This window comes from Phascolarctos cinereus, unplaced genomic scaffold (assembly GCF_003287225.1).
Source record: "Phascolarctos cinereus isolate Bilbo 61053 unplaced genomic scaffold, phaCin_HiC Scaffold_3;HRSCAF=262, whole genome shotgun sequence".
Classification (NCBI taxonomy): Eukaryota; Metazoa; Chordata; class Mammalia; order Diprotodontia; family Phascolarctidae; genus Phascolarctos; species Phascolarctos cinereus.
Window position 1 is genome coordinate 172,898,178 of NW_027555736.1, and position 72,089 is coordinate 172,970,266.

A 72,089-nucleotide genomic window follows, 5' to 3' on the forward strand; every position below is an offset into this window, starting at 1 on the left:
GCTGTGCGTGGAATCAGGAAGCTTCATCTTCCTGGGTCCAATCAGGCCTCGGACGCTTTCTAGCTGTGTGGCCCAGGGCAAGTCATTTAACCCTGTTTGCCTTGGCTCCTCATCTGTATAATGAGCTGGAGAAGGAAATGGCAAGTCACTCCAGTATCTTTGACAAGAAAATCTCAGATAGAGTCATGAAGAGTTGGACACAACTGGAAAAGCGACTGAACAATAACAAACTACAAAATTTTAAAAAAATAATAAAATGGAGGGGGGGAGGGACAATACAACCACCATGCTCAGACCATAACATATATAAAAATGGCACTAAACTAAAGAGAAGACAGCTGCAAGATTTGATCAAATGTACATAGAGGAAATCCACACTAATAGTCAATACAATTGTGAAGGCATTGAATACTTTACATATATATGTATATATACATATATATATATATGTATATATATATATGTATATATATATATACACACACACACATATATACACATATATGTATGAGTATATGTATATATATGTATATATATATACATATGTATATATGAAGGAGACAAGATCTCTGACTTAATAACAAAATGATCAACATCAATAAATTACTGACCTGACTGCCTCCCCATCAGTACAAAATCTTTATGAGAACAATATACTCATAAATTGAGGGCATTCTCAATATCAGGGAACAAGAATGCTTCCAAAAGCTATATTCAACAACAAACCATATCTTTATTATTTAACAATTAATTGGAAATGTAGAGCAAGATGTCAAACACATGGTCACATACAGCCCACAATACTCCTGAGGGTGGCCCAAACCAGATTAGAAAGTAATTGGGAAATATTTAACAAAATTAAAATACAATAAAACATAGATGATGTTACATTTCAAAACTAAGTCAATATGTGGCTTTTAAGGATGCTTATGTACAGATTGGTGGTCCCTGTTTCTGTTTGAGTTTGACACCCCTGATGTAGAGAATATAAGATCCTTCTATATTTATTGCTTGTCGGTTATGAAAAGCATTTGATTCAGTTGAGCAAAACCCTTCCTTACAAGCTTTTTTCTTTTTTTAATGATTTAGTATTTTATTTTTCCCCAATTACATGCAAAAACAATCTTTAACATTTTTTATAATTTTCAGTTCCACATTCTCTCCCTCTCTCCCTTCCTTCTCCTCACTGAGAAGTCAAGAAATTTGATAGAGGTCAAACATATGCAATCTTATGAAACATATTTCCATGTTAGTCATGTTGTGAAAGAAAACACAAACCAAAACAATAACAACAACAAGAAGAAGGATAAAGAAAGCAAAGAAAAATTATGCTTTGCTCTGTATTCAGAATCGATCAATTCTTTCTCTGTAGGTGGATAGTATTTTTCATCATAAGTCCTTTGGAATTGTCTTGGATCATTGTATTGCTGAGAACAGCTAAATCATTCACAGTTGATCATCTTACAATATTGCTGTTACTGTGTACAATGCTTTCCTGGTTCTGCTCATTTCACTTTGCATCAGTTCACGTAAGTCTTTCCAGGTGTTGTTTTTTTTTTCTGGGAGCATCCCTTACAGGTCTTTTTCAACAAGATGTCTTCCATCCATACATCAAAATCATTCAAAATTGCTTGAAACATATAACAGAAACAAACTTATTCAATAACCTTTTGATAATAAACATTAGAAGTGGTATAAAGCAAGGAAAGTATGCTCACCAACAGTATTTGCCACTGTGATGGAATAAATACAGCACAGAGTCTAAATTGAACATGGATTCCTTTTGGATGTAAGGCCCTCCAAAAGCTCTTATTCATGAATAATCTGCTTGATTGCATCAAACCCCAGAATATTGTGAAGCCTCCTGGAAGACATCTGTAATCACATAAAGTAGTTTGGCCTGACTATATGGGAAAGATGAAGCAGGTGAGGAATTATATTTGCTCAGATTACAACATGCATTTGGATGGTCATTCTATAGAGCTTTTCCTTCGGCGTGTATATATGGAATAGACAGTACAAATGGACAACAAGATAGGCCCAAAATTGAGCAAAAGGATGAGAGTGGGCTGGATTGTCTTTGGGAAAAATGTAAATCTTCTTAATGACAAAACTTCCCGAGAGAACAAAGGTACAACTTTTTAAAAGCAATAGCTGTCAGCATTTCTACTGGTTTTACTGAGAGATATGGGCAAATCATGTAACTACTCTGACGCTCATTCTCATATATAAAATGGGCATAATGATATCTATGGTACTTATCTCAGTAGACAGTTATGAGAATCAAATAATATCATATATACATATATATAGCATTTCATAAACTTTAAACACAACCTCCAAAGATTTTAAAATGAAAATCACACATAGAACAAGGGAAGGTGTGGTAAATATGATAAGTCTACAACATATAACCAGTTAGGACCTTCAAAGAAGAGCAGACTTTACCCCAATTGCCTCACCAAAAACAACAAAAAAAAAAAACAAGAGTAAAAGATGCTATCAAGGAGTTGTATAATAGAAAGAGAAGATTGGTTGATGATATGTCATGGGTGAGAAATAATGAATGGGCAAAAGTAAGATCAGAGTTAGAAAAAAAAGAAAGCAAAAAAAATGAGAAAAATTGTGTATAATTAAATTGAATAATCTAAATAACATTGTAGTGATTTGTGTATGAGTTTTAATATATTAAAGACTTCTTGAAGGTAGAGATTATGTTAATTCCACCTTTGAAAGCATAATGCCTTGAACATGTTAGATGTTTTAATACATAGTTATGAAACTGAATATTTGTTAAATGCTTCAATCAGCCCTGATTACAAATTAAATTGCCACCTCTCTCCTTCCAATTTGGGTTGCAATATTCATCACTGGAGGAAATTTTGGAATGTATAAGATTACAAATTAATTTGAGGATCCTCATTTCAAAATGTCTTCAGGGAAATATATGAGTGAAAATCAGGAAGGTAGCAGGGCAGCACAGTAGATAGAGTGTTGGGTCTGGAGTCAGGAAGACTCATCTTGAATTCAAATCTAGCCTCAGACACTTACTAGCTGTGTGACCCTGGGCAAGTCACTTAACCCTGTTTGCTTCAGTTTCCTCATATGTAAAATGAACTGGAGAAGGAAATGGCAAACCACTCCAGTATCTTTGCCAAGAAAACCCAAAATGGGGTCACAAAGAGTCAAACATGATTGAAAAACAACTGAATAAGACTGACTGAAAAAGAAGATGTGCTGGTCACATGTGAGAAATGACAAGCAAACATCCAGAGTGTTCCACTGATATCCTCATAATGTCAAGGGAAAGCAAGGAAGTTTTCAACCCTGACAGGTAGATCTCCCATGGAAATTATGGGAGGGCATGGACAAGAGTCACCAGAGTGGGCAGTCATGGATGGGTTACAATCTGCATTAATGAAGGGGACTTTCAAGTGGATGAGATCAAGATACGTTTGAGTTTTATTCGACACAATGGAAAAATATAAACAAAAGTGGTGTGACAGTCGAAGGGAGAGAGACATTATTTTCAGCTGGTTGAGGGATACACCTGCGATTTCACAGTTATGGAGAACTCTCAATATGAAAAGTCCCTCCACAAATGCAGACTTGTAACTGTAGTTTAGTCTTAAAGTCACCTGGAGAACCAGGAAATTGTTACCACTTGTCATGGTTACACAGCTAATATATATCAAAAACAGGACTTGAACCTCAGACTTCCAGGCTCCAGTGCCAAACTACACCACGGTACCTCCTATATACCACTGTGCCTCAGAAGTGGTAAAGGGAATTCAGCTTTTCATCTCTCTTTCATATTTTTGTATGTCCAAAGGATAGAAACCAAAGAAATAAGAGTGCATCCCAAACAAGTCACTAGTCAACTTTGGTTATTCCTCATAGACCGCTTTCTTAAAGATCCACTAGAAAGGTTTCTTTCTCTTTGACAAAACAGAGTGAGGAGTTAGGGAGTATAAATCTCACAAGGGAAAGGCTTCAGAGTAAACCTAGACTCCCTTGAGGTGAGTAATTTTCATCAGATCCCTCAGCAGTTTTGGGAAAATGAAAGTTGAATATAATAATAATGTTACCAAGGGAACATTTTTTCAATAAATGTAAACTAAGTCAAAAAATATAGAAGTCATCCCATTCAAAGAGCTGGAGATGAGGAAGTGTAAGCTTCCCCCTCCCACACAAAAGGATATTTTCCCTCATCGCCAATTGACTCAAGGAGTTTATCACATGGATATTGTCTTAAAGGTCCTTAAGCCTTTTAAAATTTTTACAGGACCTCAGCCTATCAACTAATTCCTTTCCAAAGTTCAGAAAGGAGGTTTTGCCATAATAGGCAAAAATGATTCTCTGAAGAACAGCTCTCTTTCTACCCACTGGTCCATTTGACTGGAAAACAGGTCAGCTTCTCTTTGGGTTCTGCTGCTATGTGAGTCTGAGAGAATGAGAAAATGATCCTGAAATCAGCTAACTTTACGAAAGCATGTTACAAAATTAAGTTGTAGACATTAAGGGACATTAAGATTTTCTGGTTTTGTATCCAATGGACAATCTCTCTCTCTCTCTCTCTCTCTCTCTCTCTCTCTCTCTCTCTCTCTCTCAACAAATTTTTTCCTTACTACAAACAAAAAGATTCTAAATTTGAAGCTTTTTAGGTAAAGGTCAAAAGGGACAGAAGTCACAAAAAGTAACACATGTAAGTAAAAAGATCCCTGGACTTGGGAATCCAGAGAGACCTCAGTACACATCTGCTGCTAACATTTATTAGCTGCATAATCAGAGTCAAATCATTTAACCACTCTGAGACATCAATTTCTTCATCTGTAAAATTGGCATTTTAATGCCTAAGGTACCTTCTTTATTAGACTGTTAAGAGAATCAAATGAGATAAAGTATGTAAAATACTTTTTAAAGCTTAAAGCCATATATATAGTAATTATTATCATTCTCTTGGTGTTTTTGATTGTGTGACTATGTTTTTCTTATGAGATTAGAAGATTAAAATTAATACTGTGTCATTTTCTTATTGATCCTATTTATAGTTAATTGATTTTGTCCTGTAACTGCTTAAGTCATGAACATAGTTCAGAATCAGCTGGCCTGTGATGGATTAAGTTTAGAAATCCAGTTCTCTTGCTAATCACTGTTTGATTCTTGCCTCAAGAAGTTCTGCTATCCTTGAGAAATATGGGTGAACACAAGGGAGTCAGGTCTTGTATCTTTACACCACCGAGCTATCCTTCAAGGATGTCTGGTTTGCCATCCAAAGAAGCCTAGGCCATTATCTTTGGCCTTGCAGACAGACTTGAACTTTTCTTAGTCACAGGAGGGAAGGAGGGAGCTGTTGCTAGCCCCTCGTTTCCAACTTCCAACCAATCATATTGTTCCCACACCTCAGCTATATAAGCAATCGTGTTGCCCTCAACCTCATGATGTTACTTAACCTGTTTTGTTCTTTGTTCTGTATTCCCCACAATCTATGAAAAGAAAGTTGTCCTTTTGCCAAGGGTTTTTGGCTAGAAACTGAGGCAACACTGATCCTTTTATTGGCATGGAGCATAGCCCTGTTAATAAAATATCTTGCTCAAAGAAGTGTGACTCAGTTTACCTTTTTGTTAAATTTCACTAGCGAGAGTTAAGAAGCAAAAACTCAGGAAGATAGTACATGCAATGAATACAAATAAATAAAAATAAAAATCTAGTTCATGTTGGTATGTAGTATTTATTTAATGAATAAGATGCTCTAGAAAATTACGCCAATACAAAGTAAGGTCAAACCTCTAACCTTTCAGTTATTCGGAAAAGAGCATTATAGTTTCTTACATTTCTATGGCACTTAATGATTACAAAGCATTTTTCATACATTATTTTATTTGATCCCCGTGAAAACCTGGTAAAGTAGACAGTATGTTATTTTCTCCATTTAACTGATAAAAACTGAGGCTCAGAGAGTTTTAGTGACTTGTACAAGGTCACACAGCTTAGAAGTAATAGAGTAAGTGCCCCTGTCTTTCAGCTATAATTCCAACCCTCTTTCATTTATACCTAGTGCCTCCAAGATTTCATTACTAACTATCCTTCCTGGACCTAGTTTCTTGCCATTGCAGTAGCAGGAGAGGGGTCATTTTTTCCTACAAGCAATTAGAGCAATTGGTATGTGTCCCACCCACATATTAACCTTTGCCCATCTTTCCTTCTCCATTGTCTCATGCACCTGAAAGCCTGACAGAGAATTGAATGGAAGGAAAAGAATAACTCTTCCTTTTATACCACTCTTATCCACTCTCTGATATAGATCAAGAAAAGCCACAGTGTTTTGCAGTAACACAGGGTATGTAACCCCAACCTCAACCTCTAAGAATTCAGATGTCATTTCTGATGGCCCAGACCACAGAGAATACAGTGCAGCTCACCTCAGAGCCACTATAGTTACACATGGACCATCTACACCCAGAGTGAGGCTGACCAAGAACTGGCCTTTTGTGATTGGTGAGAAAGTATAGGAAACAGCCAATTATGTGGTTCTATTCTATATCTTTTCAAGAAATCCTCTCTTCTCCCGTTCCTTGACCTCTGACTGCAACTCTTGTGCTTTAACTCCTCACTCGAAAAAATTATTCACAAGAATATCCAACCTATATCATCCTGGTTTTAATTAACTGCTTTAAGAAATGTTTACTTTATTTAGTAGTATTTATGGGTTCCCCTTGTTTCTCCTACATAGGCTTTATATGTCTAATTCTAACCCATTCATTTGATGGTCTGAGCAAAGTCCGATATAATTCATTTCAAACAAGGGGCAATTCAGTGTAAATTAGGGAGTAGGCAGCCCTGTTTAGAATCACTTTAAGTTTATGAGTGTATTTTGTGCCTGTCTTTACCACAAAGAGCCTGTAAACCTAATAGCAAAGAGAGAGAGAGAGAGAGAGAGAGAGAGAATCTCTTAATCTCTTGGTTTCTTTTGAAGTGATCTCTGAGTATTCTTTCTAAATTCTCTCCCTAATGTAACCTACACCTCTGGCAGTCCCTGTCCCTCTTCCACAGATTTTCCACTACATGGAACTGCATTTAGCCTTCCTCTGAATCTTCCTCTTCTCCCCGCCCACCTCTGGATCTCCTGAAACATAAAACTATTTCCCCTACTACCTGTGCCAGAAAAGAGGCTTCTCCTTCCATGCACCAGTATAGCCTCCCCTCTGTGCCTTCTACTTAGGAAGGTACCCAGAAACGAGAGGAAAAGGAGGAAGTCTTCCCTCAGCATATCTGACAAAACAATTGTAAGTGTTCACCAATTCAAGTAAAGCCACCCTGTGTAAATCCAGTTAGGAAAGACAGATGTTAGGTGGGTGTGTTTGCTTTGTCCTTATTTTGCTTTACTTTAGAATTGATGACCTTATAAGAGGCTTCTCTAGGACAGAATTAGCTAGAATGAAATTCAACTTCACAGTATCATAATTTTGATTTACCTAGGATTTGAAATTGCTAATCTTCCCATCAAAAACAGAAATCCTCTAAATACCCTTAACTTATCTAAATACCCTTAGATCATTTAATTCAACAGAAACCATTAATTAAGTCCCTATCAAGTACAAAGCACTGTGCTATGATCTGGAGACACAAAAATGGTAAAATTATATTCCCTGAGCAATATGATGATTTCTGAGACCAAATTAACAAAGTTATTTAGACAATCATTGATGGAACTAAAGTCCAAGACCAGCAGAGAACTTGGATGGTCTTTTGGACTTTGTTATAATGAGGTATGATATGTAGAGCAGTAGGAAACAGTGAGGTTCAATCCGTTCATAACTGTTGGAACAAATCAGTCTCTCAAGGGCACACATGGTTGCTAACATAGCACCAAAATCTAAAGTAATGGAAAGAGTGCTGAACTAAGAATCAAAAGACCTGGGTTTTGGTTCTAGCTCTACTGCTTACAAGCTAAGAAACTCTGGGCAAGTGACTTTAATTCTATGGCTTTCATCTTCTTCATCACATAAATGGTGGCTGAAAGAGAAGACCTCTGGTGCCTATATACTCTTATTATCCTATGACATTCACTTAGGAAAGAATAGAGTTCCCTCTACCTCTTACCTACTGAAACAAGGTTTATAAATAGTGACTTGACTTAAATCGAGGTACACTTGCAATTGCTTTGTAAGATGCCATGCTGAGGAAAGACTTCCTCTTTCTCCTCATCTTATTTCTGGGTACCTTCCAAAGTAGAAGGCACATAGGGGAAGTTGTTTGGACTCTACTGGTAATTGGGAGGAGAAGGCTCTTTTCTGGCAGAGGTACTAAAGGAAGTAGTTTTGAGATAAGGAGATACAGAGGTGGGTGAAGGAAGAAGGAGAAGTCTGAGAAAGCCTGATTCTCCTCAATCATTATTCTTAAACATTTCATAGAATTGTAGACTCAGAGCTGGAAGAGACATTAGATGTGATCCATTCCAAGCATAGCATTTTACAAATGAGGAAACTGAGGCCCAAAGAGTTTAAGTGATTTTCCCAAGTTCATACAGGGAGTAGTGGCAAAGTCAGAATTTGAACCCAGGTCATCTGACTCCAAATCTATTGTGTTCTTTCCATTGTACCACACTGCCCCTCCATTTATCTTAACCTCTTTACTGTCTGATGTCCCCTCTAACTGTATCACACCATCCTTCCTCAGGAGAAAACAGCAGGACATGGAAAAAGCCAAAAACAATTCACTGGAGACCACGGTGACAGACTTCATTCTTTTGGGATTATCTCACCCACCAAAATTGAGGACCTTCCTCTTCCTGGTCTTCTTTGTTATCTACACTTTGACACAGCTTGGAAACATGTTCATCCTGCTCATGGTCTGGGCTGACCCACAACTAAATGCACGTCCCATGTATATACTTTTGGGTGTTCTCTCCTTCCTAGACATGTGGCTCTCCTCAGTTATTGTTCCACTGATTATTCTGAGCTTCACTCCTGCCAGCAAGGCTATCCCATTTGGAGGGTGTGTGGCTCAACTCTACTGTTTTCACTTCTTAGGAAGCACTCAGTGCTTCCTCTATACTTTGATGGCATATGACAGATACCTGGCAATATGCCGACCTCTGCACTATCCTGTGCTAATGAATGGACGTCTGTGCACAATGCTTGTGGCTGGAGCTTGGGGGGCTGGCTCTATCCATGGTACCATCCAAGCTACCCTGACTTTCCGGTTACCATACTGTGGTCCCAATCAGGTAGATTACTTTTTCTGTGACATCCCTGCAGTACTTGAGGTTGGCCTGTGCTGACACCACTATCAATGAGCTAGTGACCTTTGTAGACATTGGAGTGGTGGCTGCCAGCTGTTTTCTGCTGATCCTGCTTTCCTATGCAAACATTGTCTATGCCATCCTACAGATCCGTACAGCAGATGGGAGGTGCAAGGCCTTCTCCACTTGTGGCTCACACCTCACTGTGGTTACTGTATATTATGTCCCCTGCATTTTCATTTACCTCCGAGCCAGTTCCAAGAGCCCCCTGGATGGTGCAGTGGCTGTGTTTTACACAGTTGTCACCCCATTGTTGAATCCCCTGATCTATACTCTTAGAAACAAAGAAGTAAAAGCAGCCCTAAAAAGATTAACAGGAGGCCGAGGAGCTACCAATGAAAAGAAGTAATTCCCTTTTCCTTCTTTGATCACCAACTACTGTGACTACAACTTCAGCTATCCTATTTGTACAAGCTCTCTGCTCCTTTATTAGTTATTGACATTTGAGTGAACTCGCTGAAAGTGCTTTAAAAAGCTTGGTCTTGAAAGTAAGGAAAATATTCTCACAACTGCCATCAACTTCCTCTATAGGGGAGGTAAAGAAACTATAGAGTTACCATCCAAACTACTTTCTTGACATAAAGCATTACTCTTGCTCACTTATAATTGGTTTTTTTTGACAAGAAATATTTTCTATTATCTTATTTCAGTCATGCATTCCATCCCATTAGGTCTCAGTTATACCTAATTACAAGGTTATTTTTATATTCTACATTAAAATTTCAAATTTACTTTGTTGCTCATATTCTAATGGTACATAGATACTCAAGACCACAAACATTCTTGTCTGCCCTCCTTTGTTATTTCTTCCAAAGAACCACTGAATGCTTCTCTACTATGATTCTTCTTTCTATGTGATCTCTATTTTTCTCCATATTATCTGGATTTAACATTTTATCTTGGTCCTTATTCTCCTTTTCTCAGGTTTCATCTTAAATATCAGCAGCTTGGGATCCTGTAGGGCTGAAAGGAAAGAAGATAGATTCACCCATGCCACAGATACTACAGAGAGGCAGATGTGTGCAATTCTCTGGGTCTAACCTCGGAGGACTGGGAAGTAGCCTCAAGATGGTTTTGGTCTAATAAGGGAGTTAACATATCAGCCTGGTAGTAGTGTCCAAGGAGCAGGGAAGGAGGGATTCTGGTTGATAGACTCAGTAATATTGAAAAGTTAGTAAGTCAGTGTTTGCCGAGGTAAGTGGAGTGCTGGAGATTGTAGGCTGGGTATTGGAACATAGCATGAAAAATCAATTTTACCTACATAGTTTCTATTGCAATATCAGCAGAGAAAAACCAGTGATTTAAAAAAATTAGCTGTAAGATCAGTTTCTCTCCAAAATAATGTATTTAAATCATGGATTCCTGAACCTGTCCTATTTCTGTTTGTGGAAGAGATTTTCAAAAGGGCTCTGAAAGACCTAGATCTTATGACAGTAGTATGACATTAGAGGAAAAATGTAAGCTTTAGGGGAAAGCATCACTTTTAGCTTTTGTCTTTATATTCCCAGTGTGTAGCTTGACATCTTTTTCACATGGCATGCATTTAATAAATGTGTTGAATTATTGCATTAGATCTGACTTTAGCAATAGACTTGTTGACAGAAGAACACAGCTGAGGATACCTATCAGAGGTGATCTTCTCAGGCTCTATTCTTGCATGGTACAAGGAAGCATAGACATTTAGACTAGATTGATACCACATTCAATGCCAGCGTAGCACTGTCAAACTGACCTTGATGATGTTTACAATGCAATGAGTGGCAGATGTCTGGAGTCAATTTGGGTCAGATAAGGACCAGAGAAGCTTTCAGTGCCTTAACCATGGTACCATCTGTATTGTCATGTAAATAATTGAGTAAAATGTTAAATAAAATATAGCTAAGGCAAAGACATGTGGGACATCCACTAGAGATCTTCCCAATTTATATGGATTTAATAATTAAACTCTTTGGTTTCAGTTATTCAAAAAATTCAAAATCTACCTAAATATACTATCATTCAACCCAAACTTCTCCATATTGTCCAAAAAGATTTTGTGTGAAATTGTCAAATGCTCTGCTGAAATTTGAGTATGTTACTTTGATGGAATTTCCCCAAAAAACCTTGTTGAAAAAGGAAATGAAGTTAGTCTGGCACATCCTATTCTAAATAAACTCATGCTTGCAAGGATCTAAAACAATTCCAAAAGATTCATGATGGAAAATGCTGCCCACATTCAGAGAAAGAACTATGTAGTCTGAATGTAAATCCAAGTATACTATTTATTCTTTTTTGTTGTTGTTTTGTTTTGTTTCTTCCTTCTCATAGTTCTTCCCATTGGTTCTAATTCTTCTTCACAACATGACTAATGTGAAAATATGTTTGATATGAATGTATATGTAGAGCCTATATCAAATTGCACACTATCTTGGGGAGGGGGGAAGGAAAGGGGGAGAAAAAACTTAAAATAAAATCTTATGGAAGTGGATGTTGAAAACTAAAAATAAGTGAATAAATTTTTTTAAAGGAAAAAATAAATAAATAAATAAACTCATACTAGTCCAAAGTAATTATTTATCTACTAGAATTTTTCCAGCAATAAAAATCCAACTGATGAGTTTATAGTCTTTCTTTTTTTCAGTTTACAGTCTTAAGAATCCACCTTAATATGCTTTTTCAAATCAGCAGAGAAAAACCAGTGATTTTAAAATATTACCTGTAGTATCAGTTTCTCTCCAAAATAATGTATTTAAATCATGGATTCCTGAACCTGTCCTATTTCTATTTGGGGAAGAGATTTTCAAAAGGGCTCTGAAAGACCTAGATCTTATGACAGTAGTATGACACTTGCCACTGTCCATAATATTTCAAAGATTACTGATAACAAGTCATAAATTGCATCTGAAAGTTCTTTAAGTATCCTAGGAAATTGTGCATTTGAACCTAATGGTTTGCAGTCACTAAAGACAAAGAGGAGCTCTCTTCTCACTTATCTCTGCACTTCCCCATCTAAATATTATTCTATTTGGTAGAGAATGCAAAAACAATATGAGTTAAGTGATTTTGCTCTTCAAAATTTGCTCTTCAAAATCCATTATCCTCTCATCCTCCCTAATCATTGGCACTATTCCTTCTTTGATCTTCTTACCCCCACTATATCTTTAAAGAACCCCCTCTTTTTTCCTAGCTCATAGTCCTTATCTCATTCTGGACTTTAGCATTTTTAAAAGATTTTTATATTCATCATGGTCGGTTACTGCCTATTTGACATCTTGAAATATAAGATGTCCAAAACTGAACTTAAATCTTTCCTCAAAAACTCTTCCCTCTTCCTTATTTTCCTATTACTGTCGAATTCACTACCACCTTCCCAGTCCCTCAGGCTTGCAAACTAGATATCATCCTGAATTCTTCACTGCCTCTCACCCTTCATAGACAATCTATTGTCTATTGATTCAAGTCCATTGGTTTTGACTTTACATCTCTCATGTATGTTCCTTCTCTTCCCTGATACTGCTACCACCTTATTACAGATTCTCATCACCTCATACCTGGACTAGTACAATAGCTTACTGGTTGGTGTTCCTCAAGGGCGCTGCCCCCCATGCACACACACACACACTAGTCCATACTACACTCGGGAATCAAAATGATCTTCCTAAAGTGCAGATCTGACCATATCACTCCCCTGTTCAATAATTATTATTGTTGCTATTGTTATATAACTATAACAACATTATTATTGTAGATAGTCAACATTTATATAGTGCTTTAAGGTTTATGAAGCACTGAACATGTATTATCTCATTTGATCCTCACAACAGTTCTATGAGACAGGTGCTTGTTATCATACCCTTTTTACAGATGAGAAAACTGAAGCTGAGAGAAATGAAGCTACTGACAAAGTTCATACAGTTAGTAAGTGTCTGAGGTAAAATTCAAACTCGGGTCTTCCTGACACCAAGTCTAACATGCTATCTGCTACACCACCTAGCTACCTCAATAACTCCAGTATCTCCCTATTGCCTCAAAGATCAAATATAGAACCCTCTGTTCAGCTTTTAAAACACTTCATCATTTGACTCCTTATCACCTTTCCAGTCTTCTTATACCTTACTTCTCTCCACATTCTCTCTAATCTAAAGATTCTGGACTCCTTGCTATTCCTCAAACAAGCCATTCAGTCTCCTGATGCCAGGCATTTTTATTGGCTGTCCCCTATATCTAGAATTGCCTCCCTCCTCACTTTTACTTCCTGACTTCCCAGGCTTCCTTCATGTTTCAGCTAAAATCCTACCTTCTGCAAAAAGCTTTTCCAACTCTCATGTAAGGCTAGTACCTTACCTCTTAGGTTATCTCCAATTTATTCTGTATCTATTTTATATGTACATACTTCTTTTGCTTCTTGTCTCCCTCATTAGATTGTGAGCTTTTTTTGGACAGAGACTATTTTTATCTTTCTTTGTATCCCCAATGTTTAGCATAGTGCCTGGTACATAGTAGGTCTTTAATAAATGTTACTTGGTATGATCTTGTTTACATTATCTGTACATTTCATTTTAAAATTTAAGTTGGCCTGTGTCCCTATAGAGATAGCTTGGTCTCTTCAGGCAGTTGCCCTTTTTCTTCTAGATTGTAATAATTTTTATTAGTGACAACAGAATTGTGTGCTTAAGAACACTCATTCCTTCTTAAACTAACTTCATTGTAGAATTTGGGGCCATGGGATCCTATCCATTCTATATCTGACCTCTAGGAAATTTGTGCTGTCAAAATCTAGGACATACATCAGACTATATCCAGTTTTATTCTCTTACCTATCTACTTCACAGAATCTCAGAGTTGGAAGGGCCCTTAAAGTCCGAAGCCCTTCTAGTCCAAGTCTTGCCTAACAAATAAATCCTCTCTACCAAATACCAAAAGGTGGTCATCAAACTTGTACCTGGAGCCCTCAAGCAAAGAGGAGTCAACCACTTTAGGAAGTAGCCCATTCTTTGGTTAGCTCCAATTGTTGAGAAGTTTTTCTCATTCAAAACTAAATCTGGCTCTCTGTAACTTCCCCCTTCCCTGTCACTGCTCCTATTTTTAATGTCCAGGGGAAAGCATGACAAGCCTCATCCCTCAGCTACATAAGAGCCCTTAAAATACTTGTCATGTTCCCATACATCTTCATTTCTCTAGGCTAATTGATTTCATTTACTTCAAAAATTCTCACATGGCATGATCTCAAGACCCTTTACATTCCTAGTCACCCTCCTCGGTACTTCTCCAACTTATCAATTTCCTCCCAAATGTGGTACCCAGAAGTAGAGAGTATTCACTCAAGATGTGGTCTGATCAGAACAAACAATAGTGGAAATGTCACATGTCTAGTTCTTAATACTATACCTCTCAATGCAACCTAAGGTCACATTGGCATTTTTGGCTACCATAGCACACTGCTGACTCAAAATGATCTTTAATACACCAAAAAACCCAGATTTTTGAAAATGTTCTGCTAGTCTAGTCATACCTTCCCTGTCTTGTACCAGATTGTTTTCTCATCTTTAATTATATGTGTAGCACATATATGTTGTGGGCTCACTATTCCAACCAGTATTAACAGGTGAGGTCCCCAGAGCAAGCCCATAGCTCACCTCAGAGCTCTAGGGATAATAGGGATATCACTAAGGGGTTTAGAGGTAGGACTGGCTTTCATACTAGAGCTCACAATCCCTCATCTGATGTATTCTTCCAATATCATCACCAGTTAATCTCCCCAATGTCATCTATTCATTGATTATTGCCCTAATATCTATCAAACAATTAACATCTTAAAATCATCTAGCTAGCAATGAGATATATAGATAATATAGATTGATATGATAATATATATAGTCCCAATATAAATTAGTCAATTAACATCAATCAACTCTTACAAAAAGACGTTTCCTGAGAAAGTATAGCAAATATAGCAAGAACAAAAGTACAAAAACATTTACCCAAACCAGGGTACCATCTCCACTCTATAACTTGAATAGTATATATAGTGCTCAACTTATAGTCCAGAATACTAGAATTCAAACATTACCTCAGATACTTCTTATCCATGTGATTCTAGGCCAACTACTTAGCCTCTCAGTCCCAATTTTCTCATTTTTAAAACTAGGATAATAATAGCACCTAACTCACAGGATTGTTGGGAAGATCAGTTGACATACATAAAGTGATCTGCAAACCTTATATCCATTCACTCCCTGGGAATAGCAGCCCTAAATTTAAAGAGATTGGTACAAAGCATTCCCCTCTGTCCCTCAAGTTCACCTCTGCATTTGGCGCAGCCAGTGGATGAGGCACTCCCTTTCTTGCAGGACACAATGTCCTGGCTGCCAGCTTCATTTACTGCTGGATATAGGTTGATGAAGTGGTTCTTCAGGGCTAGTTCTTCATCAGGTTCAACTGCCACAGGTACCAGCAGATTTTGCTACAGAGTCCAGTTGCTGGCCCTTTGGTGGCTCTTTTGAACTTCTGAAGCTCACAGGGTTGTAATCTTGCCCATTCTGTCTGTCTCTGACACTCATTCACCTAAGATCAGGAAAGAACAGACACAACAAAGACAGAAGAATGTGTAATCCCAGGTAGGAAGATAAGGCAGTGAGAAGTAGCACCTACTGCCTTTCTCTCCACCTTGAGTCATCTTGCAGTTCTTTCCTTTCTCGCTACCAGGAAAGAGAACGTGCTTCATTCATTCAAGTCATATGCACACTCTGTATCAAAAATGAAGAAGGTGAATTCACACCCAAAAAAGATGAAATAAAGCAATTGTCAGGAGCTATTTTGCCTAGCTATATGCCAATAAACTGACAATCTTAATGAAATGTACATTTATGCACTATTGGTGGAGTTGCAAACTGGCCCAGCCATTCTGGAAATCAATTTGGAACTATGTCCAAAAAGCTGTTAAACTGTATATACCCTTTTTTTGGTGAGGCAACTGGGGTTAAGCGACTTGCCCAGAATCACACAGCTAGTGTTATGTGTTTGAGGCCAGATTTGAACTCAGATCCTCCTGACTCCAGGGCCAGTGCTCTATCTACTGCACCACCTAGCTACCCCCAAAACTGCATATATGCTGACTCAGTGATACCACGACTAGGTCTATACCACATGCACACAAAAAGATCAAAGAAAGACTAGAGGGCCCCATCTGTGGCAGCAAAGAATTAGAAACAGAAGATGCTTGTCAATTAGGGAATGGCTAGACAAGTTATGGAATATGAAAGTGATGGAATACTATTGTGCTGTAAAAAATGATGGTTTCAGGGGATAGTTCCAGAAAGACCTGGGAAGACTGATATGAACTGATGCAAAGTCAAGTGAGAAGGATCAGGAAATCAATTTATACAGTAACAGGAATATCATTAAAATAATCAGCTTTGAAAGACTTAGTAACTCTGATCAACACAACGACCAATTACAATTTCAAAGGATTCATGATGAAACATACTATCTACCTCCAGAAAGAGAACTGATGGATTCAGAGTATAGATTGAAGCATATTTTCTTTTATTTCTTTCTTCATCTTGCTTTTTTTGGGAACATGGCTAGTACAAATATATAGATATAGATATTCACATACACACATATACACATATGTATGTATGTATGTATTTACATATATCTAGGGCTGTATGTGTTTATATATATTACACACACACATACACACACATAATGGATTTTATTTTTCTTGCTTTCCCAGTGGGTGGAGAAGGGGAAGGGAGAAAATTTGTAACTAAAAATAAAATTGAATTAATTTTTAATCAAGTACATCATTGATACTCATATAATTCACTCTTGTTAAGATTTTAACGAGATGAGAAAGTAAATATGTTTATCAGCAATTACTAATGCCTCTTTGGTCACTTTTTTTTTGTAATAATATTTTCCCTAATATTTCTAAGGGCAATGAGATGACTCAATGGATAGAGCACTGAGCCTGGAGTCAGGAAGACCTGAGTTCAAATCCAGCCTCAGACACTTACTAGCTGTGTGACCTTAGGCAAATCACTTAACCTCTATTTGTCTAATCCACTGGAGAAGGAAATGGCAAACCATCCCAGTATATTTGCCAAGAAAACGCCATACAGAGGTCACAAATAATTGGGCATGTTTGAACAACTGAACAAATCTTTCTAATACTTTTATAATTATCCTTTCTTTAGACATATCTTGAAAATTGATCCCTAAGTACTTTTAAAATAGTGCTTCTTGTAGAATGAATTGTCAGAGGTCAAGCCATTTATTACTTAATAAAAACTGTTCAGAAAATTAGGAAGTGGTATGACAAAAATGCAATTAGAGTCACATTTCATACCATACACTAAAATAAGTTTCAAATAGAGCATTGATCTCAACACAGTTTTTAATCTTAAAAAAAAAACTAAAAAATAATGAAATACTATTTATCATAATTGTTGCGAGGGTATTCTTAGTTATTCAACATGTAAGTTATGTTGGTCTCATATAAGATATATATGCCCACAGATTTGTCTAAATGTAGCTTACCAGAGAGAAGCTTTGGGGTCTGGACAATCCCTAAATAAAGAGGACAACCAGCAAAATAACTGGAGGCAAGCAAGCCCCAGTAATCTAGAGTCAGCTAGATGGCACAGTGGATAGCAGGCTTGCTGTAGAGTCCAGAAGATGTGAGTTTAAATCTGGCCTCAGACACTAACTAGCTGTATGTCCACAGGCAACTCATTTAACCTCTGCCTGCTCAGTTTCTTCAACTGTAAGATAGAGAAAATAACAGCACCTACCTCCCAAAGTTGTTGTGAGGATCAAATGAGGTAATATTAGTAAAGAACTTAGAGTGGTTCCTGGCACATAGTACTATATAAATATTCTATTATGAAGCAAGCTGTGGAACACCATGAAGCTGGGCACTTGGGATTCTTCTTCAGTCTCTGAAAAAGAAGTACTAGACTAGAATTATATCTGTCTCTATCCCCACTAAATATTGCTGGTTTATGAGTAAGTAGTTTGAAAACAAAGCCACTTTCCTGGCTGCTATAACTTAAAGGTAAAATTATCTCAATCTTATACCCACCAGTTTGGCCCCTTCCCACCAACACATTATACAAAAGATCATCACAAATAGTGAATAGTGAGCAAACCCATTTACCCAAGTGAACAGCAAACAGAAATCAAAGAAGTTATACAGATTATAATATGTCAGGAAGTATATGATTGAATGAGCTCTTTAGGTGAGATTGGGATGAAATCTCAGCTCAACTGAAAAAGAGGACCCAATTTCACCCAAGGAGAAATTCCCTAAATTATCTAGATAGGCAGGCCAGAAATCAAGGGTATGCTGAAAATCTGGCTTCCCCTGCATTCTGTCCCTTTCTTTTCTCAGGTTTGGAGTTGGTCTCAAAAAAGAGTCAGAAATTATGAATGTCTTTTCTAAAAGAAGAATGTCTCCTCTCTTCCAAAGCTCTCATACCAACTCCATCCCTTTTAGATCAAGTCACACTCAGTATTCTCTCCACCAATCCAGTCATGAATACATAACAAGGCTTTAAACCCATTTTACAAACAAATAAAAATAGCAGAACACAATAAGAGGTTGTATACAAAAAAAAATAAAATAGTGACATATTCAGAATGAAAAGAAATGAAAAGAAAAATAACTTTGCAATAAACATATCGGATAAAAGTTCAATTATAAAATCTTTAAGGAACTGATTGATGAGTTAAACCCATCCCCCAATGTATAAATGGTAAAATTATATGTACAAACAGGTAGGTTTAAAAAGAGAAAATTACCACCAAAAAAAAGCTCTTAAATATCTCCTTAACACCCATAGATTGACGAAAATAATTTAAAATTATTAAACTCAAAGTTTATATAGCTTTGAGAAAGACTGGTAAGATTTTTAATTGCTGATAGAGCTGTGAATTGGTGCCATTTTTTTAAATTGCCATTACTTTATGTCATATCTCATACTCCAGCCCCACCTCTAATCTCGAATTCTAGATCCTACCCTGAGTCTGTGAGCTTCTAATTAGTGAGACTTCACAATTCCTAACCAGACTCAGGATGGTCTTTTTCCATGCTCTCACTCACACACAATCCTTTTTCCACTTCTAGCTCCAAAAATAATAATCAAATAAGCACCACCATTCTTGAAAAGGATTTTTTTTTGTTCATCAATAACTCTATGAGTCCATTCACCATCCCTGTGACTTCCCCGACCAAAACATTCCTCCCTGGCCATTACTCTACCATGTGCATAGTCTTCCCATTTTAGAATGTAAACTCCTTGAGGATAACTATCACCTTGCTTGTGTCTCTAGTGCTAGCACAGAGCCTAGAATTCAGTAGGTGCTTAATAAATGCTTTTGTTCATGCATTCATTCCTAAGGAAAAGGATCTGGTTGTAAAAATAATAATAATTTTAGTGACTTTATTTTTAAAAGAAAACCAACAATCAAGAATGGTTGAACAAACTACAGTATATGAACGTTATTATAGAACATTACTATGTTGCTAGATTGTTACAGCACTAAAAGAATTTGCGAATATAATTTCTCTGAAGTGATTCAGATTAAAGAAAGTATGAACAAAATTACAATATACAAATTTATTGCAACTATATAAATAATAATATAAAATTAATGAAATCTGAAAAATATACAGAAAATTGGAGAAAATTTGGAAAATGTAGAGGAAAAAAAACTTATCAACAAATATTGATAACCTCTGCCATAACTAAGGCTTATAGTGACTTTGATATTATTTTATTGAAGTTGATTTTTGTGTTTTATTAACCTTTAAATGATGGAAATGTATAATTTCATGAAAATTTTTGTTTTGTTTATATATTTGAAAACTTGTGTATGGGTTGCTATCATTTATGATTAAAATTCTTTCATAAGAATAAATAGAATCACAATAAGAAATTCAATCAATTTACATACCTACATTGTTTTTACAAGACCTGTGATTTTATTAGTACTGAGAACTCCTAGTGAAGAACTCTTTTACTAATGCAGAAAAGTGCCCTCTATGCAGCTTAAAGTCTTAGAGAATTGTCTAAAGCACTGAAAAGTTAAGAGACTCAACCAGTGTCACACATAATATTTGATGGAAGAAGTCTATAATGTCAGGTGTTCTTGATTCCAAGGCCAGCTCTCTCTATCTGTTATGCTATGCTACCTCACACCTACTAGAATGATCATTTTATCCTTCAAAAAGGTAGAGGAAAAACAAGGGGAAATTCTATACTGGAACTGATTCTCACTAACAAGAAGGAATGGTTACTGAGACGAAAAATGATGGGAACCTTAAGGCGAGGTCACCAGGGAAGTAATCACTCTAAGAGTTTGTGATATAGAGAGCTCTGTGGAGTATGACCACTGGCAGTCTAAAGGAGAACCAATTACAAAGAATCTAGCTCTTAAGAGATTTCTTTGTCTTTCCTTTTGAACTGCTACCAGAGAAAAATAAGAGATTTCTCTCTCCTCACCCCACTCTTGCAGTGGAGCTACTCACCAGTAGGAAATACTACTTCCACTAGGGAGAGACAATTAGTCAGTGGGACTCCAGAGAGTAGGACTTTTGGCAGTAGAGAAGAGTCAACTATGAATTCAAAGGAGAATTAGACCAGCAGTTTGGAAGTTGAGTATGGAGAGGAGCAGACTCATGGAGCCCATTTGAGAAAACCTCCCAGCAAAGACTATTTGCCCAGGAGAAAACAACAGGAGCATACAACAAGAGGAGAAAGGACAATACCAGAAGTATGATTTACCTTGGCCACTACCTGTATTCCCTACAAATATGTCTGACAAACAGTTTACTCTAATTTTGTGCCTATTCTTCCTACTGATGATTGTGTAGTTGTGGGAAAATGCACTTGAGGTTGATGAGGAAAATGCTTTGTAGCTACTATTCTTACTATGCCATCTTAGTAAATGCTTTTGCTTTGAGTTAATTGTGTCTACTGGCTGACTATTAAATGTAAGCACACTGGTGAGAACTCAAGAAATATGGTGTTAGGAGTGTGGATCAACAGAGCACCTTGAACCTGGGGATAGTTGCTGGAGTCTAGGGGACCCAACCTTAAAGTATGAATGTGAGTTGTTTATGTAAGAAGGGGAGATATTTCAGACAGGGTCTCTAAACCCACATAATACAGACATACACAAATGTGTGTGTGTATACATATATGTGTGTGTATATATATACATATATGTACACATGTATGTGTATATATAACAGAATCATAATGTAAGGTTTAGAAGAGAAATCAGGGTCCATCTAGTCCAACCCATACTTGAATGAGAATACTCTCTGTAACATATCAAATAAATTATCATTTAGCCTTTGCTTGAAGATGTCCAGTGAAGAGAAACCCATTTGATTTCTGAACAGCTCAAATGGCTAGGAAATTTTTTCATACATCAAACAGAAGTCTATCTTTCTGTGACTTCCATCTACTACTCTAAGTTCTTTCCTCTGGGGTCAAAAAGAGAAAATTTAACCTCTCTTCTATGAGACAAACTTTCAAATACTTGAAGATTGCTATCATGTCCCTTAGTTTTATGTCTTCTCTACCAGTTCTGCTACTGGCTCTCCAGACTTCTCCACCACTCTTCAGACACCTTCTCACCTTGAAAGATCTGTTCACTCGCATGTCCCTCTTCTCCAACTGGCAAGTTCCTCCTGGAACCTGAATTTTAAGAAATCATCTGAGCCAGTCACATCATTCCTTCATTTCTTTCCTCACACTACTCTTGTCTTTCTAGGTTTCTTCACCATGCCAGAACATGATATTTTTCAGCTTCCTGTTATGTGCTGTCTTCCTCATTAGAATGTAATCTCCTGGAAGGCAAGAACTGTCTTTCTTAAATGTTTCAAGACTTGACTTGATTCTCTAGGATAAATTACCCAATTTCATCACCCTCTTCTGCACCCTCTTCATTCTCTTCTACATATTTCCTAACAGAAGGAGAGGTTAAAACTAGTCACCCTAACTATACCTAAAGATTCCTAGTTTTGGAATCAGTCATTAAGAACTAGCTAGAGGTAGCTGGGTGGTATGCAGGGAATAAAGCAGTGGGCCTAGAATCAGGAAGACCTGAATTCAAATCCAGTCTCAGATACTTACTATCTGTGTAACCACAGGCAAGTCATTTAACCTCTGTCTTAGTTTCCTCTTTTGTAAAATTGGAAGAATAATAGTACCTACCCCACCCCAGGATTATTGTAAGGAAGAGATATATTTATAAAGTATTTTGCAAACCTTAAGGTGCTATACAAATGTATTTATTATATTATTATTATTATTATTATGTATACCTAAAGACTCATAAAGGATGCCTAACTCTAAGAGAAAACAGGAGCACATCACTCAAGTGTTTGTTTTAAAGTATATTGATTTTTATCTCTTTTCTTTTACTTCTTTGCTCATGAGTAAAGAAACTATATACAGTCAAGCCATGCTTTTGTGATTGACTCCATTTCACCAACTCACTTGATTTGGATCTTCTGAAATATGGGTAGAAGCAAAGGCAGAGATTTCCCAGTAAGAGGAGACTTAAGCCAAAAGTTTACTCCTAGACCCAAGAGTTCTCAACCTTTTTGTGTCATGGACCTCTTTGGCAGTCTGATGCCTATGAAGCTCTTCTCAGAATAATATTTTTAAGTGCATAAAATAAAAGGCATTGGATTATAAATTAAATCAATGGTTGATAAAAATAAAGATGAAATGTTTTCCCATCCAAGTTCATCAACCTGAAAACCATCCACAAACCCAATGGTATATTGGTAAATGTTTAATAACCAGCTCTCTGAAAATTAAAAAAAAAAAAGCATGCCCCACTCTTTTAAGTTTAATCTGCATTATTAGCATTTTCTCCATCACTGCCTTAATTCTAAACAATCAACAAAACAATAAACCAAGTCCTGATCTGTGGCATTTGCTGATATCCAAGGTGTAAATGCTCACACTGAAAAGTTAACAATTGATTGAGCTGGCTCCAGCATACCCCTGCATAGACCCTTTAAGGGTCAATGGACCCCAGATTAAGAATCCTTGTCCTAAATTAAGATAGTAAGCACTGACTTGCACAAAAAGACCAGGAGACAGATGTAACCACTCTCCTAGAACCACAAAAAGTTTAGTATGTCCCCTGAACATCTCCTGGCATTGAGTGCAATGCATAATTACCTGGGTAAGAGGTAGGATTGGTTGCTTAGGGCCTTGTTCTTATTGCTAAAAAGGTTCAGGCTAATGACCAGCAGCACCCTGGAAAGCTAAATCAAGAAATTATGTATCCCTTTAATATACATATGAGAAATACCTGGTCAAAGGAGAGCTTTGAAGACTGCATTTGCTCTACCAAGTCCAATTTTTTTTTATATCCAACACATAATAAACACTGCAGAGTCCTGAAATCTCTGCATCTTTCAGGCAAATGTATGACGGTAAAGACATGATATGCCTCACAGAACAATTTGTGAAAGTTTATTCCCTTTTCATATTTTTATGAAGAGTATATTGATACATACATTAAACATTATCATAAAGATTTTATAAGGATGTAAAAGGTATCTAAATTAAAAAGTAGGTAGTTATTGATGTCTTTCCAATTGCTCATTGCTAATAATTATATCATCTGTACTTCCCCTCTGTGAAAGATGTTCTGTCAATGTTTTCAAGATTGTGTTGCCTCCAGCAATGATTCATTCTGTGTGTACGTGGTCTGGACCAACTCCTTGTATCAATTTTATCTTCTTATGATACATTTCTACTTTTCAGTATATACATGGGGATTGAGGTATGAATATGCAAATATAATGATTTCATTGTCATTGATAATAAATATTGATTATATAAATGATCTGTTCCATTTTCCATCTATTTGTTGTCTTCCTGTCAATTTCATCTCTGAATACTTTTAGGATATGATGTTGCTGAGCTAGGTATCCTGTCAAACTTCCCAAAGATTTGCTTTTGCTTCTGCTACTTTTTACTGTTTTATGACAGTGATAAGAGAAACAGTATAATGTGGTTGAAAGCTGGCCTTAGATCAGGATCAAGTTCAAATCCTGCTTTTGACTCATATGGGCTATGTGGCTCCAGTCAAGTCACTTAACTTTTCAGAACTCTAGGCACCTCTTCAAAACTAAATGTAGAAAAGGTCTTGACCTGTATTAGTAGATAGAGTTTGCTCATAAGGTAGTTTCCTTTACTAGTGAAATCACAAGTGTACTCCCTATCCCAATAAAGGCAATACTGGTCATAATCATCTGCCATAATCCTCTGTGGTCTTTTGCAAATGAGTGTATTTTCTGAATAGATGCTGTTCTTGACTTCTATGTCTCTTTGTTGGCAAGATCAAATTTTTGTTGTGAGATAGATATCAGAGACATTGAAGGGAATGCAATTTTCACTTCTTTTTCCTTACTTAAAGTGGTCTAAGGATAGAATTCATAGAAATTAGATGTTACCCCAAGTAAGCCATTGCTCAACCTGAATTATTCCCTGTAGCCCACTTTTTCAGTGTTCTACTAGAAAGGTTCCCTCCTCTCTTTCCAAAGTAATGAGAACTTAGGGAATATAAATCTCAAGAGATAAAGATTTTAAGATCAACTAAGAATCCCCCTAAGTATCTACAGCAAGTCCCTTGACAGTATTAGAAAAATAAGAGCAAAAGAAACTAGCTAATCATGTCAAAGGAAAGCTTTGTAAATCTATGTAAACCATGAGTCAATAAGTATAGAAGGACCTCTATTTAGAGAGCTTGACATGAGTATGTGAAGCTCAGCTACACCAAGAGCTGAAGACACTTTCTTCCAACTGGCTCAAAAGTCATGTCACATGGATATTTTCTAATAAGTTTATAATCATCTTAGAACATTTTCAGGAACTCAGTCCATCAACTAATTACTTTTAAAAAGCCTAGACCTGGATTTTGCCATCACTGGACAGAATGATTCCCTGAAGAGCAGCTCTATCTATGGTTGGGCCATTTGTCTGGAAATCAGGTCAGCCTTTCTGAGAATTCTGCTGCAATTTCTGTGTGAGTCTGAGGGGACAAAAAAGTGTTCCCAGAATCAGTTACATTCATAAAAAGAGATCAGAGTTAAGTTACAGACATCAAGTTTTTTAATGATTTGTGCAATTGTCCATTTAGTCAGTCAATCTGTATTCTTCTGTCTCTGTCTCTACTGAATTTGTCACTCTCGCTTTTAACTAAAAAAAAAACTCTAAAATTTAAACTTTTTTTTCTTTGTACTGATGAAAAGAATAAAAAAGCTTAATAAATAAAAGTACTTACTGTGACTTGGCTGGGGGAAGTGAAGGAAGGCTGAAATGTCAAACAATAGGTAGAGTACTAGTATGTCATTTTTATTTAATGAAGAAAGTACACTAAAAATTAAACAAACACAAAAATGCTAAAGGCCACTAAGATTCTTTCTTTAGTGATGAGCACTATGTTTTAAAAAAACTTAAACCTGTAGGGCAATTGACCCTCACAACAATGTTGTATTGTCCCTCTCCTACAGATAAAGAAACTGAGGCTCCAGAAGTTTAAATAACTTATACAAGATCATAGAGCTGGTAAGTGGCAAAGCTTAGATGAAGTCAGATCTGTTTAAAAGTCCAGTACTCCTTCCATAATTCTATTACTTCATTGATAGGTTGGAAGCACTATCCTTACCAAATGTCATTCCATAACCTACTATTTGTATGGGATGCATAGGACTCTGTCTCCCTTTCTCTAATCTCTTATGAACCTGAAGACTGACAGATGGAAGTGAATGACGATTCACCTTGGACCACTCTCCCTGACCTTGAGCCACTCTGTGATAAGGTTATATCATAACATGCATCAGTCCTGACCAAGGATTTTATAGTAACCTAGTTCATCTGACCCAACTCCGGCATTCCTAGCAAGAATTCAGACCTACTTTCTGATGGCCCATAAACTAGAGTAGACCTGAGTTCCCCTATTTATGTCAGAATTGCAGGTGAGAGCATATTCCCCTCAGAAACAAAACCAGGCAAACATGGACCACCCAATGCAGGGTTGAGCTAAATTTGCACTTGCCTCTTGTGCCTATGTATTACATAGTTCTGTTCAACCTTGTCAAACAATCCTTATCTTGAATTTCCTTGCCCTTTCAGTATCATTTCATTTCCTAAATTCTGATCCCTATGAAGCCACTTACAATGGCATCTGGAACAAATACTACTGGTTTTCATTTAAATGCTGGTAGTCTTCAGTAATATTTCTGGATTTCCATTTCTTCCCAGTTTTAATTACATGTTTAATTCTATTTTATGTTTAATTCTATACCATTCACAAGTTGATCTGAGCAAAACTCAATACAATTCCAAGCTAGTGAAAACTCTGTATAGTATAATAGATAGAGAGCTAGCCTTGAAAACAGAAAGATCTAGGTTCAAGTCTTTCCTCTCATACAGGCTAACTATGTGACTGCACAAGTCTCTTGACCTCTCAGTGCTCTAGGTAACCCTCTAAATATATATTTACAAATATTTTTTACAAATAAGCTATCAACCTGCACTGGTAAATGAATTTTCTTCACCTGGGAGTTCCTTGTACCAATGAAATCACAGGCCTAGTCCCTATCTCCCATCCCTATAATTATCCTGTGTAGCCTTGTTTAAAATTATTTTTAAACTTATGACCTTACTTTGAGTTTTCCTTTCTCACCTTGAAAGGCCTGGAAGTTCAACAGCCAAAATAAGAGTAGGAGTAAATTTTTCCTGGTTTCTTTTGAGCTCTATCTAAGCATTCTCTTTAAATTCTTTTTCTTGAAATCTACTATGTTTCCTGTAATTATAATCCCTATCCCATGGGTACCATACTATCTGAAATCCTTCTGTCCAAAAGGACAGGTGCACCAGCCTTAACAGTCTTCCTTCAGAGACACCCAGCTCCCCACATATACTACCCCAACCTCCAAATCACTTCTCACTGCTTCTACCAAAGTACTTACTTTGCTAAGTGGTACAGTGGATAGAGTACTGGCCCTGGAGTCAGGAGGACCTGAGTTCAAATCTGGACTCAGACACATACCACTCACTAGCTGTGTGACTCTCGGCAAGTCAGTTAACCCCAATTGCCTCACCAAAAAAAAAAAAGTACTTACCCTCTATTCATTACTATATTCCCACTTATTTCCCACCTAAAGAAGCACTTACAGGCCAGAATAGTAAAAGAAACCTTCTCCCAGCATAACTTCTGACAAAGCAAATGCAGATGTGCCCTGCCATAAATGGGAAAGGTATAGGAAGATCTGCAGGGATAAATCAGATATCAGTTTAGTAGGACTTTGTCATAAGATTCTTGACCTTATAAGACTTAACTATGAAACTGGTTAAGTAGGTTGAAATTTAAGTTGATAAAATCAAAATTTTGATTTATCCAGAATTGAACCTCGGAATCTCCATGTTCAAATGTTTAAAAAGCATGGTCTCCGAGAAGCAGATCATTTTTACACAAAATATACAAAAGGTTAAGTTCTATTACAAAAACCATTACAAGCAAAATCCTGGGCATCAAGATTTCCAGGCCTGAGTCAATAATTTTTTTTAGTTAAGCTATACTAAGTGAAGTTAAATTCTAGTAATAAAATAATTGGGAACATCTCTTCAATTTTATTATAAAATTTGACTTTCCAGCTTGTAATTAAGGATAAGGTTAGCTTTTATCATATTTATTCATAGAACGTCCTCTGTCCAGCTCTGACTTCATGTTTACAAAATATAGGTGGCAGTCATAAGCTTACAACTAAGGTCGGGATGGAAATATTCTCCCCCTGATAGATATCAACTCAACTATCTCTACTGGTTTCCCTTTGACCCTCTGATTCACTGTTTCTTACTCTGTCATTCAGGTGTGTTCTTATTCCATGATCTCCACCCCTCCTCTCCTGTTACATACCTTCCATTGCTAAGGATATTTAGTCCACTTGTACCTACAAGAACTAACCATCCTCTGGAGGGTATGCCCTGTAAAATTGCCCTTGTTATATGATGACTAACGCGAATGTTCAGTGTGATGTGTGTGGGAGGAAAAGAAATAATAAACTAGGAATCAGAACTAGAAATCAATAAACTAGGAATCAGAAAACCTGTGGTCTCATCCTGGCTCAGTCACTTCATATTTATGTGTCCTTAGGCAAGTCACAGAAACCTCTTTAGACTTCAATTTCCTCATCTTTCAAATGAGGAGACTGAACTAGATGAATGGCCTCTATAGTCCCTTCCAACCCTAAGTCTATGGTGATAAGGAGGAGGGTAAAGCCATTTAAACTCCCTGAATCTATTTCCTCAACTGTAAAAAAAAAAAAAGCCAAACTAGATAGTCTCTGGTACTTTCTGATTCAAATATCCTATTATTTTGTCATACCGATTTAGAAGAGAACATGGGTCTCTCTATCACATGCCTCCTGAGACAGCTTCTCCCACATCATCATTCTCCCTCCCCCAAGATGATCTCCCCACTTCATTGTGCTGTGCTACCTGTGAATTATCATGCTATTCCTCCTCAGGAGAATACAAAACATGGAAAAGGCCAAAAATAACTCAATGGAGACCAAAGTGACCGACTTCATTCTCTTGGGATTACCTCACCCATCAAATCTGAGGACCTTCCTCTTCCTAGTCTTCTTAGTCGTTTACATCTTGACACAACTAGGGAATATGCTCATCCTACTCACAGTCTGGGCTGACCCACAGCTCCATGTTCGCCCCATGTATATACTTCTGGGTGTCCTCTCCTTCCTAGACATGTGGCTCTCTACAGTCATTGTTCCACGGATCATCCTGAGCTTCACTCCTGCCAGCAAAGCTATTCAATTTGGAGGATGCGTGGCCCAGCTCTATTCTTTTCACTTCTTGGGAAGCACTCAGTGTTTCCTCTATACTTTGATGGCATATGACAGATACCTGGCAATATGCCGACCTCTGCACTATCCTGTGCTAATGAATGGACGTCTGTGCACAGTGCTTGTGGCTGGAGCATGGGGGGCTGGCTCTATCCATGGTACCATCCAAGCTACCCTGACTTTCCGGTTACCATACTGTGGTCCCAATCAGGTAGATTACTTTTTCTGTGACATCCCTGCAGTATTGAGGTTGGCCTGTGCTGACACCACTATCAATGAGCTAGTGACCTTTGTAGACATTGGAGTGGTGGCTGCCAGCTGTTTCCTGCTGATCCTGCTTTCCTATGCAAACATTGTCTATGCCATCCTACAGATCCGTACAGCAGATGGGAGGCGCAAGGCCTTTTCCACCTGTGGCTCACACCTCACTGTGGTTACTGTATATTATGCTCCTTGCATATTCATCTACCTCCGACCTGGCTCCAAAAGCCCCCTGGACGGCGCAGTGGCTGTGTTTTACACAGTTGTCACCCCATTGTTGAACCCCCTAATTTACACACTGAGGAACAAAGAAGTGAAGTCAGCCCTGAGAAAGCTAGCAGGGGGTGGAGGGGCCACTAAATAGAACAGATAACTATCCTATCCATACATCTCTCTAGTTTTTCTATTCATGAGAAATTTTTGAACTGTGGGTTAGTTGTTTTCTCACCGAATCTCAATCTTTAGAGTTCCCATTACACTGTAATTATCTTGTATGAACATAGCTATTGACACGTTATCTCTTCTGTTAAAATATAAACTCCTTGCGGGCATGGACTATGTGTTTCCCTTTCTTTATATCCCAAATACCTAGCACACAGTATGCACTTAATAAATGCCTGTTGACAGACTGATAGAGTCCAACCCTAAACTGAAGTATCTGTGACAAGTGGTCATCCATCCTTAGCTGGAGTATTTTGAGTAATAGATATGTCATTGCCTCACCAAGAAACCCATTCAATTTTAGAAGAGCTCTAATTGTCAAGACATTTTTTTCTTTTTATTGAGTTTAAATCTGTTTCATTACAGTTTGCACATATTCGCTTACATTCTGCCCTTGGGGATCAAGCCCAACATTGCTAATCCCTCATTCTCATGATAGCCTTTTAAATGCCTGAAGACAGGTATCATGCCTATTCCTACCCATACCAAAGCCCTCTGTTCTTTACTCAAAGCATATTGAATTCCTTGCATGCATTATTGATCCTTGCATGGCATAGTTTCTAGTCACTTTCTCATCTTGTTTGCCCTTCTCTGGTTGTGCTGCAGCTTTTTAATGTCTCTACTGAAATACAAGAAAGCTCAGTACCAAACACTAGCTCTGGAGGCTGTACTTCTATTAAGGTAGCTTAAGATCATCTTGGAAGGCCAGGCAGTACCCTGGATTGCATGCTAGATTTGAATTCGGGAATTCCTGAAGTAGTTCCATCATGCTGAAGGAACTTCAACTCCTACCCCAGATATTTTCTATCTGTTTGACCCTGGAAAGCATGCTAGACTTGAATTCGGGAACTCCTGAAGTAGTTCCATCCTGCTGAAGGAGCTTCAACCCCTACCTCAGATATTTACTGTCTCTTTGACCCTGGATAGCTCAACTGCCCACTCTGCCTCAGTTTGCTCATCTGTAGAATGGGAGTAATAATAGCACCTATCTTCCAGGGTTGACGTGAGGATCAAAAGAGATAACACCTATAAAGTGCTTTGTAAACATTAAAGCATTATATAAATGCTAGCTACTATTATCATCTTAGCCTTTTTCCCCCAAACTCTATTTGTCCTTTTTTCTTTTAAATAGTATTTTATTTTTTCCAATTATGTGTAAAGACAATTTTAACATTCATTTTTTTTATAAAATTTTGAGTTCCAAATTTTCTCCTTCCCTCCCCTCTCTTTTCCCTGAGATAGTAAGCAATTTAATACAGGTATGTATGTGCCATCATGTAAAACATATTTCCATATGAGTCATGTTGTGAAAGAAGAAACAGACCAAAAGGAAAAAAAATATGAAAAAATAAAGAAAGTGAAAACAGTATGCTTTGATCTGCATTCAGACTCCATCAGTTCTTTCTCAGGATGTGAATCGCATTTTCCATCATAAGTCTTTTGGAATTGTTAGCTTTTTTTTTAACTGAGACATCATATGGTTAACTCATACTGAACTTAAAGTTTACCTAAGTCTTTTATCATACTAAAATATTTTTTCAGTAGTTCAGGGAGGGTGAGTGCTATTTACCATCCAATTTCTTAGGGTTATTAAAAGGCAAGTATTTTGCACACTTTAAAATACTATTTCATGAGAGTTTTTTAACTACTACTACACCTCTGTGAAATAATTTATGCAAATAATTAGTATAAGCATTTTAAGAATGAAAAAACCAAGATTTGGATAAATAAATTATTTACCCACAGGCATACACCTAGTAAGTGTCAGAGCTAAAATAAAGCTCTGATTCCAAGTCTATTATACTTAGTCTTAGGGTATTAGAGTGAAGGATAAGACTTCAGTTCCTGGATACTCAAGATATGTTATGCAAGGATCAATTGAAGGACCTGGGGATAGTTTGCATGGAGAAGAGAAAACGTAAAATGTAAAAAAAAAGAAAAAGTACATTCTTCAAGTATTTAAAGGGCTAGAAGGTGGTCATGAAGGGATGGGGGGGAGAGGGGGAGGTGAGAGGGGGAGGAAGAAATAATTAGACTTGCTCTTCCCGGTCCCAGGAGGAAGAATGTGAAACAATGAGTGAAGGTAACAGAAAGGCAAATTTAGGCTTGATATAAGGAAAAACTTCCTAAAAAATTAAAATTGTCAAAAGTTGAACAGGCTACCTTAGCAAGCAGTGGCTTTTTCTTCATTGGAGGTCTTCAAGCAGAGACTAGAGGGCCACTTGTCAAGGGATTCAATTGAGACATGGGTTGGACAAGATGATCTGTGAGGGCCTTGCCAGATCTGAGATTCTCTGATCTTATGAATAGGTTTAAGGTGCTTTATGAACTTTCAAGGGAGTGGGGAGAAAGAGGGAAGCAAAATTACCTTCTTCATTGGTGCAGCATAAGCATCAGAATTGATGATGAGTATGAGAAAATATACCGAGAAGCCTCCCAAATGCTGAAACTATTCCCTCCTGGGTACTGTAAGTTTGAGACAAACTGAACTATTTGACGCTGCTCAGATGTTTCTCTATGCCAAGCATATATTCTCCATCCCTAGCACAACCTCCCTTATCTCTACCTAATGAAATCCCATCACTCCCTCAAGGCAAGGCCTGACTCAAGTGTCCTTTCCTTCATGAGGTCTTCCATAAAGCTCTCTACTCCAGTTGGGAATTACCGGTACAGGTAAAAAATGAATGGTAAAAATTGTCTTTACATGTAGTTGAGAAAAAAAAATACTATTCAAAAGGAAAAAAGAAGGATAAGTAGTATTGGGGGGGGAGGCTAAGATGATAATAGTAGCTGCATTTATATAATGCTTTTATGTTTGCAAAGCACTTTATAGGTGTTATCTCTTTTGATCCTCACAACAACCCTGGGAGATAGGTGCTATTATTTGTGGCTTTATGAATCCTGTATATTTTCATCATAATGCTTGATAACATAACATAATATATTATAATGCCTCAGTCATTCAATTTCTCTTTGCCAAAATGTTGGAATTTCCGAAAGAGTTTAGTAGTTCATAGGGACAATAGAATAGAATACCTCATTTATAATCGAGACTGCAAAACACTGTATGTATGTTCAATATGTATACAGGTCTAATTTTAGTTAATATGTCCTTGAGACCAAAAGCCTAACAGAATTCAAGGCTCAAATGATAAGACCAACTGGCAACTGCAAAGCAGATAAATGTTAATACAAAAAGCATACTCTGAAATATACTCTTTGCTCAAGTCACAATGGACTATTTAATGTCCCCTGCATTGTCCTGCCTCTCCCAGCCCTTCCTAATTCTAGTGTTTTCCTTCTTTAACTATTTCATATATTTTCTATATAGAGCATGCTTATGCACATTTGTTTGCTTTTGTCTCTTGTAAGCTCTTTGAAGACAGGGATTTTCTTTTGCCTTTTTTTTTATTCCCAGTATTTAACACAGTACCTTTACATATGGTAGGTACTTAATAAATGTTTACTGACTTACTGCATTTTACTACTTTTATGCCTTTTCTCACACTCTCCTTCCATATGTTGGAATACCATTCACACTTAAAAGCCCAACTCAAATTCCACTCCTTCCATGGAGCTTTCCTTGATTTCCATGATTTCCACCTCTGACCTTATAACACCTTATTTCATTACTCTTGTGTATATTTAATGTATTAGGGAGACAAGGGGCAGGTAATAGCTATTTTTATATGTGGTCCATCACCCTCATGGACGGTACATCCCATGAAGACAGGAACATATGTATCTTGTTTAATCTTTATATCTTCCCCAATGCAAAACACATCACTCTGCACATAGTAGGTGCTTAATAACTGTTGAATCAATCAACAAACATTTATCAAAGGCCTACTACATGTCAAGAACTGTGCTAGATGCTGGGGAAGGGATCAAAGACAAAAAAAAGAAAAAGAAAAAGACAGAGTCCTTCGAAAGGCAGGATAATTGAATAAATGTAACCCAGAACTACAATAACAATTAGTGAGGGTACAGGCCAGAGGAAAATAGAAACAAAGCAATCAATAGGTTCAAGATAAGTTGTTAAACATAATGATGATGATAACAATATGTGTGTAACAGAGGCTATTCCATGGAATTTGTACTGAGTTGCCCTTCTTGGTTCTAACTTACATCCTATGTTGTCTCAGCCCTTGAGTGAAATGGAGGTGATAAATTCCTTAACTGTTCCAACCATGTGGTGGTGTCTTAGGGCTGAAAAAATATGGGCCTTTGAAATGATGAAGAGTTTGGGAGGAGGAAGGAGAAGTGGGGGGTGAATAGGTTGTCCTATCGCCCTTACCTCACCATTTCTCCAACATAGATCATGGAGTCAACTAGGAGAGCTTGCACTTAGACCCCTGGCTGCTTTTTCTGCTGTGTACTTTCTATTCTGAGTAGATAATAAGATACATTCTCCAGATGGATACATTCATCTTGGAAGCAAACTTGTGAGTTCCAGAGATCCATGTGGTGTAGCTGACTGGTTGCTAGAAGAGTTTCTTCATCAAAGATGAATGAGGCCAACACGGAATTGTCTGAACACTCAAGAAGCAAGAATATAAATCGTTTTATATTCCAGTGAGGTTTAAGTACCAGCCTCCCATAAGAGTATAACCGTACTGTAGTTATAAGTTGCTATTGAATCCTATTTTAAATTGTCCTGTAAATGTGCACTATGGGTCTTTTGTATCCATTAGCATTTCTTTTGTATGGAAGAAATAAATAAATACCTTTCCCACACCTAATTCATATTATACATCAAGTACTTTTCTACACTGCCATTTTTGGAAGACCTAAACATGAGCCAAAACCTAAGCTTCAAATGATTGGTCCCCAGGGCACCAGGCTGGGGATTTAACTAGCTGAAACATTTAAGAAAATGGAGCCTCATCTCAGAATGATCCTCTTACTGGATTCCAGGCTCCCCCGGGAGTTAATTCAGTTTGGATATGTGCATGGGTCCACAGCAAAGGATCATCTTAGAGAGAGGGAATGGACACAGTGTCCTATCTTCCATGGGCCTAACAGAACAAACTAATCACACATAAAATGTGAGTGCAAGCTGGTGGAATATTCTAAAGGGACTACTACATCTGTAATGAAGAAATACTAGAAAGTTTTCCCACTATAAACAGGGGTAAAATAAGGATGGCTCTCACCTCTCTATTATTTGGCAGTCATAGAATTGCTTGCCATTTCAATAAAAGATTAAAGTTATAAACATAAGGTGGAAGGGAGATAAAATTATCTCTGGGTTCCTATCCTAACTTCAACATTTACAAACTTTGACCTTGGACATGTCTCTTCAATTCTCTGAGCCTCAGTTTTCTCTTATTTTAAATGGGCACAGTAATACTTTTATTCCCTACCTCACAGGATTGTTGTGAGCAAAACACTTGTAAACCATGAAGAACTACAGAAATATGAATTTTTATTGCTATTTGCTAATAAAGGGTTTCTTTTTCTCATTGGTCCTGCCACAAGCTTTCACCAAGCCCTAAAAGAAATAGAATCCCCACCCTTAGTCTCCTGGTGGGATAACATCTAATTTTTCTTTCTTTAAGGAATTTAAGGAGAAAAGTTAAATAAAGTAAAATAATATATAGAACCTCCAGTAGTCCTACTTTGATGCCTCAGAGATGATTCAGGATTCTTAAAGCCACAGCAGTGAAGCACAAGCTCTGGAAAGTCCTAACAAGTTGAAAAGACTTTAAGTGTAGGCCAATAATAGACTCTATATCTATTGTCTGAAGACCAGTCAAGCTAAATAAATTCACAATAACTCATCCCTGGAAGGCTAGTCACCAAGTGATGATGGGTTTAGGGGTTTTTTTCTTTTGACTAAAGCAATTAATGTACACCATTTACTAAAGACATCCATGGGTTGTGTTAGGAGGCAAGATATTACAATGAAACAAGTGCTGGACTTGGAGTTAACATGTACCTGTGTTCACATACTAATTCTTCCACTTTCTAGCTGTGTGACCATAGTTATATCTCAACCTGAGACTGTTTCCTCATTTGTAGAGTGAGAATAATAATACTTGTAATGCTTATAAGATATATTAACCTAAAATTTCATTCATATAGGGAACTCCCAGATGAAGAAACTCTTTCTATCAATGCAGGTTGGTACCTTCTTAGCAACTTGTATCCTTAGAAAGTTGCCTGGGTCACAGACAGGTTAAATGATAAGCCCATAGTAACATAACTAATATTTGTCAAATCCAGGGTTTAAACACTGGTCTTTCTGCCTTCCAATCCCATTCTCTATCTGCTATACCGCTGTCTTTCACATAGTACTTCTATCAAAAGGTTTTGGTAAGGATCAAATTAGTTAACATATAATATTACATTTTATTAATATTAACTCATTAATTAATTTAATAACTAACCTCATTATTATTATTACACATGATATAATGAAGTATTTTATAAACCTTAAAGTGCTATATGAATTTTAGCTATTATTGCTGTCTATGTCAATGAAGGGTTTCACTCATAGCAATGAAATTATAAGTACTTGAAGCACTGAATCAAATATACTGGGGACTTAAAATTCCCCCCCCCATCCACTGTCTTGGCCCAATAAGGACTTGGTTACCCCAACCCACCAGAGAGGTTGGGGAAGGAATCCTATTTGATATAACAACCCTGCCACATGGCCCCAGAAGAATGCTCAGGACTTGAGATATTTGGGGAGAAATTAAGGCATCTCATCAAGCCTCACTTAAGTGAGAAACACAATTTCCAGAAAAAAAAGGAGAGATCAAGAGAGACACACCCTGACCCAACTTGGGATCGATGACAGAACTCTTTGAAAAAGAAAAAAATAGGTTTTGTGTTCCTGTTTTTTAAACAACTTTTTTAAGGCCAAAGTTTTGCCAGAACCATAGCATGAGGGAGAGGTTTCAGAGTAGAGACAACCTGATCAAAAGCTGCATTTGAACTATATAGAGAGAAAACTTCTGTCTCACATCATGACAATGAAACTCTGCAGTGTATAGTTGGGAATCAATAGAGCAGGAAGGCTTTTCCCCTGGAAAGGGGGGAAAGAAAGGTCAGTGATGCTACCTACTGAGTAGCTGTGCAGAACTGCAGAGTTCTGAGTGTGGAGCTACACAGCAGGAGGAAAATAGGTACCAACAGGGCATCTATTTGGATGTAGAAGTAATGGCTGACACCACTTGCTGAAGGTTGGAGAGATGCAGGTGGAAAAATAATAGGGACTTCCTACTGAGGGCTGAGAACTGAAGCAAATTCCACATGCTAATGAATCAGGAGAAGCAACATCTATTGGGAAGTCTGTCCTCTACATGTTTATATAAGTTTTGTGGAAGGATTATTCACTGACAGATGTTGATATTTTTCATGAGCTCTGTTAAGAGCATTATTTGTTTTCTCTGAACTGTGTTTTTCCCCCTTGGGTTCTGTAAACTGTGCTTGCAAGGGAAGTTGGTGAAAACAATAAAGGGTATAATATAGTGAAATGTCCATATTTTCTGGGTGAGAGGACTTAGTAAGAAATATGAGAAACACCCTCCTTAAAAGAGTATCCTGTCCCTTTATGTCACATAAGAGCTTCTGACATAAGGGTAACATAAGTGATATACAGAATATCAAGATTGTAGTATATACGCTGACATCATCAAATGCTAAATGACTAGACATATCCTCTATTTGCCAGGTTTTAAGCATCTCCCTTTCTTTACTTACTTCTTACTTTCTTTTCCTACCCCATTCAATGGCACTGCACAGAAAAAATTAGTGCCCAGGAAAAATAAGCACCACAACAATGTCTCCCATTGTAGAATACAAGCTTCTTAAAGGCAGGGACTCCTTTGTTTTTGTTTTTGTTTTACCAAGGCCTAACACAGGCACATAGCAAGCACTTAAATTCTTGTTGAGCTGTGGCATATGAATATAATGGAATACCATTGTTCTATAAAAAATGATGAACAAGCAGATTTCAGAAAAACCTGGAAAAACTTACATAAACTGATGCTGAGTAAAGTGAGCAGAACCAGGAGAACACTGTGCACAGTAAAGCAACATTGTGCAATGATCAACATTAATAGATTTTGCTCTTCTCAACAATACAATGATCTAAGCCAATTCCAAAAGACTCATGAAGGAAAATGCTATCCATATCCAGAGAAAAAGCTATGGAGTCTGAATGCAGATCAAAGCATATTTCTCTTTTGTTTTTTTGTTTTCTCTTTCTCTTGGTTTTTCCCTTTTGTTCTGATTCTTCTTTCACAACATAACTAATGTGGAAATATGTTTAATATGATTGTCTGTGTATAGCCTATATCAGATTGCATGCCATCTTGGGGAGGGAGGAAGGAAGGGAAGAAAATTGATCTCAAAACCTTATAAAAGTGAATGTTGAAAACTAAAGATAAATATTTTTTAAAAAAATTCTTGTTGATTAATTGGTATTCCCAAATATTCTAGGACCATCTCAAGTTCAAGAAAGATACACTTTTGATAAGGCTGTTCAAAAGGAATATCCTTTAACCCATATATCCTGATTTGGGCCTCAGAAAATATAGTTACTGTAATTATAATCAGCTGTAGGCACAGTTCAGATTTCTTCTTATTCTCCATACCCGAGGAAGAGAGTATGGCTCTGCTCATCAATGGTTAGCATATCATCAAGTCAGTAAGTATTTGTTAAGTGCCTACTATATGCCTGGCACCATGCCAAGTGCTGGGGACACAAAGAAGACAAAAATTGTTCCTGCTCTCAGTGAACTTAGTCTAATGGAACAAGTCACCCTCAGAATGGAGTGGTTGAAGACTCTCCTGTTTCTAGTCCAGTTTGTTTATGTGCTGAAGTAAAACAGAAGCATGGGAAGGCCACTTGGCAACCACATTGTGTTCTCAAGAAGCCTACTCTACTCACCTCTTCATCACAGTGACTTCAGGTAACCCCTAAAATCACCATAGCAGTTAAAGGCAGACTTGACCATGCTTAGAGAGCCCCACCACTGCCTGGAACCACCCTCAAGCACCCCTTCAAGATTCAGGTTAACTTCAAATATTCCCTAGCCAAAGGAGAAAAATCAATCCTTATGACTTTGCATTATTAAGTCATTTCAACCACCTTAAGAAATGGTAAAATTCTGTCCTGAAAAATACCTGCTGAATAACAACAGGTAAATTAGATTTTTCCCCCTTCCTTTTTCAAATCAATCGTGTTTAAGAAAAGTAACCACCAAGATGAAAGATAAACAAGCCCTGTTAAGCCCCTGACACCTACTACCCTGGGTATAGGACATAAATATTCCCCACAGCCTACTTTCTAGAAAACTCCCTTAGTTTCTTCCAATTTTCTAACCAATCAGGTGGGACAGTCATCAAAATCCCCAAGCTGGTGGTTTGAAGCTTCCTAATTGGCCTTCTAGATAATGGGGCAAATGACAGAACAAGGTAAAGACCTTCAACAATACCATCAGCAGAAGCCATAGTTGTTCCCCAGTTTACTGTGGAGCACAGATGTTGAAAAGTAGCACCTACAAATGAACTAGTAAATAATGGCTCCAACTTCACTGATTTGATCCTTTACTTCCTGTACTCTGATACCTCTAGAGTTAACTAATTGGGTCTTCACTGGCCCCATGGGATCCAAAAATAATTTTAAATCCCTCCAGGAACATAACATATGGGGGATCCTTCTGTGAACTCATTGTGTTGACATCCTCAAAATCTTGAAGTACCTGCGATCATCCTGTCCAATGACCAGAACTGAACTTTGATTAGGGACTTGCTGCTTTATGAATCAGAGGGACTGAGAAGAAAGCAAAAGCTCCTTGAATTCAACCCAGAGCCACTGATAACCACAGTAAGTTTCCAGGAGACAGGCAGATGTCCACAAACATCCTCATAATTGCCTACATTTCCACAGCTCAACATCTCCCTTTATATTTTCCCCATTTCTAGGTATCATTCTCCCAGTTCCACAGCAAAACGTCTTTCAACCACATTGTACTTAGTTCATTAGTGTAGGTTACCAAAATCTTCTTAGACTAGAACAATAACAAGTTATTTCCCCATGTTCTTCGTTGGTTCCATCTTTTCTTGGCGATAGTGTCTTCACGCTTGGCGTCCAGCAAGGCTCTATATTTAACCACTGGCTGGAAACCCAGCAAGTGGGATAGTCATTCAAATTCAAGACAAGAAGTGATTTTCTTGCCTTCCAAACCCCTAGCAAAGTACCCTGCATATATCAATTGACAAGCATCAATGAGCAACATTTAGGCACTGAGGATTCAAATACCAAGAAAGAAAAATAATCCTTGCACACAAAGAGCTTACATTCTAAAATGATAGGTGTTTCATAAATATGTAAAATTGAATAAATGATTAACATTTTGTCCTAGGTAAATTTGCTTCCTGGTCCTTTCTTCCATTTTTAAAACAGGGACTCTGGACTAAACCCATGAATAGATTTGAACTATTTTAATATCTAAGGTGAGAGACTTAGTGAAAGTTTTTTTCTAATCCTCTTCCTCATCATTGCTCACATATAAATAGCACTTTATAGTTTACAAGTACTATACCTATCTTATCCCACATTATTAAGTGTTATATCCATTTTACAGATCTAGAAACTGAGACCCAGAAAGATTAAGTGAGTTGCCCAAGCCTATGTCTTCCAATGGTGGCAGGTTATACTTTCCAACATTTCTGCTCCATAGTTAACTGGAAAAGAGCTAGTTTCCATTGATGGACTGGTCTATGGTCAGATGACTAGTAAATGTCCAACTGGCAGATGAACCCAGGTCTTCTCATTTCAAATTCATTCCTTCTGGGCCCCACGCTGCCTCTATTCCACTATGCTACTTCTTGGAATCAGACCAGCCTACCAGTGAGCAATAGTTTCTAACTTAAAACAATGATTTAAAACAGTTCTTAAAACAGTTCCAACTTACAACAGTGATTCTCAAACGTTTTGGTCTCAAGACTCCTTTATATGCTTAAAAAATTATTTAAGGTTTCAAAGAATTTTGTTTATGTGGGTTATATCTATTAATATTTATCATATTAGAAATCAAAATGTTTTACTGGTATTATGAAAATTGTTTTGACCTCATGGATCCCCTGAAAGGGTCTTGAGCACCCCCAGATGTCCCCAGACCACACTTTGAAAACCAGTGACTTGAAGTATTGCATACTACTACATTTTCTACATAACTCCAACTTCAGATACTGTGTGACCCTAGACAAGTCATTTAACCTCTGTCAGACTCAGTTTCCTCATCTATAAAATGGGGATATTAATAGCATAAATAGGATAAAATGAGATGATACTTGTAAGTTTCTTTGGAAACCTTAATACCACATTTTTATATTAAATGCTAATCATCAGTACTTGTGTTTTTCTTTTGTGAATTTATTCACTATGGTATAAGCTGTACCATTCATAGGTAATGCAAAATGAGGCAATCAACTAAGGTGCTGTTCTTTGAGAGGCTCCATGCTACTGGCACTGGGCAGTGACTAAAGGGGCAGAAGTATCAGGGAAGCAGGGCACTCAAACAGTCTAGATCAACCATGACCAGTTCTCAGAGTTAAAAGCCACACAGTGCTAGTAAGAACCTGAAGCTGTCATCTAATCAGCTCACCAACCACTCCCTATCACCGAGGCAGAGCCAAAAATCCTAACTCCCTTACACACACACACACACACACACACACACACACACACTCCTCAGGCTATATATTGCCTTTCTATAATTTCTTTCCTCCCTTCAAGGCTCCAAATAGATATCTTAACCTGAATCCCTTGTCTTAGTGAAAAGTGAATTTTGCGTCAGCTGTTGGCTGTTTCACAAACTACCTGCCTGATCTTGGACAAATATTTCCCTTCTTTGGACCTCAGTTTCCCCATCTCTTAAATTAAGGTGTTGGACATTAGTCTGATCAACAGCTTCTAATCTTGTATACAAATATTCTCTAAGCCGGTTTGTCCCAGCTCTAGTATTCACTTAATATCTGTGATTCCACCTGCACAAAAATGTTGAGGACATGGATTGTTCAGTATAATTTATCTTGTCCTTATTTCCTCCATTCCTGTAAGAGTGGCCTAGGGCTCCCAACTTCCTAGGGAAAGACCTAGATACTAGTATGTGTTATTAAGTGTTTGGGGGTGGTAAACAAATTATTGGGCAGTTAGGTGGCACAGTGGATAGAGTGCTGGTCCCGAAGTCAGGAAGATTCATCTTCATGAGTTCAAATCCAGTCTCAGACACTTACTAGCTGTGTGACTCTGGGCAAGTCACTTACCCTGTTTGCCTCAGTTTCCTCATCTGTAAAATGAGAAAGAAATGGCAAACCACTCTAGTATCTTTGCCAAAAAAAACCCAAATAGGGTCACAAAAAGGTGGAAATGAGTGAACAACAATAAACAAATTATTTGTTCTTTCCATTTGGGGAGGCAGGGAGCAAGAAAGAGCTAATACACTATGCCTTATCTAGCTGATATTATACACTTTTGCCATGAAGAGGGATTCCCAACAGATTTTTTTAAAGGCCATCACTTCTATAAAGCCTTTATCATACAGAAAAATGGAATCCCTGACCAACAATGGAGATGAAGCTGGAAGACAGAATTCACCAGCTAAATGTGCCACCATTCACATTTAACTTCCCCACTGCTTTGCCTGAGTCCACTCCAGGAATCCCCAACATTGCTCTGGCTAGATGCTCTCAATCCTGCTTATAAAGTGCCTTTATCACAAAAACTAGCTCCTTAGGTATATAGAAGTTCATGTCAATCTTTTTAACTAATTGGGGATGGTGAAATTAAATAAGGGAAAAGAAAAAAAAGAGAGAAGCTTAAACAGAGTAGAATCTCATGTGACTGGTACAAGTTTTAAGTAATATATAGAACCTTAGAGATCAGATTGTCCAAACACATTATTTTAAAAGTGAGGAAATTGAGGACCTGAGAGATGAAGTGTTTTTGCCCAAGGTCACAGCACCAGCAAATAGGATTCAGTCCATATCCTCTGACTCCATATTCAATGTGCTTTCAAAACAACTGAAGTGCCACTTCTTACCCATAGCCCTTCTTTTCTTTTTCTTTCTTTTTTTTTTTTTTGGTAAGGCAATTGGGATTAAGTGACTTGCCTAAGGTCACACAGCTAGTAAGTGTCAAGTGTTTGGTCTGATTCTGGATGTGAACTCAGGTTCTCCTGACTCCAGGGCCAGTGCTCTCATAGCCCTTCTTGACGCCTTTCCCTCAAACTGAAATTATATGTATATAAATACAAAGTTTCTTTATTTACTTATCTGTGTGCATGTTCCTTCCATCGCAGTATAATATAAGCTCTGTGAGGGCCAGAGAGTGTTTTCATTTTTGTCTTTGTATCACTAACATATAGCACAATGTCTACCTAACACATAGTAGATGCTTTTAAAATGCTTGTCAGTTTGAGTTTCCACTAGTACATAAAATCAGTACCACAGTCGGTGGGTAGAAGGCTACAGGCCCTCCCAAACTGAGGAAGAATAAGGTCAAGAAATGTCGCCTCCTATGACTGAAGTCAGCACACATGATGAGTGGTATGGGATTAGCTCTCTCTGAAAACCTTCCCAGAAGCAACCTTTCCTACCATGTGGTTTAGAGATCGTTTCATGATAATATTAAGGTGTCTTTCTATCTGACATCAGGAGGCAGCCAACTTCAATTGTAGTTGGGGAAATCCAATCCTTAAACTTGTGAATTTTAAAATATTGAAAAAAAATGCAATCGGGGGAGATGAACAGAGACCTTCATGGAGTTTAGAGAATGATCTTAACATATGCACGAGAGACTTTTTTATCAGGGGAATGTCTTTTAAACTGAGTTTTGCTCTACAAGCTAAACGTGATTGGAGAATCACTATGCAATAAACACAGCAAGATCCTGTATTCGTTGTGTCTTTCAGACAACTATATAATTGAAAATATAGTTTGCTGTAGAAAATTCTTTGCAAAATCCTGCCACTTCCTTTTCCATCAATAACACACTTGACAAATACAGAGACCATCAGCATGAAGATGTGAGAGTGTAAATGGTACATTGTTATGGCTGTCTTTTGGATTGCTTTTGTTGAATAGTAATATCGTTTTTGCCTTTCTATTGTCTTCCTCTCCTGGACCTATTTTATACAACCATCCTTGAATGCTTTTGAAGTTGTTATCACTTCCAGGTGATTACTAAAAGTCATGTGAGAGATTTTGCATGAATTTCCTTTGTTTGTACTTGGTCTAGTACAGATCTACTTCCCAATTTTAAATTCTAGGATAACATTTCTACTTTTAGGTGATATGGTTCAAATGAAGTTGTTCCACATTCATTCATGATAAAAGATCACTAGGAAAATGTGGTTAAATCTGTTCCATTTTCCATCTATTTTTCCTTCTGCCATTTTCGTCTTCAGAACACCAGGACGGCTAGGTAGCTCAGTGGATGGAGTGCTGGACTTGGAGTGAAGAGTCAGAACGGCTTCAGTTCAAATCCAGCCTCAGATACTTATTAATTTTGTGACTCCAGTCAAATCACTCAATTTCTGTTTGCCTCATTTTCCTCCTCTGCAAAATGGAGATAATAAGAGTATGTGCCTCCCAGTGTTTTGTGAGGATCAATTGGGATAATATTTGTAAAGCAGTTAGCACAGTACCTAGCACATAGTAGGCACTATAAAAATATTAGCTATTATTATTGAGATGATGTGGCTCAGCTGAGTCACATGCCGAGATTTCTATAAATCTGTTTTTGCTCTCAATGCTGTTTGCTGCATTATAATCCCATACTGTTTACAATCTTCCATAATCCTCCATAGCACTTTGTATGGGCATTTGTGTTATAAACCAATGTTGTCCTTGGCTGCCAAGTCTCTCCACTTGGCAAGGACACTGAGTGTTTGCTGAAGGTACATCCAGGGTCTTCTTTTTGTTGTTTTTCTTTCTTTCTTCTAATTTGATGCTGATTTTGAGCTTTGATCTAACCGGTTGATGATTTGACCTTACCTTAACAAATAATCCTGCTATATCTCCTACAACTGTAACTTGTGTCAAACAAGATATAGCCAATTTTATTTCTTTTATTTGTGAGGTTGTTTGGTGTTCACCAAGTCTAGCATTTCTGACTCTCTTCTAAAAGAAAATATTCATGATATCTAAGCATGAGCCTTCTGATTAATCTATCTACATTTGTCCTTTTTTATTTGTCAAACCTAAACAATATTTTCCAATGTACTTTTTTTCTTTCTCCCCTGTGCTCACCTGCACATTAACGTCACTGAGTATCAAAGTTTATTTTTATGTAATTGGAAAGGTCATATCTAGTTCTTCAAAGGTTTTCTCTACTGCTCCATTGTCTACAATAGGTCTTGGTATCTAAGTTGCAACTAAGTGGCGCTGTGCTGGACTTGCAGTCAGGAAAAGCTAAGTTCAAATACAGTCTCTGACATTTACCAGATGGCTGTGTGATCCTGGACAAGTCACTTAACCTCTGTTTGCCTGAGTTTCCTCATCCTTAAAGTGATGATTATAATTGTACCTACCTTTCAGAATAGTTGGGAAGTTAATATGAGATAACACTTGCAAAGCACTTTACAAATCTTAAAGCATTATATAATGCTAGCTATCATCATCATTATTATTATTAGGAGTTATTTTTTGCTTACATTCACTATGAGGACAAGATTGTCCCATGAAGCAATTTTGTTACTGCTTTTAAGGACACAATTAAACCAAGTCCTTTGTTTATACTTCCAATCTCTGAACTACCCTGTAATTTGCTCTTTTTACAAAACTTCTGTTTGTCTTCTGGTTTCATTTATCATGGGAATGGCAATTTTGATGTTCATAGTATGTCATTGGACATTGTCATTTTCTTTGTCAGAGCACAAAGATCTCACTCGCATACAAAATATCGAAAATTAAATTACTATTTACAGACGGTCTAAATGCCTTCTGCTCCCTTTGGTCATCACTGTGGAAGCAAAAGGAAGATCACTCAGCACTGGGGGATATTTTCTTCAGCGGGTTGACATTGCCAAACAATTCATCATTTAGTGCTCAACCTACTAATGGTGAGCACCTCCAGATTTAGCCAGTTTGGGCCTTGGACAGCAGACTCGATCATTCAGAAATATATACAAAGCCTTTCTAACATCATAGAGTTTGCCAGAACCCATGTTCTGTTTATACAGCCTTCAAGAACCCAGTCTTTCCTCCACAATATAAGATATTAGGACAGGATTTTTTGGAAGAAAAATGGCACCAACTCTCATTTACATAGTCAGTCAGTCAATAAACATTTATTAAACACCTAATAAATGTGTAAAGCCCTGGATGTTTTACATAGTGCTTTCCTCACAACAACTTAATATTAGTATTATTATTCCCATTTTACAGATAATAAAACTGAGACTCAGAATGTTTGAGGAGAGTTGCCCAGGTTCACACAGGAAGGGTTGGAACTAGGACTTGAACCTTGGTCTTTCAATCTTCCACTACACCACATATGCTGGTCACCAGAAAGTCATATGCCTCATTGCAAATGAATAAATTGACCTTTTAGTTTTATCAATCAATCATTTGTGTCATAATGAACCAAAGACTAAGGGTCTCAAGTGTATTCCATTCCTTCAGCAACAGAATGCTCATCTGTCCTCTGAAGAACCAATCTTACTAAATTTAGAGAGGCATACCATCAGAAAGTTGTCCACCAGGTGCTGAATGTTTTCAGCTACAGAAACTCACAGTGAAAATCTCCTGTGGAATTGAGGGGGCATGTAGAATGCTTGAATGGAGCAAGTACTGACAAAATCAAATTCTTGAAGTATTGAATTGAAGAATTGCCTACTGTTAGGCAAAATAATTCTAGAAATACTCCCTAAATAATACTGTTTTCTTCCTGCTTATTATCTCTCTGCCTAAGAGAAGACATAAACTTTCCCCTTAAAGTTCCCATCTTTATATTATGGTTTCTTTCTCTAGTTCCGCCTCACCTCCAAAACAGTGATTTGATGTTGCAATCTATTGCCATCTTTCTCTAATTCCTCTTCACCTCCAGCTTCGCTATATGTCTTGGTCATTCTCCAGGTAAGACTACTCCAAGGGATGGAGAGAACTAACAGCACTCAATTGGCAGAGTTCATCCTGACAGGGATCCCTTACCCACCCAGGCTAAGGACATTCCTCTTTTCATTCTTCCTTGTCATCTACATTCTGACACAAATGGGCAATCTACTCATCTTCCTCACAGTCTGTATTGACGCACAACTCCATGCCCGCCCCATGTATATCTTCCTTGGTGTTCTATCCATCATTGACATGGGAATCTCCTCCATCATTGTTCCACGGCTCATATTGAACTTCACTGCTGAGATTAAGCCTATCTCATTTGGTGGGTGTGTAGCTCAGCTCTATTTCTACCACTTCCTAGGCAGCACCCAATGCTTTCTTTACACTCTGATGGCCTACGATAGATACTTGGCCATATGTCGACCCCTGCACTACCCTGTACTGATGACCTTGAAGATATGTTCCTTGATGGTAACTGGAGCATGGGTAGCTGGCTCTATCCATGGTGCTATCCAGGCCACACTCACTTTCCGCTTACCATACTGTGGTCCCAACCAGGTAGATTATTTTTTCTGTGACATCCCTGCAGTGCTAAGGCTGGCCTGTGCTGACACAGCCATTAATGAAATGGTGACTTTTGTGGACATTGGAGTGGTAGTTGCCAGTTGCTTCTCTCTAATCCTGCTCTCCTACATACATATAATCAGAGCTATCTTAAATATCCGCACAGCTGATGGGAGACGTCGTGCATTCTCCACCTGTGGAGCCCATGTGACTGTGGTCACAATTTACTATGTGCCCTGTGCCTTTATCTACCTGAGACCCAAAGCCAATAGCCCCCTAGATGGAGCAGCTGCTCTGTTCCCCACAGCTATCACTCCTTTCCTTAATCCCCTGATCTACACTCTGAGAAACCAGGAGGTAAAGTTAGCCCTGAAGAGAATGGCAGGAGACCAAAGGGGTATAAGTAAGAACTGAATGATTCTGTCCTTATTGAGACTCATTCATATTTCAAAGATTTGAGTATTAGATGTTAGTGAATTTATTGAAGACAAGCATACCAATACAAAATTAGAGACCTATGATACACATTTTGGCCTAAAAGGAATTAAATGAACATTTTCAGCTTTAAGCAAAATTGCATGTCCTTCTGCTCAATAAGGGGCATTAAAATATAGTGTTTGGTCAACGTACTTAATAGTCAATTTAATAACCATGTTTTAACTGGGTTTTTTTTTCAGTATGGTGAAGCAATATAAATTGTTCATTTTAAAACCCTTGTTTGGCTTTGGTTTAAATGTTGTTCAAAATGTAATGACCTGTGGGGAAAAAAAAGTTCTTTAATAAATCATTTATAAAGAGCTCTCTTGCTAATGCAGTCTACTTACTAAGCTAGGAGACCATCTACAAAGTGTGCAATGTATAAACCTTGCTCTTGCTTTTAAATTTCATGTAATACTTATCAGAGAGTTAGAAGCTGAAAATTTCCAGTTTAGGAGGACTCTGTCTTATTAAATACTTCCATGTCTGTCTTGTAAGATACTTGCATGGTCCTACTATCTCATGCAATTAATCCATCCAAGTCTTCTTATCTATACCCTCCCATAAATCCTCCATAGACAATCCACCCAATGTACTTGAAACTTCCCTCTAGATATTTTAATATTTTGTAGACAGATTTAACATTTTGCAGTCACCTAAGCTATCCGTCAATTATCTTTCACTATTGTTACATGACCAGCTCATATATAGGGTGATATTTTGGCACCACTTCTTTCCACAAGTTATCATTGGCATTATATTGCAATCTAATCATGCTCTTCAGGTAAGAAAAAACCAGTCATGGTGGTGCATGCTCTCAGTATGGATATGTCCTTATGTGACTGCAGTCTTTTTTTTTTTTTTGCTTTTGCCTAATGTAGCAGAAGGAGCAAGAGATGAGCAGTTTAAAAGATAAGGTTATAGGAGAAAAAAGTGGGGGGGTGGGAATTGACAGAAGCTGAAACAATCACATACTGCTTAAAAGCTTTTTTTAATTCTAAGTTGGGAGAAATCAAGTTAGTTTCCATGGTAATGCTAATCAAAGGCTCTGAATGATTTTAGGGATTAGAACAAGCTTAGTGAGAAAGGTAATGAAATGTACCTTAGCATTTGATCTTTCTTTTTTCTATGCTTGCTCCATAAAATTATCAGTTTTCTTATTTGATGTTTAAGTGTATTTATTTTCACAAAGAAATTGTTTTAAATAAAATGCATTTGAATAACTATATAGAAGAAAATGACCTGGATTTCTAATCAGAGCTTGAATTCTGACTCTGCCACATTCTGGCTATGTAAGCTTGGGCAAATAACTTTATCTCTTTGGGCCTCAGCTTCCTCATTGGGAAAATTGAAAATATTAGTCTATATTGACCTCTAAGGTTCACTAAATTCTATTATTCTGTTATCTTCACAGATGAGCCATAGCAACACCATAAATATTGTTTAGACCATTTGGCCATAAGCTAGACACTACTGCCACCTGGTGGCAGCTTTATCTCTTTGTAGGCAGAGTACAATGCCATATTGTAGATAATTCAAGCAATATATGTTGAATTGATTAAAGTACCTAAGAGTAAAGAACGTTCTCAGTGTTCTACATATGAACCCAAGCATATAAGATAAGAATAAAAGTTCTCTTTCCATCCTCATGCTTGTTTCCTGAGTGGAATGTCTTAGTGATGAGCCAGTTTATTGAGTTTGGATATTTTTTGAAAGTAGGACAAATATAATGAAGTGAAGATATGATGCAGAAAAAAAAATACATTGCTCAGAAAAGTAACAAATTAGGACTTAGAACTGTCAGCCTTCCAAGGAGGGAGAGTGTGGTTCTAAGAGATGCTTCAGGAGACTCCAGGACATTCTGGTTTGGACATCACCATCATCATCATCATCATAACATCACCATCCCACCCATCCTCCCTCCTTTATTTTGCTTCATATACCAGAACATGCTGGGGGATTGCAGAAAGCAACCAAAAGTTTTCCTTCTTCCAAATAAGATTAACCTGAGCTAACTTAAGTTATCTTTTATTCTAAACTTAGCCATCTTTGTCACCAATCATAAATTGTAGAATGCAAGAAGTTAAATGCTTATTCAATATTCTAAATGCCAAAGGCCAAACCAATTCTGGATTCACACCCAGACCAGGCTGGCCAGGAGCAAGGAGGTCCACAGGCTCCCCCTGTGGATGATTGTCCCTACTAGTATATCAATTTTGGTTGCTGGTGAGAAGTTGGAACTCTCTATAATTCTAACAGCTCCAGCTGGCCCTTCTCAGTCTTGTTTCTAAGTTTATTTGCATGGCAACCAAGCGCATTGTGGAGGATTAACAGGAGTCTTCACTCCGGTTCCACTTAGCTCCTTAGTGACTTTACTATGTACTCCCCAGCATGATACTAAAGAGATCCAAACAAGCTGCCCATGGGTATGAGAGGAGTTAAGAGAAATTTCAGACCACAGGTCAAATAAAAGTTTATAGGGAAAGAGTCACAAAGGGGGAAAAATAAGTTTAAAAGTCAGGCCTAACTGATGAAGGGCTTTTCTTGAGATCGTTGTAAAGCACTTAACACAGTGCCTGACACATAGTAGGCACATAATAAATGCTCATTACCTTCCCTTCTCTAGCTAGAAGGCTGGCTGTGGCAGACTAAGATCAGCTAAGATAGCCCCGGGACTGAAAATGGAACACTGACCTAAATATTAAAGATCACACCAAAAAAATAAAAGAAGAGTAGCAGGTAATCTATCTTATACAATACGGATAGGGGATGAATTTTTAACCAAAAAATGATAGAGGCAATTACAAAAAAAAAAATTTAAATAAGTGAAATTGAAAAGCTTTTGCACAAACAAAATTAACACATCTAGGATAAGAAGGGAAGCAATTTGGTGGGGGGGGGGATCTTCATATCAGATTCTTTGGATAAAGTTTTTATATCCAAGTCATATAGATAAATAGTAGAAATATGTAAGACCAAAAGCCATTCCCTAATCAACAAGTGGTCAAAGTATACAAACAAACAGTTCTCAAAAGAATAATTGCAAACTATTAACCACTATATGAAAGACACTCCACGTCAGAAAGCAAGTCAACAAACATTTATTAAGCACCACCTTGTGCCAAGCACTGTGCTAAATGATAGGAATACAAAGAAAGGCAAAAAAAAAAAAACAGATCCTGCTCTCAAGGATCTCACAAACTAATGGGGAAGACAACATGAAAACCACTATGCACAAACGAGATAAATACGGGATAAATTGGATGTAATCTCAGAGAAAATACACGAAGATCAAAGAGAACTGGGCTTCTTGCAGAAGGTAAAACTCTATTTGAAACTTGAAGGAAGCCAGATAATCCAGAAGGTAGAGACATGAAGGGAGAAAATACTGGCATGGAGGACAGTCGATGAAGATGCAAGAAGGCAGGAGGTAGAATGTCTTTCTCAAGGAAAAAACTAGAGGCTAGGGTCACTGGATCATAGAATACATGGGTAGGGGTCAGGGGAAGGGGAATAAAGTGTAAGAAGACTGGAAAGGTAGGATGGGCCAGGTTATAAAAGGCTTTGAAAGTTGAAGGATTTTAGCCAACACTTTGAGGAGCCAGCCCCTTTATCATGTTCCAGCTTGCTTCACTAAAGACTTTGGGGATTTTCCCCTTTGGTAAGATCTAGTACTCCCTTATCTTGCTCCAAATAGAAGAGCTCATTCATTATGTGTATTGTTTGGTATATTTTCATATGTAATACCTTCTGATTTCCATTTGCTATCAGCTTAGATAAATGGGTTTATTTGCTATTTGCAATGTGTGTTCATTGTAGAATGGGCATTTGGTGGAATGGGAGTCAAGCCTTGTATATATATATATATATATATATTGGGGCACTCCTTCCTATTAAGCGATAGCTAGCAAGAGCTCAGCTTGAACCTAAAAACTATCTCCCCTAGACTAACAATACTTAGTGGAGCAGATAGATTCAAGTCTGTCTTGGTACTTTTTCTCCAAGGAAAGCAAAGAAGCCAGCCTCTGGCACCAATCTCCTGTTTTCCCTCCTAGCAAGAATAAAATTCTCCCTTACAGAAGAATAAGTCAAACAGTGTATATATGTCTATCTATCTATCCTTCTATGTATGTATGTATGTATGTACACACATATACATATGCATATACATATGTATGTATATATGTACATACATATACATGTGTGTATATATATATTCATGCTTCCCTATGAGCCACATCCAGACAGACCCAGGTGGACACAAAAAACCTACACAGGTAAAATACATACTATATACCTACATACTAAAATATTCATACCAGTACTTTATGTGGTAGCAAAGAACTATAAATAGATCTGACATTTTTTACAATATTATGCACTCATGGACCACATATCTTTGTAAAGAATTGAGGGGGAGATATCTTCTTATATCTCTCCTTTGGGACCAGTCTTATTCTTTATAATTTTGCAATATCCTTTTTCAGTTATTTCATGGTATTGATTGTTTCCATTTAAATTGCTGTAGTTGTTGTATATACTGTTTTCCTGACTCTGCTTATTTACCTTGCTTTAGTTCATGTAAGCTGTTCTATGTGTTTCTGTTTTCATAATTTCTTAAAGCACAGTAGTACTTCATCATATTTATGTGTCACAATTTGCTTAGCTATTCCCCAAGCAATAGACACTTACTTTGTTCGTGTGTGTGTGTGTGTGTGTGTGTGTGTGTATTCATGCCGCCTTAATCCATGCCCAGTTTGAAGACAACCAAGAAGTGCCACTGGATTTAACTACCTGAGCACAAGCAAAATATGTCTATTTGACTTTGGTGAGATTTAAGCTAAGCCAGCTTTACTCCCTGCATAAATGAGTTTAAGGAAAACTTTTTCAACCTTTTCTATTTCTCACTTAAACAAAGCATGGGATAAATGCTCCTAGACAATTTATAAAGTATGTTATAATGGATATTCTTTTGTGTATGGGATGAACTAGGAGTCCAATGGGATTAGGGTTAAAGTTTCCTTTCAATTCTCAAATTCTATGATTCTACAACTCTGCCACTCACCTCCCACTCTCTTACATTCAGTTCTCCTACCTTTACAAATTTAGGGTTTTCTCTCTTTTCCCTCCCACGCACACCTGTATGATTCCTCTTTTGCTGATCTATTTCCAAATGCTGTCATAGCCCAAGTCCTCCAGCCATTTTAAGCTGTCTTCCCAGTCAGCTACAGTATATGCTCCAAACCTGTTTTCTCCTTCACTAAGATCCATATACAATCAAGGGCAGAAGTCATCCAGAAAGACAGAAAAATACAGTTCTCCTAATTGGTTTTCCACAATAAATTTCTTGACTATCAAAATGATAAGCTACTAAAGTGGCCTTTTAGGACATTCAGTGATGCCATTGCTAGTAAGCTTTAGGAAAAGATTCTGAGAAGACGTGAGAGGATCTAGTAGGTCTCCATATCCAGCTTGCTACTCTAGAGAGTCCAAGGAGTTTCTCTTTGGGTACAATCCAGGACTTTTTCTCTTTTGGTTGAGCTAAGTAACCTTGTTCCCAATGGGAGAGCTTCTTCATTCTATATTGTCTGGTATACATTCTCTGGTATATATTCTACACATATATATGCATCTTATATATATAGATATTATACGTACATATATATGTATGTATACATTATATATGTGTGTGTGTGTGTGTGTATATATATCTCTTCTCCAATTTCTGTTTTGCTATGATTTGGATAAATTTGCTAAACAAAAAAGGAGGAGGGGAGAGGAAGAAGAGAAAGAGAAGAAAAAGAAGAAAAAGATAATCATATATCCATCTGCCATTTATCTGCCTTGAATGTGCATACAAGGCACCAAATGATCTCTTGAGGATCCTTTCACTTCTATTATTCTGTTACTCTACTGCTTTGCCTTTCCTTAAAGTATTTTGCTTTTCCACTTAATTATCATCATCTCCATGATTATCTAATATTTATCAACTCCCTTATTGAATGAAGTTTTCCCTTAGGTGTTTTGCTTAAGCAATCTTAAAGGAATTATAAATACCCACTGTGAATACAGGCTATAATAATAAAAGTGTAGTGCCTATAATAAGGAAAGTAATAGTCTCACTCTACCCTGCTGAGGTCAAACTTCATTTGGAGTATTTTGTTCAGTTCCAAGTCTGAATGACACCAGCAAAAGGTAGCATGTCCCAAAAAGGTTGACCAAGTTGGAAGGGAAGACTTGAAACCATGTGCTAACAGAAGCAGTTAAAAGAACTAAGGATGTTTAGCTAGAGAGAGAAGGTTGAGGGGAGTCATGATAGCTCTCTCAAAATACGCAAAGGCCTCTCACAAAAAAGTGGGATCAGACTTGTTCTGCTTGGCATCATAGGGTAGAACTAGTTGCCAAGCCTTGCTGATTCTTCCTCCACAGACACTATTAAATTCATCCCTTTCTCAATAAATCAACAATCATTCATTAAACATCTACCACGTGCACTAGGAACGCAAATGCAAAAAAAGAAAAAAAAAGAAACCATCTGTGCTCTCAAGGAGCTTATATTCTATTAAGAGATACAATGTAACTATGTATAAACATATAGGGAATAAATGTAAAATAAATATAAGAGTTAAATACAAGGGAGGGAGGGAACTAGCAGTTAGGGGATCAGGAAAAGTTTTGTATAAAAGGTAACATTTGAGTTAGATCTTGAAGGAAAAGATGGATTTTATGAAGCACAGATGAAAGGGGAATGGACTCCAAACATGTAGGATGCCCAATGAAAAAGCATGGAGATGGGAAATGGAGGGCCCTGTGAGAAACAGAGAGGCCAATTGGGTAGGCTAACAGTGCGTAAGAGGGAGTAATGTGCGATAAAGCTGAAAAGATAGGTTGGGGCAAGATTATGAATGATGTTAAAAACCCAACAGAGGATTTTCTATTTTAACCCACAGGCAACAGGGAATCACTGATGCTTGTTGATTACAGAGGCGTCATGGTCATCAGATTTGTGTCTAAACACAGTCGTTTAGGCAGCTGTTCACAGGATAGACTGGAATGGAGAGGGATTTGAGGTAGGGAGACCAGTAAAACGGCCTCTGCAATAATCTAACTGCATGTTTTGTAGGAGCATCTTGCCAGAGAGTCTGATCAGAGTAGCAGTGGTTACCAATGAGATGTGAGTACCCAGGAAGATTCAATCTTGCAGGATAATGAGACTTTCCAATGATGAGCTTCCTGGGGAAGGAAGGCATGATAGAGAGGTCCAGATCTATAAGAAAGTTTAGAAGTATTCCCTACTAGAAAAGTATTCAAAGGATGAAAACAAAGTTTTCAGAAGAAGTACAAATAATCAACAGCCATCTAAAAAACTGTTCAAATCACAAAAAATCAGAGACATGCACAGTAAAACAAGCATTAGGTGTCATCTCAGGGAAGCCAGTGTGGTACAGTGGAGAGAATGGAGGGTTTGGAATCAAAGGACTTGAGTTAAAAATCCTACCTCTGCCACCTGCTACCAACGTAATCTAATCTTGGATTGGTCTCTTTACTTCTCTGGGCCTCCATTTTCTCACCTATAAAATGAGATGACGTTTCTTCTACCTTTAAATTTTTGATTTAAATACACATCTGTCAAATTGTCAAAGACAAGAAAAAAATTAGAAAATTCCTTACCGGAGGGGATAAGGGAGATAATAGACATTGGTAGAGCTATGAGTTTGTCTAACTAGTGTAGAAAAACATTTTAAACTTGTCAAGAAAAATTACTAAAATGTTCATACCCTATGACCTATAGTCCCTAGTCGTTGAAATTATATCCCAAGGACTATGATGACAGCAAAGAAAGAAAGGGCCATATAGACCAAAAACATTCATAATATCATCATCCATCGGCAGCTGGGTGGCACAGTGGATAGAGCACTGGCCCTGGATTCAGGAGGACCTGAGTTCAAATCTGGCCTCAGACACATAACACTTGCTAGCTGTGTGACCCTGGGCAAGTCACTTAACCCCATCGCCTAGCCAAAAAAAACAAAAAACAAAAAACATCATCATGCATGATAAAAATCTGTAAATCAACATGGATAGAAAGTGTATAGGAAGGTAGCCTCAAAGGCGAGAAGATCTGTGTTCAAGTCATATCTCTGACACATACAGGCTATATAACTGTAGGAGACACTTACCCCCTCATTGCTCCAGGCTGCTCCTCAAGACTGTCAAGCTGTAGAGGTGTTGACCTATGTTAACTGAGGAAATTTCCTCACCTGGGAGTTCCTCATACCAATGAAATCACAGGCATAGTCCCAAATCCAACCTAAAATCTGGAAACAAAATATATGTCCAACAATTTTGGGTAATGACAGAACAAACTATGATTTTTAATGTCATGAATGTAATGGAATATTATTGCTCCATAAAGAATAATAAATACACAGAATTCAGAGAAACAAAGGAAACTTGAAGTGCTGCAGGAGGAAGAAAGCAGGGTTAAAGAACAGTATGAGCACAATGTAAACAAAGACAAATATTGAAAGTCAACAAAATTCAGGCCAAATGCCACAATGTTGTTATCATACTATCAACATTAAAGCACACAGATATCCTTCCTTCCTGTTATCAATCAGTAAATTACAAAGTGAAAAAAGACAGATACTATCAGCGTTAACCAAATGATCATGCTATTGTTAACTGTTTTCAGGGAATAGATGGGGGAAGAGGGAGTATGTTGTTAGGATATGCCCGCTGGATCAAACAAAATTTATCAGTAAAATAAAATAATAGATTATATGAGAGAGAGAGAGAGAGATGAAAGACAGAATAATCAGAAAAGGATTTGTGAGAAATGGAACATGAGCTGGGCCTTGGAGAATGAGTACCTTTGATAAGCGAGGGTGGAAGAAAGTAAAGTAAATGAGAAATACTGAGGTGAATTATACAAGAGAACTGTATGCTGCATGCCGTTCACCTCCTAATGGATGATTGTCTCAAGGCACGAAATGAGACACATTTTTGGACACGGCCAACGTGAGGATTTTTTTTTTTTGCTTGGCTGCATATTTGTTAAAGGAGTTTGGTTTTTCTTTCTTTTTCTTCAGTGAATGGGGGATGTTGGGAAGAAGAAAATAAAGCTTATTAATTTTTAAAAAGTAAAATATATTAAAAGTTACATTAAAAAATATTAAGGTAACAGAGAATTGGATTTGACAAAGAAACTTAGAAGCAATCAGCATTCATAAGAACAGATCTCTGAGGAGGAGATACACCAAGTATTAACTAATTGACCTTGAATAGTGCTTTTTCCTCCTCCTTTCTTGCCACCGTCCACCCCTCACCTTCCCCATGCAATATCCAATAGACAGGACCACAAGAAATAATTAAAGAAATAGGTTGATTCTTTTTATTGGAGGTAATATAGTATCTTCACCTCCAGGTGGGGATATTCCACTGTCCTTCACACATTTAACCACTCAAAAAGGAGGGGGGAGGAGGAGTAGAAAATTTATGTACAGCACCAGAGGACTTCATCATAGATTTTCTGATGATTTAATCAGCCTTCCCTGTGACACAAATAAACATATGCCGACATGCCCAAGGGCTAAAAGAATTCAAAGTGTGACTGTCAAAGATCAGGCAATATTGCCTTGAAGAAAAACAGGTTACAGCATCTTTTCGCCTCTTGGGGCTTGGTTTCCATGAGAATCTGTGTTTGTACAGGGACTCCTCAGATATATTACCAACAGGGGCTTGGATTGTCTTAAAGAAGTAATGTAAGCAACAGTAAAAGGAGTTGGTATGGCTACAAACCACAGCAGAGTTGGAGAAGGGGGAATAAGGTAGGAAAAGAATGATTAATATATGTGGGTGGGCAGATGATTCTCTTAAGAGATTCAACTGATGAGTGTTGATAATAGGAAGCATCAGAAATTTTTCTGGTCAAATAAAATTTGTTGATATTTAACATCTTTCAAAAATTATCATAATAATGATTTATCCAATCTCAGTTCTTTGCTCTCTATGCATCGTTGCAGGGGGTTCCTCTGGCATATATACATATATATGACATATATACATATATGGATATGTGTACATATATATATATATATATATACAAGATTTTCCTTCTGAGGCTCAGGAGATACTAAGTTCATATATCAGGATAATAATGCTTAATATGTACATTGGGCTTTAAGGTTTACAAAGTGGCTTACATACATTATCTCAGTTTATCCTGAGACAACCCTGTAATAGTAATATAAATAATTAATAGTAATATAGATGAAATAATACCCATTTTACAAATGATGAAGCACAAAGAAGTAAAGAGACTTGCCCAAGGTCACAGATCAGTTAATTAGCATTTATTAAGTGCCTACTATGTGCCAGGATCAGTGCTAAGTGCTGGGGATATAAATAAAGGGAAAAGACAGTGCATGCCCTCTTGGAGCTCACAATCTAATGGAGGAGAAAAGTAAACAAACATGCACAAGCAAGCTATATAAACGATAAATAAAAATTATTAACAGAAGGAGGTGCTAGAATTAAGAGTGATTGGGAAAGGCTTCTGTAGAAAGTGGGGTTTTAGGTGGGACTTGAAGGAAGCCAGGGAAATAAAGGGGCAGAGATGAAGGGGGAAAGAATCCCAATCATGGGGAATAGCCAGAGAAAATATCCACAGCTGAAAGATGAAGTTTCTTGTTTATAGAACAGCAAAAAGTCCAATGTCACTGGATCAAAGAGTATGTAAGGGCAGAGAATAGAAAGGTAAGGTGTAAAAGGTGTAAGAAGACTAGAAGGTGGAACAGCTAGGTGGTGAAGTAGATAGAGCACTGGCCTTGAAGTCAGGAGGACCTGAGTTCAAATTCGGCCTCAGACACGTAACACTCACTAGCTGTGTGACTCGAGGCAAGTCACTTAACCCCAATTGCCTCACCAAAAAATAAAAAAGTAAAAAAAAAATGAAGACTAGAAGGCAGGGTGGTGGGCAGCAGGGAAGTAGGTTATAAAGGGCTTTGAATGCCAAACAGAAGATTTTGTATTTGATAATGGAGGTGATCAGGAGTTTCTTGAATATGGAGGTGACATGCACCTATAAATGTTAGAGTCAGGACTTAAACAGATCTTTTGATTCCAAGTAGTTGTGTTCCCACTATACCTCATTGTCTTTATATATAAAGTGGTCAATCTGTATAGAAGGACTCTTTAAAGAAAAGGTTGATAACTGGAGGAAATCAAATCTCTGGCCTTCCTTGATATTCATGTATTCCATAAGACAGTTATTCCAACTAATCCAAATGATTAGGGGAGTCAACCTCTGCAGGATATGTATTATCAGAGACTGGAATAAAGAAGAAAATGGGAGATGTTGTCTGGGGGTTTGAAATATAGAGTAGAGAAAACTCATAGAGCCTCTATTTTCTTATTAAAATATGAAGCAATGTCTTGTACTTGGAGAGTGGTTTGGAATGCTTAAGAAGAAAAGAAAAGGTTTGGAATCGCAATTGTGGAGACTACTGTGGACAATCAATTAGAAAGGAGTAAAAGAACTGCCTTGATGTATTGAGGAGTCTTTTGAGATCAGAGAATGTATATTTGTAGTAGACCCAACTGGCAAGGTTACACTTGCACTATTCAGTGACATGTGGGTCTAAATAGAGGAGACAGATAGCAGGAGTAATCCAGAGTTGGGGTTTGGCAAGGAATGAGACAAAAAATTCAAAAGTTGGAAACCATAATATAGAATAGGCAAACAATATGGTTGAAATTGGGAAGAGAGGAAGTAAGAGTGATACATGGATAATAACCTGGGCAAATATTGAGGGGTGGAGGAGCTAAAGGTCATGGAGAGGATAAAAAGACAGTTTAGGAGGAAGGAGGCTCAGGAAGAAATGGAATGATAGAAGCCTACATAGAGATAAAGGAATTCCAGAATTCTTGATAATGAAAATGGATCACTTACTGGTGATGATAAAAGTCAAGCGTGTGACCAATCATTCCTATATATGGATATGTAGCTAAGGTAACTTGAAAGAGTAGACCATGATAATTGAGGAGATTTCGAAAACTCAGACTCCAGAGTGTTTGAGGGAAAATCTATGTATTTGCTGAAGTTCTCTAATAAAATCCCTAGCTGGGGTTGAGGCACAAAGGAAGATAATGGGCCAGGTACTGAATTCCTTGAAAAAGGAGAGAAAATGGCCTGCAGGTCATAAGATGACTGCTACCCAGTATTTGGACTGGATGATGTATCTGAATGGAATGAACTTCAAAAGAGTAGTTGCTCAGTGATTACAGCCGAGGTAAGTTCTATGAGGATGAAGATCAAAGAGTGCCCCCTCCAGGACCTATGTGTTGGTAGGGCACGAAAGAAAGTGCAACCTGTACTGGAAAGGATGGCCAAAGACGCAATTTCCTCTGTGGAAAGTCAGGTCTCTATGAGCACCAAAAGATGGAAAGAACATAAGATAGGAGCCTAGGATAAAGGGGAAATTATAAAACAGAATGGGACTCTGGAGGGCAAAATAGAAGAGACAGGCAGAATTAAACTGGGCCATGATAGAGGTAAGGCTGAAGAATATAGGGATGAGAAAAGGGGAAGTGATGGCAGGTGAGAGGGGTGGTTTACATTTTAAGTAGTCAAGGATTTTGTATTACTGGAACTGGAAGAATAAGAGATGGGAGTTTCCTACCCATATGAATGTAGTTTATTTGGGCTAGGGCTCATATGTACAAGAATGTTGTGAATGACAGAAAGTGAGTTATAGCCTATAAGTTTGAATGGGGTATTTAAATATAAAAAATAACAATTTTTAAAATAGAGGAAATTTGATTGAGGGAAAAATATTTATATCAATGTCTTTGGCAAGGATGTAATACATATATATATATAGGAAATTAACAGAAACATGTAAGACTGAGAGTCATTCTCTAATAGATAAGTATCCAAAGGATATAAACAAATAGTTCTTGAAAGAATTAAGAACTTTTCGCTATATGAAAGATCACTCTGTATCACTAGTAATAAGAGAAATGAATATCAAAACAACTCAGAGGTTTCACCTCTCATCCAGCAAAATGACCAGATGACAAAAGATGAAAATGTCAGTGTTGGAGGGGGCACATCAAGACAGATGCACTAATACTTGAATGGTGAGATTTTGAATCTGTACAAAAATTCTGGAAAGCAACTTGGAATTACACTTCTAAAAAAGCTATTGAAATATCCATACCCTTTGATCCAAAGATCTCACTGCTGGGTAAATAACCCCAAGGAGGTTAAAGGCAGAAAAAAAGGTTCCATGTATCCCAAAATATTCATTGTAAACTTTTAGGGAAAACAAAGAACTGGAGACAAAGTAAATGTCCATTGATTGGCAAATGGCTAAACGAACTGAGATACATAAATGTAATAGAATATGAGTATCCTATGTAAAATTATGAATGAAAAATTCAGAGAAACATGGAAAACATATATGATTGATGCAGACTGAAGTAAGCAGAACTAGGAAAATAATATGTTCAATGACTGCACCAATGCACATGGAAAAAATAATAAAATGAAACTAAATACTATTTAATTATAATAACTAAGCTTGGCTTCAGAAAAGAGTTGAAAAAATGTGCCTCCCTTCTTATACTGCAGAGGTGGGGGACTGTGGGCATGGAATGCTGCATCTATATCACTGTGTCAGCTGGGTTTGCTGATTCTTTTTTTAATCTAATCCTTTTTTTTCAGCTTTATTAACCTTATTAACAATGGCTCACTGGGCAAGAGAGAAGAAGAAAAATTATATTTTTAATATATTTTATTTTTTCCTAATTACATGCTAAAACAATTTTTTAACATTTGGGTTCTTTTTTAAAGTTCTGAGTTCCAAATTCTATCCCTCCCTCTCTCTGTCTCCCTCCCTTCCTCCCCTCCCCTCTTCCTGAGAAGGTAAGCAATCGGATATAGGTTATACATGTGCAATCATATAAAACATTTCCATATTAGTCATTTTGTACAAGAAGATTCAAATAAAAGAAAAAGAAATAAAGTGAAAAATAGCATGCTTCAGTCTGTATTCAAACAATATCAGTTCTTTCTCTGGAGGTGGATACTATGCTTCATCATTAGTACTTTGAGATTGTCTTTGGATCATCATAACGCTGAGAATAGTTAAGTCATTCACAGTTCTTCATCGTGCAATATTGCTGTTACTCTGTACAACGTTCTCCTGGTTCTGCTCACTTCACTTAGCAACATTACATGTAAGTCTGGCTGCCTCTTCTGCTCTGTTTCTTTTCCAGAGCCCAGGGATCTGAGATGGTGATTACTAGTCTTGGTGTCAGCCTCGTGAGTTTGAGAAATCAGGAGCTCTTGTATCTGGGTGCTGGTTACTCAGAAGGAGGTGACCACTGAAATAACTTTTGGAAGAAAACAATCACAGGCAAGAGCATGAGCTCAAGCTATGACCTACTAGCCAAAAGATATGGACCTCAAATGAGTTGCTCAGGCAGTGCAGAGCCTAGGTACAAATTAAATTTCCATTCAACAGTTCGAGAAAACGTGCCATATTTTAATAGTTTAAGTTTTGACTACTGGGAGGACATAATAGGAATTAAGGGTTACTCCTGCATGTTTTGAGGATTCATCATTATGCACTGATGAATTATTTTAATAATAATAGCTAACATTTATATAGCACTTACTATGTGCCAGGCACTATGCTAAGAGCTTTACAATTATTACCTCATTTGGTAATGAATGTGACATCAAAACAATAATTATCCATAAAAAAAATTTTGAGAAGTCCAATATACACCAAAATACTTATAGTAACATTTTTGTAATATCAAGGAACTATAAACAAAGATGCCCATTGAGTAGCTAAAGTAGTGATACGTAAATGCGATGGAATATTACTATGTTGTAAGAAATGACAAATATAATGAAATCAGAAACATGAAGAAGAATTGTGTAGTGATACAAAATGAGGTAATCAGAACCAAGAAAACATACAACTACAACAATGCAAATGGAGAAAATGTTGGGTTTTTTTAAAGATCAAATCTAAATGCTGTGAAATCATAATAACCAAGCTTGGCCCCAAAGAGGAAATATGAAATGGCACCTCCCTTCACTTCTATGTACAGACATGGGAATATGAACACCACATATGATGTCCAACTTTTTCCAATATGTTGGTTAGTTTTGTAGAACTGGTTTTTTCTCCTCTTTTTAATTTTTGTTGTTGTTGTTGTTATAAGAAATGGCTCTTTTGGGATTGGGGAGTAGGGGAAAGATACATTGTGATATAAAACCAAAAGATAATTTTTTAAAGGAGCACATAAACATTCTTGTCTTGGTCACAGCCACCCCATTCACTTCAAATATGTCCCCTTTATTGCGGCTGTGGCCTTTGTGTTCCCAAAGGGCATGGAACATTTCTTCTATTTCTTTTTTAATCTCTCCCACTCTCAATTGCCCTTTCCCATAATACTATTTCATTACAGCATTTGTGCAGTATGCTTTCTACCATAAGAAATAAATCTTGTTAACTAATTAGAAACTTGAATATTTTTATTTGATTTGACTTGGAATGTAAGGTAAGAAAACAGAACATTAGCACTGGAGGACTCGTTAGTAGAGATCATCAAGTTCAAATTGTGTGTTTCATAGGCACAAAGATGCTAAGTCACTTGTCCCAGATAACACTCGTAGTCAGGGACAACGCTGAGATTAAAACAAAGACCTAATTTCCAATCCAATGCATTTTCCACTCGTTTTCTTTGTTAAGGTTAGACAGAGGAGTAGGACAAAGGGGTAGAGGTAAAGGGCATAGCAAATCATTAGAGGAAAATGTCTTGGTTTTCCCCTGGGAAAGAGAAATCCTACTCTAAATAGATTTAAGATATTTATAGGTGAGCAATTGTGTCGAGAGTACAATAACTTAAAAATATGTCCTGGAAATTTACTTTTTTGTTTGGTTTCTTTAGGGTTGTTGTTGTGGTGGTTGTTTCTAATTTTAAAAAATTTCAGCAATTTTTTTCAGTTAATTGACAGTTCTTATTACTTAAGCTCTGATTAATCAAGGTGGATCTTTGGTTTGTTTTTAACCATAATTACCCTGATAGCAGCCAGTACCTTCATTTCACATCAGTCAAACCTTTGAAAGAAACTTGACAAACAATCATATCATTTGGAAGAAAATATCAAAAATGTGTCAAATAATTCCTAAGTTTAGCGGGAGGCAGTGTGGTGGAATGGAAATCGCCCTGGTCTGAGAATCAGGAGCACTAGAATCTAGTCCCAGCTCTGCCCCTACAATCTCAGAAAAGTTAGCCTTTCTGAGACTAATGCAGAATGAGGAAATTGGATTCAGTGACTTCTGAAGTCCTTGACAGCTCAAAATTCTACATTTTAGGTTCTATCTTTGTGTTGTCACATATATTCTAATTTTATGCACCGTTAGGGTGCTGTATTTGTCCATCTACTTTGGAATGTTACGTTCTACGAGGCAACTATGATATCTAAACATGGAATGACTAGCTAACTCCTTGTGAATGCGCAATAAATAAGATCATCAGTCTAGTGCTGGAAGGGATCTCATAGCCATCTAATCTGACCCCCTCAATTTACAGATGAGAAAACTGAAGATCAGGAGGTAGTATCTGAGTCAGGATTTGAACCCAGGTCCTCTGACATGAAAACCAGTGCTCTTTCTACTATAACACAGTGATAACTCTCCAGTGTCTTCTTCACACAACTGGTCTTTACATTAAAAGTGATTTAAAGTAGTTTTTCATTTCATTTTATAAAAAGATCTTTACAAATTAGAGGGTGGAGTTGGGTAATTGTAGAGTGCTAAATATGTTGATGGAAGTGGCTCGAAAGGCTTGTTGGTTTATGTCCCTAAAGGTACACTTGTTTATGATATGTAGGTGTGATTGCAAGATTATAACTATGATAATCTGCTTTTACTGGGCTTGTGTTCTGAGGCTTTTTAAAGTGAATGTGGGGGCAGCTAGGTGGCACGGTGGATAGAATACTGGCCCTGAAGTCAGGAGGACCTGAGTTCAAATCCAGCCTCAGACCAAAGACACTCACTAGCTGTGTGACCCTGGGCAAGCCACTTAACCCCAATTGCCTAAAAAAGTAAAAAAATAAAATAAAATAAAGTGAATGCACAGTTTCAGGAACCTTGGTTTACACACATACATACATACATACATACATACCCATTTGCCCACCCCTGCCCTCCCAGCCACCCCCATCCCACCTCCCAATATTCCTAAAAATCCCCAGGTCTATGATTTAATCACAGCCCATCTCCTCTATTTTACAAACATGGAACCACAAGACAAGTAAACAAGCATTAATTAAGCACTTACTGTGTGCCATGCACTGTGCTAAGAAAACAAAAAAAAAGACATTCCCTGCCCTCAGGGAGCTTACACTCAAATCAGGAGAAGCAACACAGAAAAAGAAGGGGACAGAGATACCCATCTAGAGGTATGATAGAAAAAGTCTGGAGAATCAGGAATACAGATGGAGAGGATTAAAGACATGAATGACCTGAGCATCCTCCTTAATAATGGATGTTCTGAGAGGAGTAACAGGCCAGGGGAAGAGGCCACAGGTGCATAGGGCACTTCCAGTGTGGAAAGTCCAGAGGCTGAATGAAATTCAAGGATGAAGAGGTTTATGTGGCATGTGCAGTATAATCCTAATGTCAGCAGTGCAGCCAACACTGAATATGCAGGATGACCAAATTAATTAATTATAATAATAGTGACAGTGAAAGGCACTTTGGCATATTACAGGGGTGTCAAACATGCAGGGGCTGCATGCAGACCACAACACTCCCGAGTGCTGCCAGAACCAGATTAAAATATAATTGGGAAATACTTAACAACATAAATAAAAATACAGTAAAACACAGATATAACATTTTAAAACTTAGTTGATACATAGCCCATGAGGATACTTGCATACCAATTAGTGAGACGCCACTGATGTAGTAGACAGAAAGGTGTCCTCAAATCCAAGAAGACCTGGGTTCCAGTTCCATCTGACACAGGTTGAATGACCCTCTATACCACATTTGCCACAGAAACCTCTTCACTCTGAAGGTTCACTCAACCTCTGGACTTCCCACACTGGAAGCACCCTCTGCCCCCATGACTTTGTCCTCCAATTGCCAGATCCTCTCAGAACATCCATTTTTAAGAGAGATTATCAGGTCAGTCATGGCTTCATTCTTCTCCTGCTGTACTCTTGACTCTCTAAACTTTCTCCTCCTTTTACTTTTTACTTAACCTCTCTGGGTTTTAGGCAATTCTCCAAATGGCAAAGGTGCCAACCTACATTCATAGAGGGAGTTTCCTTACTTGAGAGTTCCCTAGGCTGACAAAATCATAGGTCCAGTCCCTCCCCCTAATAGCAAAAGTTTACCTATATATGATGTTTTATGGTTTACCAAAAAGCTTCCCTCACAACAAACTGGGAGACAGAGCAAGTATTTTATCCCCATTTTATAATCAAGGAAACAGAACCAGACGGTTTAAGTGACTTACTTAAACTTAGGTAACAAATGCTGGAGATCAGAATAAAACACAAGCTCTCTTTAGCAATGGGGGATGTCAGAAGGGGAAGGAGAGAATGGAAAGAGATGAGCAAGTGTGGGCTTAAGGACAGTTCTCTAAATAGTTTGCCCAGTCTTCTCCAAGAACCTGACACCTTTTGCTCAGCTTCTTCCCTATTTTTCTCCCACTCTGCCTTTAGCTGTGGGTCAGGGAAGAGGAGCACAGCCTGCGGACCCATGAAGGCAACAGGCAGTAATGAAGACGGTGTCTGCCTACTTAATAAGGGATCCTTATTGCTGTATATTGACTTAGAAAACCACAAAGTAGCATTATATATGCTGTGTTGTATTGTTGTTTATTTTGTTCAACATTTTTCAATGATATTTTAATCTGGTTCAGCCTCTACTCTGGAGTTTTGTGGGCTTGAGTTTGACACTGCTGTAATGTCAAACATAGCAAATTCAAGTACAGGTTGAACTAGACGACCCCTGAGCATCCTTCCAATTATGAATTATTCTGGTGATATTGTTATGTCTCCTCTCTGAGTCTCATTCTCCTTATCTCTAAAACAAGGGAATTGAATGAGATGGCTTAACTCCTTCTCAACATCTAACCAGGACCTTTTGCTTTCATTTTCCATGCCTTCACAAATTTCAGTAGTTTTATGATCTGCCTTTCTAGCTGAACTGCTCTTCTACCATTTTCCCTGGTTTCCTTTAAAGTCCAACTAAATCCCTTCTTTTGCAGGAAGTCTCTAATTATTTCCAGTTTATCCTTATCTGCTTGTTTGTAAATATTCATTTGCTTGTTGTCTCTTCCTTCCTCCCCCCCATTAGATTGTGAGTTCCTTGAGGCCAGAGGTAATCTTTTTATTCTTTTTTTATCCTGTCAATAAACATTTATTAAGCACTTACTATGTGCCACATCTGCCATATTGACTGACTCATTGACTCCCCCACCTTCTGCCCCAACCCACCCTGAATGACAAAGAATGCATCACTTGTTTGTATTCAGTTAAGTTACACACTTGGTTTCTGCCACTGGAATATCTTTAAACTAACAAATGAGGAATGATTGACCCTGAACAAGTGACACTGAAGAAATTACTATATTTTCATAGGGTCATGTTGTTGTTCAGCCATTTTTCAGTTGTGTCTAACTCTTCATGATCCCATTTGGGGTTTTCTTGGCAAGGATACTGGAGTGGTTTGCCATTTCCTTCACCAACTCATTTGACAGATGAGGAAACTGAAGCAAACAGGGTTCTGTGACTTGCCCAGGGTCACACAGCTAATAAATGTCTGAGGCCAGATTTGAACTCAGTAAGATGTCTTCCTGAGTCCAGACCCAGCACTTTATCAACTGCATCACCTCCTGCCCCTCATAGGGTCATAGTAGACAATAAATAGTACAAGCATATCCATAAGGTACCGCTATTCTTTAGAAAGCAAGTATAGCCATAAATTTTGTTACTCAACCTTAACTGAGCCCTCACTGGCGGTAGGCAAACCTACTATACCTCATCAACTCACTATCCCACTCCCCAAAGTGTCTTTCCAAACCTTTGCATCCTTCCTCAAGCCTTCCATGGCTTCCCCTCTCTCCATCCTCCTGAGAAACTTTCCTCATATTTTACTGGAAAAATTGAGGCCATTCTCCATGGGTTCCCCTTTCTCCCCTTTCCCTTATGTCATATAACTCAGATGCCCTCTGCCACTATCTCCTCCTTCATCCAAGTCTCACATGATGAGGTAGATTTATTCCTTACCAAAGCTAACCCCTTTATCTGCTCAAGTTATCCCGTCTCCTTCAACAGATTGTCCCTTCCATTATCCCCAAACTGCCACTTATTTTCCATCTCCCTCCCTCCCCCCCATCTATTGGCTCATTCCCTACTGCCCATGAACATGCCAACTTCTCCTCCATCCTAAAAAATCCCTCACTTGATTCTTTGGGCCCACTAATTATTATCCTATATCCCTTCTGCCTTTTGTGGCTAAACTCCTTGAAGAGGCTCTCTACAATAGATGACCTACACTTTCTCTCTTATTCTCTTCTTAACTCCTTATAATTCAGCTTCCAGTCTTATCATTTCACCAAAACTGCTCTCTCCAAATCCCCATTCTCCTTGATCTCTCTGCAGCCTTAGATAGTCCATGATACTCTTCAGTTTTCTGGGGGCACCACTCTCCTGGTTCTCCTTCTACCTTCTCAGTCTCCTTTGTTAGATACTTATCCAGATCACGCACTGTAACAATAGGTGTCCCACAGCATTCTCAGTATATACCAAACTGAATCCATTATCTTTTCCCCTAAACTCTTCCCCACTCTAACTTCCCTATTACAGTAGAGGAAAATGCCATCCCCACAGTTCCTCAAGCTTGAAACCCAAGTGTCATACTCCAGTCCAAGCTTTCTAACTTTCTCTCATCCCTCCTTTTCCAATCTGATGCCAAGGCCTGTTGATTTCACCTTTGCAACTTCTCTTAAACATTCCCCCTTCTCTCCTTTGACATTGACACTACTCTAGTGCAAGCCCTTATCATTTTATACCTGGGTTATTGCAATAGCCCACTGGTAGATCTCCCTTCCTCAAGTTTCTCTCCACTTTAATCCATACTCCATTTAGCCACCAAAGTGATTTCCCTAAAAAACTACCACAACATTGTCATGCCCTCAATAAATACCAGCGGTTCCCAATCACTTCCTGTATCAAAAACTTCTATCTGGATTTCAAAGCCATTCATATCCTAGTCCCCTTCTACCTTTCCAGCATTCTTGCACTTTACTCCCCACCATAATACTCTTCAATCCAACAAGCCTCCTTGTTGATCCTTGAACAAGACACTACATCTCTCAGCTTCAAGCATTCTCTATGCCTGGAATGTTCTTCCTGTTTATCTCTACCTATTGACTTCTCTTGCTTCCTTTAAGTTCCAACTAAAATTCCATCTTCTACATTCTTCTTCTAGGAAGACTTTCCTAATCCCTCTTAATTCTAGTGGCTTCTCTCTTGGTAAATTATTTCCTATTTATCTTGCATATAGCTTGTTTGCACATATTTGTTTGCTTTTTGTCTCTTCCATTAGATTAAGAGGTCCTTGAGAACAAGAGATGTCTTTTGCCTCTTTCTATATCCCCAGCATTTAGCACAGGTCTGGCACATAGTCGGTGCCTAATAAATGTCTATTGGCCGGCTCAGTGGACTGCATGAAAGGGAATAGAGCAAGTAGGAAATGTTGTCAACATACAACGGAATGTGAGTCAAATAGCTCTGAATTACTGCTTAGGCTACACTAAGAAAGGCATAGTTTCCTGAAAGAGAACTGAGTCTCATTGTTCTTATTACATCTGGCACATTGTGCTCCGGATACGTTTTAGGGATGGCATTTGTCAAGGTGGATTGCATCAAGGAAAGAGTGACCAAGCTGGTGAGGGGACTCAAGTATGTCATAAAAAGATCAATTGTCCAAAAAAACCCATTTACTGTATAAACCACGGACCCCTTCTCAGAATGACGTTTAACATGTGCCAGGCATTGTGCTAAGTGATAGGAATACAGAAGACAGCCCTGCTCTCAAGGAGTTTACAGTCTATGTGGACATAAGCTAAATACAGAATAAATTGGAAATAAATAATAGAGGGAAGCAACTAAAATTAAGAGGGATCAGGAAAGGCAAACTTATAGAAAGTAACATTTTATCTGGAACTTGAAAGAAGGTTGGTAAGCTAGGAGCAAGAGCTGAAGAGAGAGAACATTCTTTGCATAGGATGCTTAGCCTCAAAAAGAGAACACTTAGGGCATAATTCAAATTATCAAGTCAAACCAAGTCAAAATACATTTATTAAGCACCTACTATATGCTAGGCACTGAGAATATAAAGAGAAAAAAAGCAGTCCCTACCCTCAAAGAGCTTACTTAGGGGAAACTTTAAATATTTGAAGGGCTTTCTTGGGAAAGGAGTCAGAGTTGGTATTGTGCTGCTCGGCCTCAGAGAGCAGAACTAGCACCATTGAATAGAAACTGAAGAGAGGCAGACTTGAATTTGATATAAGAAACTTTCTAACAATAAGAGTTTTCAAACATGGAGTGGGCTGCCTCAGAAGAGAGTGAGTTTCCCATCACTGTTGTTGTTGTTAAGTTGTTTGAGATGTGTCTGACTTTCTGTTATTCCATTTGGGGTTTTCTTGGCAAAGATACTGGAATGGCTTGCCATTTCTTTCTCCAGCTCATTTTACAGATGAGGAAACTGAGGCAAACAGAGTTAAGTGACTTGCTTAGGATCACACAGCTAATAAGTGTCTGAGGCCAGATTTGAACTCAGGTTTTCCTGACTCCAGACCTGACTTTATCCACTGTGCTACTTAGCTGCCCTTTCCCATCACTGGAGTATTCAATTAAACCTGGGATAACCAGTTGTAGAAGTTGCTATAAATGAGTTACTTGATCAACTATGGGTTTGTCTAAGTCATCTCTGAAGTTTCATTTAGCTCTGAAACTATATTTATTATTCACTACATTTTGAAGGCTAGACCTCATACATTATCTAGGACTGGTAAACTCTAGAACCTTTCACTCTTTTTGGGGAGGGTGGGAGAAGGAGGAAGGGGATCAGCTGGATGGAACATGAAGCATGGTCTGGTTTGGGACTATCTATCGTGCAATGGGTGAGTTTGCACTCACTTGACAACCAAGAAAATTCAGACCCCAGGAAAAGAATCCCAAAGCTTAATGGAAGAATTTTTAATCTCAGGTCTGTGAACTTATTTTTTAAAAATTTAATAACTGTATTTCAATATAATTGGTTAGCTTTCTAATCCTATGTACATTCTCTTTGGTCTTTATAAACATTATTCTGAGAAGGGGTCCATGGGCTTAACCAGATTGCCAAAGGTACACAAGAAAAGGTTAAGACTCCTGGATCAGGTAAAGAACCCCAGATCAAGCTTCCCAGGGGACTAGGAATATGGTTTCTAGAGGTCCAGGGCCCAGACATGATGGAAAAGATCCATATTTCAGTCTTTTTTGGTCTACAATAGCTGTGTAAGGAAAATGGACAGAGTGTGGCACAAATATTATGGAAAAACAATGAAGCAGAGAAGAAAAGAGTCGAGTCAAGACCTGGGTCTAAGTCTTAGTGGGTAACCCTGAGAATATCAGTTAAGATTTTTAAACCTGTTTCCGCATTTGTACAATGTTACATTCATTACCACCTCTGTGTGAAACTCAGGGTTTAGGACCTAAGAACCAACTTCCTGGAGATAAATAATAACATATTTACATAGTGCTTTAGAAATTTACGTATTGCTTATGATTTACCATTTGCGTTATCTTATGTGATCCTCATAAAAACCCATGAGGTAGGCTTTACAGGAATTACTATCCCCATTATGGAGATGAAGATGTTGAGGTTCATATCACATAAGTAATTTCAGCCTGTCAGAAATCTGAAATAGGGGGGCAGCTAGATGGCGTGGTGGACAGAGCACCCGGCTCGGAAGTCAGGAGGA

At 37.7% G+C, this 72,089-nt stretch overlaps 3 protein-coding genes across 3 annotated transcripts; all 3 read left to right on the forward strand.

The window, feature by feature from the left end:
* Positions 1–8,695: 8,695 nt before the first annotated feature.
* Positions 8,696–9,653, forward strand: LOC110206067 (olfactory receptor 10G2-like). The gene is given in 2 exon segments (XM_020983126.1): positions 8,696–9,262; positions 9,264–9,653. Coding segments are annotated over 2 exon segments (957 nt in total).
* A 19,216-nt stretch (positions 9,654–28,869) lies between these two features.
* On the forward strand, positions 28,870–29,817 carry LOC110206648 (olfactory receptor 10G2-like). The gene has a single exon (XM_020984203.1). It carries the CDS (start codon positions 28,870–28,872, stop codon positions 29,815–29,817), a length of 948 nt encoding a protein of 315 aa, XP_020839862.1.
* A 17,195-nt stretch (positions 29,818–47,012) lies between these two features.
* Positions 47,013–47,954, forward strand: LOC110206640 (olfactory receptor 10G3). The gene has a single exon (XM_020984191.1). The coding sequence runs from the start codon at positions 47,013–47,015 to the stop codon at positions 47,952–47,954; it is 942 nt and encodes a 313-aa protein (XP_020839850.1).
* Positions 47,955–72,089: the final 24,135 nt, after the last annotated feature.

What these genes read in the sequence shown, in the direction of transcription:
- LOC110206648 (XM_020984203.1), top strand. Translation starts at nt 28,870, where the DNA reads ATGGAAAAGGCCAAAAATAACTCAATGGAGACCAAAGTGACCGACTTC.
- LOC110206640 (XM_020984191.1), top strand. Translation starts at nt 47,013, where the DNA reads ATGGAGAGAACTAACAGCACTCAATTGGCAGAGTTCATCCTGACAGGG.